Here is a 53,028-nt window from a genome sequence, read left to right as displayed (position 1 = left end):
GACTCATGGCTCGACCTTCGCCTCTTCCGAATTCCTTGGATAGAGAACAGAAGATCATCGGTTTGAATCACACTGACACTGTGCCATAATAAAAAAGAAATGTGTTTGCATGATTCGTGTCCATGTGTCCTATCTGTGCTTGGAGTTCACAACAGTTAACCTAAGCTAGCAGTCTTATTGAAACATGTTCTCAGAACGTTATTTGATTGCCTTCAAATAACATATAATTTCTGTTCTCAGAACGTTAGTATTAGTTCCGTTTCACCAGTCAGGAAAATTATGGCTCTGTTCCCAGAACCAATGGGAAACCAAAAACGTATGTTCCCACAACTTCCGAGGAACCAAATGTTCTTGCTCAGTTCTCTCTCTTTCCTGTGTCCTCTCCAAACTCAGCCTTGGTCTTCCCTCTTAAGTCCCGTCCGCTTTTTTAATTTGTCATTTTCTCATCCTTCTCTTTTTCACGGTCACCTTTCTCCTTTCTATCCCTTCCAAACATCTCCTTCCTACATTGTTCTAGTGCTTCTCTCTCCTCAACTCGCCTGTATGACCTCATGTCTGTGGTTCAGAAGGCTGCGATTGGTTGAACCCTGGCCTTTGACTTCTAAGGGGCTACCACGTAGGAGTCAGGGAGAGAGAGGAGATTCTTAATGTAAAGACCAGTGACAAGTGGACACTCACTGAAAATGATCTATAGCTCCCTGTCACTCTGATTCTGTCATTGATAGAGAAACATAGTCAAAAGAGAAATGATTTATGAATGTGGTGTAAGTCTTAGTTACTGTAAGTGCTTCAGCCAGTAGGATCTTACTGTAAACCAACAGTGAAGGAAAAATCAAGTGATTGTGTTTGTTCCTCTAACATTATTGACGTCAACTTCATTTTTTTGTGTCCTATTCTTCGAACTGCACATTTGGTCCACAAACGTGGAAGGAAACCAGTGGCAATCAGGTTTGGTCATTGCGCAAATCACTCATTATTTCAACCTCCTAAAACCTTCATTGAGGAATCAATCAATGTCACAGACCATCACTTCCTTTGAAAACCAACTAGCCATTATCACAGACTGTTTTTAACGAGAATAACTTCTCATTACAATATCAAAGTCCAGGCCTGTCCATTTCTCACTGGGCAGACAGACACATATTTGGGGTTGAGTTTGTTTTGGTCTAGTCCTGTCTAAATGTGTTTATGTTGCCAAAAACCAAAAGGGAATAAAGAAAGAGAAACTCAGAAAAGAAACTCAGACAGTGCAACGAAATTAAGAAATAGCATTGTATCCCCATTGGGTTTTGAATGGACCATTGAAAGAAATGCCCTGTAAGTATTTCCCACTGTTAGACTGGGAAAATATTTTGTTTGTTTTCATGGTTCCTTGAAATAGTTTTGTGTAAGAGAGAAAGAATATGTCTGTGATATTGCTCTTGACGTGTATGTCTCTCTCTCTCTCTAGGTCATGTAGTTTATAAAGCAGTTACAGCAGGAGAGTTTCATCTTCAGTTGACACACCGAACCCACAACAGGAATTTCATATATGGGCTTGTTTCAGTATTGGAACACAGCCTTAGTGCAGGATCTCCATATATGGGCACAGACCTACAGACCTTGCGAAAGTATTCGGCCCCCTTGAACTTTGCGACCTTTTGCCTCATTTCTGGCTTCAAACATAAAGATATAAAACTGTATTTTTTTTGTGAAGAATCAACAACAAGTGGGACACAATCATGAAGTGGAACGACATTTATTGGATATTTCAAACTTTTTTAACAAATCAAAAACTGAAAAATTGGGCGTGCAAAATTATTCAGCCCCTTTACTTTCAGTGCAGCAAACTCTCTCCAGAAGTTCAGTGAGGATCTCTGAATGATCCAATGTTGACCTAAATGACTAATGATGATAAATACAATCCACCTGTGTGTAATCAAGTCTCAGTATAAATGCACCTGCACTGTGATAGTCTCAGAGGTCCGTTAAAAGCACAGAGAGCATCATGAAGAACAAGGAACACACCAGGCAGGTCCGAGATACTGTTGTGAAGAAGTTTAAAGACGGATTTGGATACAAAAAGATTTCCCAAGCTTTAAACATCCCAAGGAGCACTGTGCAAGCGATAATATTGAAATGGAAGGAGTATCAGACCACTGCAAATCTACCAAGACTTGGCCGTCCCTCTAAACTTTCAGCTCATACAAGGAGAAGACTGATCAGAGATGCAGCCAAGAGGCCCATGATCACTCTGGATGAACTGCAGAGATCTACAGCTGAGGTGGGAGACTGTCCATAGGACAACAATCGTATATTGCACAAATCTGGCCTTTATGGAAGAGTGGCAAGAAGAAAGCCATTTCTTAAAGATATCCATAAAAAAAGTGTTGTTTAAAGTTTGCCACAAGCCACCTGGGAGACACACCAAACATGTGGAAGAAGGTGCTCTGGTCAGATGAAACCAAAATTGAACTTTTTGGCAACAATGCAAAACTTTATGTTTGGCGTAAAAGCAACACAGCTGAACACACCATCCCCACTCTCAAACATGGTGGAGGCAGCATCATGGTTTGAGCCTGCTTTTCTTCAGAAGGGACAGGGAAGATGGTTAAAATTGATGGGAAGATGGATGGAGCCAAATACAGGACCATTCTGGAAGAAAACCTGATGGAGTCTGCAAAAGACCTGAGACTGGGACGGAGATTTGTCTTCCAACAAGACAATGATCCAAAACATAAAGCAAAATCTACAATGGAATGGTTCAAAAATAAACATATCCAGGTGTTAGAATGGCCAAGTCCAGACCTGAATCCAATTGAGAATCTGTGGAAAGAACTGAAAACTGCTGTTCACAAATGCTCTCCATCCAACCTCACTGAGCTCGAGCTGTTTTGCAAGGAGGAATGGGAAAAAATGTCAGTCTCTCGATGTGCAAAACTGATAGAGACATACCCCAAGCGACTTACAGCTGTAATCGCAGCAAAAGGTGGCGCTACAAAGTATTAACTTAAGGGGGCTGAATAATTTTGCACGCCCAATTTTTCAGTTTTTGATTTGTTAAAAAAGTTTGAAATATCCAATAAATGTCGTTCCACTTCATGATTGTGTCCCACTTGTTGTTGATTCTTCACAAAAAAATACAGTTTTATATCTTTATGTTTGAAGCCTGAAATGTGGCAAAAGGTCGCAAAGTTCAAGGGGGCCGAATACTTTCGCAAGGCACTGTATATATTGGAACGTGGTCAGAGCAGGAACTCCATACACTGTTATAGAGAAATTAAAAATGTAATAAATAAAAAATAAAAAATATATGCTTTTAGAACCACCTGCATCCAATCTTCATTAGCCACAAGCCCACCTTACTCAGCTGAATTAAATTGCTTCATCAATCACCATCATTGTATTTAATTGCCATCCTTCTACACACCTTTGCACTGACTCTTGTCTGAGCAATTTGTGGGTGAAAACAGAGTTGGGGGCTGTAGTATCTGTGAAGGTAACCAGAAGTGGTCTTGTGATGATGGTTTGTGGTTTTGCTGGTCAGAGGGAGCAGGTGCTCTGTGTTAAATGAATGGGGACATGAGCTGTGAGTGGTTTTGCTCATGATTACTGGGGCTAGTGGTAAATGTGCAAGTTGGCCAACTGATGGGGAAGAGTTCTGGTTGATGCTCATTGTTTGGTGGGACACAGACAGGGTGGTGTGAGTGGTGAAAGTCGCTGATTTGATGTCTCTTCTTGGCGAAGTGATGTTAGGATATACTTACTGTATGTTATCCTGTACAAGCTTTTATGCTGAATACATTACATTGTTATAGGTGTCAAACTTATGAGCATGTGGCAGTGTGTAGGAGCCTCCTTCCTAGGTGTGAGACGTAAACAGGAGGGCATGAGACAAAGGAATGTGTTGCATTGGGGAAAGTAGTGGTATGTGTTAATTGTCGGGGTGCCCATGGGGCTGGGGATCAGAAATGTCCCGTGTGAGAGAGGCAGGTTGAGGTTTCCAGGGTTAGAGTAGTGCAGAAGTTGTCATATGCTGAGGCAGTGAAGGGAGATGGGTCAATGGGAGGGATCCTGAGAGGAGTGATCTGACTAGTAGACATGTATTAGTACAGAGGGGTAGGCCAACAACTGGTATGATTGTATTTTTAGTTTATAGCAATGGGTTATCAGCTACTGTGTGGATGGAATGTGAGTCGCAGAAAATGTGAGATTATGGCGGCAGCTGCTGAGGTATTTGGGTGTGTGGCACTTGACGTCAGAGTTGCAGGGTGTTTTTTTTTAAGTGGTGGTGTCCCATCCTTTCAGGCTGTTGGCATGCGGTAGGACCAAATATATTTAATGTTCTTTTTTTTCTACCTGCGCTGTTTGATCCACCATAATTCCAGCTGCTCCTAACCAGCCATAAAGAGTATAACAAATGTGACACGTCAACATGGAGCACTGACTGTGACGCGCCAACATGCTAAATGCCCCATTGACTTCCCCCACAACCAGAACTCCTTTTAAGGCCACAGAATGAACTCTCTGACAGAACATGAATCACAACATGTCATGAGAGCATTGTTAAAAATAAAAAAAATTGTAAATAAGTCTGGAGTCAAAGTCAGATTCCGCCATGTTGGATTTACCTGACCATAGGTTTGCCGCAAAAAAACTAAGCTCTTCAAATAGGTCCTATATCTTTCTGTCTCCAGCTGTGTTTTGTATTCATCTGACGGGCGGCCAACATGCATGTCAGACTTATTAGATGATCATCAAACAGCCCTCTGTCATCTGGTTCTGTTCTTGCATGGGCACACAAACCATTCAAACGTCCTATGAATTCAATCCAAAACCACCCTTCTAATCTCTTTCAAAAACATGTTGAAAAAGTCTAACACGTAGGGCAACAGCAGGCTGTGTTTTCCTAGGTAGCCGAGTCAACAGACTCAAACAGCCAGATGAAAGAACGCACACCTCAGTGGTTACACGCTCACAGAAGATGAATTGATTAACTCATAAATCAAGCTCATCCCAAGCCCTCGGGCAACCCCTGCCTAGCGGTTAAGAGGTTCAGCCCAACCCTGCACCCTCCAGCTAAGTTAGTGGAGGCAGAACGTTCCATTGCATGGCAATGGCCCAGAGCGGGGGGTGGGGCATGAGGCAAAAGGAAGGGATGGGCCAGGGAGAAGTGGGGTGGAGGAGAGAGACGAGGGGAGGTAGATTCAAGAGTATGAGAATAAATGTATGTTAAGACAAAGGATGGAGAGAGAGAGAGAAAGGGGAAATAAAATTGTTAAAAAGAGAAAACAAGTCAATGCTATGTAGCTGTGCAGAGAGAAGAGGAATGCAGTAAATCCCTGGGTGACACAACAGTTCTGTGGAGAAATAAAATGGGAATTTTTATGTGCTGCAGGTGAGCAGAACAGAGGGAAGGAAAGAAAGAGAGCTGAAGATAGACATAAAAAGGGCTCCCGAGTTGCACAGCGGTCTAAGGCACTGCGTCTCAGTGCTAGAGGCGTCATTACAGACACCCTGATTTGAATCCAGGCTGTATCCTAACAGCCTGTGATTGGGAGTCCCATAGGGGCGGCACTCAATTGGCCCAGCGTCGTCCGGGTTTGGCCGGTGTAGGCCGTCATTGTAAATAAGAATTTGTTCTTAACTGACTTGCCTATTTAATAAAGGTTAAATTAAAAAATATATATAATAATAAAAAGAGGAAGAGAATAAGGGGGTATTAGAGTTAAAAAGTGATGGTAATGAAAGATTTGTGGTGAAATGGAGTCAGAAGGATAAAATGACTGACATGCTGGTTAACATTCGGATAGATGGACTGAAAAAGAAAGGGATTGAAGGGGACATATGGGGAAGAGATTGAAAGAGTGACAGAGAGGGAGAGAGACCGAGGGGGGGGGGGGGGGGGGTCAGATTTGTACTTAGGAACGAGCATCTGTGTGTAAGGAGAGAGAAGGACAGAGAGACAGCGTTGCCTCTCAGTGCAAATAAAAATTCTTAACAAGAGGACTTATATGTCAACAACTCTGTAGGCCATAACTCTTCCATTAGGTCACAGACTGCCACTCATCTGGACAGGGCTTTCCCAGACTGCTACAGGGAGCCTTAGGGAATGGAACTGAATACAGACTGCTACAGGGAGCCTTAGGGAATGGAACTTAATACAGACTGCCACAGGGAGCCTTAGGGAATGGAACTTAATACAGACTGCTACAGGGAGCCTTAGGGAATGGAACTTAATACAGACTACTACAGGGAGCCTTAGGGAATGGAACTTAATACAGACTGCCACAGGGAGCCTTAGGGAATGGAACTTAATACAGACTGCTACAGGGAGCCTTAAGGAATGGAACTTAATACAGACTGCCACAGGGAGCCTTAGGGAATGGAACTTAATACAGACTGCCACAGGGAGCCTTAGGGAATGGAACTTAATACAGACTACTACAGGGAGCCTTAAGGAATGGAACTTAATACAGACTGCTACAGGGAGCCTTAGGGAATGGAACTTAATACAGACTGCTACAGGGAGCCTTAGGGAATGGAACTTAATACAGACTGCTACAGGGAGCCTTAGGGAATGGAACTTAATACAGACTGCTACAGGGAGCCTTAGGGAATGGAACTTTAAAATAAATAACAAAAAAAATGCCACTGGTCAGACGAACCATTGGGTAACACTCACCAGTTACATCATCCATCTACTCCATACAGAGGAAATACCGAGAGAAATATTGAGGCTGTGTGAGTGTTTGTTGCAGGAGAGAGAGTGTAGAAATGGCATAGTTGTGAAGGGGGAGCCTCGTTCATACCCACTTATGACACATGCGCCTAGGATGATTCACACGAGTGGGGCGCATACAAGCCACACAGGGTCAAACACATGCACGTGTGCACGCACACATGCACAAACACACACGCTGGCACAAAGCGGTCTTTGTTGACCACTGGTGGCGGCCCCTTTGATGTCTTTTACCAAATGTAAAAAACACACTGCGCTGTGTGTGTGTGCTGTCTCAGAGTTAACCCTTTCACTCATAGTTACTGAGTCAGAGCGTGTATGACCATGTGTCAGCATTTACAAGCAACCAAGGATAAGTCACTTCCTACTGAACCATTACAGCTCCCTTTCCCTCTCTCTCTCTGGTTGGGTTGGGAGTTTGAATGTCAGTGTGTGTGTGTGTGTGTATATGTGTGTGTCAAATACAATTTTATTTGTCACATGCTTCGTAAACAACAATTGTAAACTTAAAAGGGAAATGTTTACTTACGGGCCTTTCCCAACAATGCAGAGAGAAAGAAAACAGAGAAATAGTAGAAAAGTAACACGTAATAATAATACAAGTAATAATAGATCATAATTAGGTAATAAGTAATAATAGATACACAATAACTAACGTTAACATGGCTATATACACCGGTACCAGTTGATGTGCAGGTGTACGAGGTAATTGAGGTAGATACATATAACTAGGAATATAGTGACAGATAGTAAACACTAGCAGCAGTGTATGTGAGGAGTCAAAAACGGTCAATGCAGATAATTAAATAAACTCTTAACTTCACAGATCTTCATTGTAAAGGGTTTAAACTGTTTCCCATGCTTGTTCAATGAACCATAAACTATTCATGAACATGCACCTGTGGAACGGTCGTTAAGACACTAACAGCTTACAGACGGTAGGCAATTAAGGTCACAGTTATGAAAACTTAGGACACTAAAGAGGCCTTTCTACTGACTCTGAAAAACACCAAAAGAAAGATGCCCAGGGTCCCTGCTCATCTGTGTGAACGTGCCTTAGGCATGCTGCAAGGAGGCATGAGGACTGCAGATGTGGCCAGGGCAATAAATTGCAATGTCCGTACTGTGAGACGCCCAAGACAGCGCCACAGGGAGACAGGACGAACAGTTGATCATCCTCGCAGTGGCAGACCATGTGTAACAGCACATGCACAGGATCAGTACATCCGAACATCACACCTGTGGGACAGGTACAGGATGGCAACAACTGCCTGAGTTACACCAGGAACACACAATCCCTCCATCAGTGGTCAGACTGTCCACAATAGGATGAGAGAGGCTGGACTGAGGGCTTGTAGGCCTGTTGTAAGGCAGGTCCTTACCAGACATCACCGGCAGCAACGTCGCCTATGGGCACAAACCCACCGTCCTGGACCAGACAGGACTGGAAAAAGTGCTCTTCAGTAACGAGTCGCGGTTTTGTCTCACCAGGGGTGATGGTCGGATTCGCGTTTATCGTCGAAGTAACGAGCGTTACACCGAGGCCTGTACTCTGGAGCGGGATCGATTTGGAAGTGGAGGGTCCGTCATGGTCTGGGGCAGTGTGTCACAGCATCATCGGACTGAGCTGGTTGTCATTGCAGGCAATCTCAACGCTGTAAGTTACAGGGAAGACATCTTCCTCCCTCATGTGGTACTCTTCCTGCAGGCTGATCCTGACATGACCCTCCAGCATAACAATGCCACCAGCCATACTGCTCATTCTGTGCGTGATTTCCTGCAAGACAGGAATGTCAGTGTTCTGCCATGGCCAGCAAAGAGCCTGGATCTCTCCCGGTGAGGGCTAGGGCCATTCCCCCCCCCAGAAATGTCCGGGAACTTGCAGGTGCCTTGGTGGAAGAGTGGGGTAACATCTCACAGCAAGAACGGGCAAATCTGGTGCAGTCCATGAAGAGGAGATGCACTGTAGTACTTAATGCAGCTGGTGCAAATACACCAGATACTGACTGTTACTTTTGATTTTGACCCCCCCCCCCCCCCCCCCCCTTTGTTCTGGGACACATTATTCCATTTCTGTTTGTCACATGTCTGTGGAACTTGTTCAGTTTAGCAGAGAGTAGCAGAGATAACAGTCTATGACTGGGGTGGCTGGAGTCTTTGACAATTTTTAGGATCTTCCTCTGACACTGCTTGGTATAGAGGTCCTGAATGGCAGGGAGTTTGGCCCCAGTGATGTACTGGGCAGTACCCACTACCCTTGCAGTCAGATACCAAGCAGCTGTACAAAATGGTGATGCAGCCAGTCAAGATGCTCTCAATGGTGCAGCTGTATATCTTTTTGAGGATCTGAGGGCTCATGACAAATGTTTTCAGCCTCCTGAGGGGGAAGCGGTGTTGTAGTGTCCTCTTCATGACACTGTGTTGGCGTGTGTGGAACATGATAATTCCTTAGTGATGTGGACACAGAGGAACTTGAAGCTCTCGACCTGCTCCACTATGGCCCTGTCGATATGAATGGGGGCATGCTTGGCCCTCCGTTTTCCGTAGTTCACGATCAGCTCCTTTGTCTTGCTGACGTTGAGGGAGAGGTTGTTGTTCTGGCACCACACTGCCAGGTCTCTGACCTCCTCCCTATAGGCTGTCTCATCGTCGTCAGTGATCAGGCCTACCCCCATCATGTCATCGGAAAACTTAATAATGGTGTTGGAGTCGTGCGTGGCCATGCATTCGTGGATGAACAGGGAGTGCAGGAGGTGACTAAGCACGCACCCCTGAGGGGCCCCCGTGTTGAGGGTCAGTGTGGTGGATGTATTGTTGCCTACCCTCACCACCTGGGGGCTTCGCATCAGTCCAGGATCCAGTTACAGAGGGAGGCATTCAGTCCCAGTGTCCTTAGCTTACTGGTGTAGCTTGGAGGGCACCATGGTGTTGAACGCTGAGCTGTAGTCAATGAACAGCATTCTCACATAGGTGTTCTTCTTGCCCAGATGGGAATGGAATAGAGAGAGCAATATGAAGTGCAAATGAGTCATCAGTAGATCTGTTCCCGGCGGAACGCCGAATTTGAGTGTGTCCAGGGTGTCTGGGATGATGGTGTGGCTGTGACCTCCAGGTTTGTTAGTAACTCTCACTCAGATGTCCATAACATGTCCATAACAAGCCATGGCAAAATAGGTAGAATTGCAGGACATTTTTTTATAAAATATAAAAAGTTTATTTCCGCCCATGGAGAAATATTGCAGGAAATGAACCTGAAAATGTACATTTCTCTGTCAAGAGGGGGGACACTAAAAGGGCCCCCAAAAGGCTAGAGCCGGCCCTGTGTATCTGTGTGTGTAGTGGGTAGGGAAATTGTTGTGCACAGTGTAGGTGTGTAGCTGAGGTGAAGAGTGGGACCTTCATTGATCCCTTAATTTCCAGCCTGAGGGAAAACGAGAGAGGGGGGGGGGGGGGGGGGGGGAGATAGAGAGTGAGAAACTGTGTGAGGGAAATGGAAGAGAGAGTTAAAGAGAGAGAGAGCAACGGAAAGAAACAGAGGGGGTGAAGGTGGACGTGTTTACGGGTTGTGTTTGTACCTGTGTGTTTACGCTCCCAAGCTCTGTCTGTTACGAGGCAGGTTCGAGGGATATTTTTGGGAAGGCGAGATGCGTGAGATAATAGGATGGAGAACAGAAAGGGAGTAGTGAGGGATGGGGGGGAAGGGGAGAGATGAAAGGAAAAGAGACATCGTAAATTTTGTCAAGACAGACAAATAAAACTTTCATTCCCCTCTTGTTTGTGATGAATGTGAGTCGCTCTTTGTTTTGGGAAACGCACCCCCTTCCACATCTTTCAGTTGTACCCCTCACCCAAACCAACACAGTCAAAGCCATAACGTTCAAAAACAACCTCACTCCCCAAACACCCCTCCCTAAATGACCAATAGCATTCATCTCAGTACAACAACTCATATTTGATTCTCTTCCATCTCCAACATGACGTAGGACAGTATTCACACGAGAAAATAAATACAACATCTTGTTCAATAAATATCACAGCTATAATCTAATCTTAAACTCTATACATACACACTGTTGGACATTACTGTACAGGTCCTTGTGTAATGACACAAGGCAGTTGATAGAAAACCCCACTATGCCAAGCTTAGGGGCTTTTGTGTTGCATTTGGATGAAACAAGCGGAGGGAAAAGCTGAGATGCCCATTCCAAAGCTAAAAGTGTCAACAACTCACTGTAAAAACAGTTGGCCAAATCACAAATGACTGGTACGCCTGGAAATGGGTCTGTACTGTGTGTGTCCGGTGGGTGTCTATGCAGTGTTTACTGTAAGTGTCTGCAGATTTCTGATTACTCAGCAACCCCCACCGCCCAGACTCCAACTGTCAGCCCCTGACTCAGACACCCCCTTTCTCCCACTCACTCTCTTTCTACCCTCTCTCCATCCTGCCATTTCTCCTTCCTCTTCTTCCCTCTGTCTCTCTCCATTCATAACTCTCTCTTCCTCCCTAGGCGAAGATGAATGTCTAGTGATTCACTGCTGTTCTGAATCAGCTCTCAGTCAATGACATGACTGTCTATCTGCTTGATCACCACCTTTATGTCCAGTATGTGAGGCGTTACAACCAGTAAATAAGTTCCAACGGCAGATCAATGACCTGCTAGGTCATGATGTCATGTCATTGGTGACAGTGCTGATATTGTCCACAGACTGAGAGACAGACAATTGATTATTTCCCATCCCCAGATGTGCCAATGTGTGCTCAGGCTGATGGCAGGCCAGAAAGCCACTTTTCTGTGGTTCAGCGCTAGGTAGGTATTCCAACACTGTCTGTGTGAAAATGTGTGTGTGTTTGTGCCCACTCTCAGGTTCTATGTGTGAGTATGTCTCTGTGTGTGTTCTCTCAGTTTCTCAGACTGTGTGTGTGTGTGTGTGAGAGAGAGAGAGAGACAGTGTGTGTCCTCCCTCCTCTATCAGTCTGTCAGACTCGGAGTCTCTTCTTGAGGCGGTTGAAGTCCTTGGCGGAGCGCCATAGCCAGCTCTGCAGTTCCCTCAGTACCCAGAAGCCCTCAACCTTTCTGGAGAAGTCGTTCAGCGCCGGGTGCACCGCCAGCAGTGGGGAGGAGGACAGAAGAGGTGGCAGGGGAGGGGGCGGCAGCAAGGGGGTGCCCCTCCTCAATGACAGGGGAACTGGTTCTGACAACAGGGTGTGTCCCTCCCCTGGCCCTGTGCCAAACGGGTAGAAGAGGGAGAGGGGTGAGAGGGGGGGGTGGAGAGAGGGGGAGAATAAGGAGCGAGGGGATCGGCGCTGGGGATGGAAGGATGAAGAAGAGGAGAGGAGGGATGCAGACTCTCGGATGATGTATTGTTCCTCCTCTGTCGCCCTGTTTTCTGAATCCCCCCCGGCTCTGTCCTTATTTTGGGGGTGATAGTTGAAGTTGTAGCTGTAGAGGTTGTTGTTGTTGTTGTTATTGTTGTTTAGGAGTTGTTGTTGGGGGAAGGTTTGTCTGTCTGAAAAGGACAGAATGACTCTGGCGTCAGAGTCCAGTGGACCCTGCTTAACTGTTCTCTCTCCTTCCTCTGAAACACTCAGCAGCCTCCTCCCCCTTCTGTCCTTCCCTCCCTTTCTCTCCAACTCTTCCTCCTCTTCCCTGTCTTCAGTGGCCCCCTCCCAATCTTCTGCCTCTCTCTTCCTCCCTTTCCTCCCGCGCTCCCCTCTCTCCTCCTGCCTCGACCCCACGCTCCTAACCACAGCCCTAGTTACCTCCGCTCTCCTACCCTCCCTCCCCCTCCCTCTATCTTTCTCTCTCTCCCTCTTTCTCTCTGTCATTTCTCTCCTGGTGCTCTCCTCCTTTTCTCCTCTCACTGCCCCTCTGGTGGTCCCAGTACCCCTCTGATCACCAAGAGGATGCGTCATTAGCCCCACCTCCGCCCCCACCCCTGCCTTATAGAGACCCCGACTCATCAGTGGAGATGGTCTGCGCCCCATTGCCTCTCTGTCGCCCCCCGTGTCTCTCTGCGGGTACTGCGCCTCGATCCCAGCAGGAGGCAGGGCATACCCCTGAGTGTTCATGAGGCTTGATATAGACCCCAACAGACTGTCCAGGCCTGTAGAGAAGTGCAGCAGGGAGCTCTGGAGGTAGGGACAGAGGGTGGAGCGGGCCAACTCCCTCACCGCTCCCAGCAGGACAGAGTAAGCCCTATGGTTCTGGGTCAGCCTGGCACGGTTCTCCAATCCCCGCCACAGCTCCAGACGGGTGGCGGCGCTGGGCAGGGACAGGGTTGTGCTGTTGGGACGTGGAGGGGAGAAGTCTGGATCACTGAACGGAGGGCCCAGGTAGGATAGCTAAGGGAGGGAAGAGGGGAGGAGATGGAGGAAGAGCAGAGCATGGAAAGAGGGAGAGAAGAAATATTTCATCCAACATGTGAATTCAGACAGGGATTGGTTATGCTCAAACACAAGTCTGGGTGCCAGTCTGTTTCTGTGTTAGCAAACTCCCCATAGCAAAGACCAACGGGTTGGCTGGAGCAGAAACAGAATGGAACCAGGCTTCTCAAATATGTGGTGAATTCAAACACTTGTGGAAAGAAACATTGACATGCTCCAACATAAGTGCTTCAACACAGCATATGTATAACAGTACAGTACTCACATAGGTGTCCTTTATCTCTCTCAGCTGATGCTCCAGGTACTTGGTCAGCTCATACGTCCTCTCAATCGAAGTTCTCTCATTAGACAGGCTGATGTAGGGCTCTGGGACCTGGACCGATGCCACGGCTGCAGACAATAGCAGTGTGAGCTGGATGTGATGGACTGGGGGAGAAAGCAATCAAAGGAAAGATCAGTATTTGTTGAAGATTAAAACTACACAAGGCTGTTTATTTCTTTGTCTCTATGGTGATGGTTTTGTTTGAATGTATTGGCAAATCTAAGTAATCTAACTGGCAATAAAACCTCTCGGTTTCAATCCAATTCTAGAGGTTCTGGCTGTCAAATGTTTCCTTTGGTCTCAAATAAAACTTCACTCAAAGCTTCAAAGAGTCAGACGAATGGTCTCACTGCTGTTCAATCCACTCCTCTCTGACACACACACACACACACACACACACACACACACACACACACACACACACACACACACACACACACACACAGCAGAGGTATATATCTGGCTTACTTTATTGTCATCAACATGTTTATTTGTGTGCGTTTGTTTTGAATGCATAACTTTGTCTCTTATTTGCCTTAATTTGCTTGTGTTTATGTTGGTGTTGTATAAGTGTTTACGTTGGTATGCGAATGCTTGTGAATTTGCGTACATATACGTGCATGATTTTGTTGTTTGTATTTGAAATGCTGCACATCGGTGTGGATACATTGGTGTGCATGTGTGTGTTTAAGGTTAAGCGTGTGTGCCTGTTTACATGAGTTTATGCATACGTTGACCCTTTTTAAGGCCCTCTCTTCCAGCTTCACACAGGGAAAATGGTGGCCAAATGATCTATGTCAATGGTAGAGAGCTCAGTGCCTATCCACTTCCCTGTCCCATAGGGCCAATGAGAGACACAGAACACACAGAAAATCATTTTCCCCTGTCTGTCTGTCCCCCAGGACTGAGCTGTCATAACTTCCCAAATGCTCTCCTTTTATGCATCCTTTAATCTCTATCTCCCCCTTTCTCCATCTTGTTGCCACACACACACACATCTGTTATCTCTCTCCTATTCTCCTTTGCCCTTTGCTTTCCAAGAACCGTTTCATCCTCACTATACTCTCTTTTTTTTCCATTCCTCCACCACGCTTATATTCATGGTCCCGGTCTCTCTCGGTCTTCCAGGCTGACAGGCAGACAGGGCAAGGGTCTGTGTAATTATGAGTTTTAAACATGTTGCTGTTCACCAGGTGTGAAATATGTTCTGTACAGGATGTGACCATCTCTCTGTTCCCCCATCCATCCACCCCCTTCTTTCTCTCTCTATCCAATCCATCTCTCTCCTTTCTCTCTTTCAACTCCTCCTCCACTTATTCTCTCCTGTCTTTCTTACTCCTGCAATATCCCTCGATGTTTCTCATTTCCTCTCTTCCTTTCAGTCCCTCCATCTATTTGTAGAAAGTTTTCAGGTTGTTGATTGTTTTCCCCATTTCCTCTCCTTCTCCTCCTTTACCCCCCCCCTCACCTTTTCCTCCTTTACCCCCCCTCTCCTTCTCCTCCTTTACCCCCCCTCTCCTTCTCCTCCTTTACCCCCGCCCCCTCTCCTTCTCCTCCTTTACCTCTCCTTCTCCTCCTTTACCCCCCTCTCCTTCTCCTCCTTTACCCCCCTCTCCTTCTCCTCCTTTACCCCCCTCTCCTTCTCCTCCTTTACCCCCCCTCCTTCTCCTCCTTTACCCCCCCTCTCCTTCTCCTCCTTTACCCCCTCTCCTTCTCCTCCTTTACCCCCCCTCTTTCTCCTCCTTTACCCCCCTCTCCTTCTCCTCCTTTACCCCCCCTCACCTTTTCCTCCTTTACCCCCCCTCTCCTTCTCCTCCTTTACCCCCCTCTTTCTCCTCCTTTACCCCCTCTCCTTCTCCTCCTTTACCCCCCCTCTCCTTCTCCTCCTTTACCCCCCCTCTCCTTCTCCTCCTTTACCCCCCTCTCCTTCTCCTCCTTTACCCCCCTCCTTCTCCTCCTTTACCCCCCTCTCTTTCTCCTCCTTTACCCCCCCTCCTTCTCCTCCTTTACCCCCCTCTCCTTCTCCTCCTTTACCCCCCCCCCCCTCTCTTTCTTCTCGTCTTTAGAAGTGTTCTGTTTTTCGCCCCAGGCCAAAATAACAGCAGCTTATTAACCCTGATTAGTGCTCTCTCTCTCTCTATCACTCCCTCATTCTTCCCTCCATCAGTTTGCCCCCAGGGAGTGAAAGACTTAAGTGGAGCTCTTGAACAACTCACAAACATTTATGCAGACACCTTGTTCTGCTCAGGACTAACCAAACATGTCAGGACTTTGTCCACTATAGAACCCATTTCTCAACGTCATCACTTTCAACATATTACTCCTTAACACACCTCAACACCTTTCATCTGAATCAGTTTAACAGTTATAGCAAAAACATGTCAACTCCTTTCAATCACAAAAGCTCAATGCCCGACACACCTTAATATTTAGAACGAATGGCAACAGCTCAACAACTCTCCCTTGGAACATCGAAGAATACTGCAGAGAACGATAACTAATCTAGGTAACCTCCTAACACACACCTGGGACACTTCACATTGCATGTGTTTTAATGCAAAACACAACGCAGTCTGGCAGAATGCCGTTTTGATGCACAAGCGTCTTCTGTAGAATGAGACAGTTTTACTGTGGACGGTAAATGTTACGATAACGTAAAGCCCAAACCCTCAGTCTTCTGAGCAGGGAGCAGGGAGCAGTACCTGGCACTAAGAACAAACTCCACAGGCCAGGTTGAAGCCAGAACATTCTCACAGGCATGATCACATTACAACAGAGGTTCCCCGTGACCTGTGTGTGTGTGCCTGCATATGTGTGTGTGTGTGTGTGCCTGCATATGTGTGTGTGTGCCTATACACACAGTTCTCCATTCTCTAAACCATGTTTGATTATCTATGTTAATCTATGGTTTGATTGCAGATGTAAATGTCAAACTTTGCACAATATTATGGCTGCCAGCTGTAGGACAATGTTCATGGTGCTTGATTTGAGGTTAAGAGTCTGTGGTCAGTCAAGGTTGAACATTGGGGTTAGGGTTCAAAGTTTATGTCAGGGCACAGGCTGGTCTCGGGGCTGGGGTACAGATTCTACAGACTACAGAAGACTTGCTATCAGCTACCATCATGTCCAAAATGATTAGCACCCTTGATAAAGATTAGCAAAAAAAGACTGTAAAATAAATAATATAAACACATATTGTATGCTAAGTGGGTTTTTGATTTTATACTAATAGAGTTGCTCAGAGACTATTTTATTTAACTAATAAAACAAATCTAAAAACGATAAGGTTGTAAATGACTGGCAGCCTGTTTTCAGTACTCCAGCAGCCTCACATTGCGAGGATATTGACATATTGAGCCTTTTTTAAATGTTTTTTGAGTCGGAGAACACATTGGGAGGGGTCTTAGACCATTTCTCCATACAGAATTTTTACAGATCTTTGATATCCTTCATCTCTGCTTATGGACTGCCCTCTTCAATTCAAACCACAAGTTTTCAATGGGTTCAAGTCTGGAGACTGTTGATTTTGTGGTCAATTAACCATTTATTTGTGTATTTTGTGTTTGGGGTTATTGTCTTGATGGAAGATCCCCTTGCCTCCTAGCTGAGGGAGCCAGGTTTTGGGCTAAAATTTATTTCTTAAAGTTGATGATGCAGTTGACCTTAACAAGGGCCCCAGGACCAGTGGAAGCAAAATAGCCCCATAACATCAACAATCCATATTTTACAGTGGGTATGAGCTGCTATTCTGTATATGCTTCTGTTTTTCAATGACAAACCCACCACTCGTGTGCGTGGCCAAAGAACTCTATTTTCATGTCTTCTGACCATAATCCTGCTCGGAGTTTGCTAAACGGCATTGGCACTTGGATTGGAAGCGGTGCTACATTCTACATTATAAACTGGGTGGTTCGAGCCCAGAATGCTGATTGGCTGAAAGCCGTGGTATATGAGACCGTATACCCTGGGTATGACAAAACATTTATTTTTACTGTTCTAATTACATTGGTAACCAGTTTATAATAGCAATGGGGCACCTCAGGGATTTGGCCAATATACCACGGCTAAGGGCACTCCACATTATAAACTGTCCAGGCACTCCACGTTGCACATAATTTTATTTATTTTTTACCTTTATTTAACTAGGCAAGTTGGTTAAGAACAAATTCTTATTTTCAAAGACGGCTTAGGAACAGTGGGTTAACTGCCTGTTCAGGAGCAGAACGACAGATATGTACCTTGTCAGCTCGGGGATAGGAACTTGCAACCTTCCGGTTACTAGTCCAACGCTCTAACCACTAGGATATTTCACCATAAAGTAAGGCAGCTTTGTGCACACTCAGTAGCCTGGCTGGACAGTAACACGCGTATAGGCCGGGGGGGGGGGGGGGGGTGTCAGGGTCGATGTTGTGTGTCTGTGTACAGTTAGAGCACAGATTTATGTACTCAATCAAATGTGCATTCCTTCACTAACTCAACACACACACACACACACGTGCATACATGCACACACACACGCACATATGCACACACACACAAGGACCAATGTGCCAATCTTTTGAAACACACTTACATGTGCTTAAGCATATGCACACACACACACACACTCACACTCACACTCACACTCTCTCCATCTCTTATCCCTAGAGATATCTTCTTGGAGTTCATATTGAAATTCAAATTGATCTACTTGGCATGGAACGGACCCTGGATTGCCAAAGAACATCAATGACAGAAAACCAAAGGGGAGATAGAGAGGCATAAAACATACAATACAATTGAATGATTACAACAAAACCCTCTCTGTGCTACTTCCAACAAACTCAACGTTCACTCTTTTTATTTTTGTGTTTCTCTCTTTGATTTAATTATCTTCCTCTCCCCATTTGTTTATTCCCTCTCCTTCCCAGAGAAATCTGTCTTTAATTCTTTCTTACTTTCTGTTGATTTTATTACACACTTCGTCCTCTCTGCTTTCCATCCACCGCTAATGATCCATATTAGCTCTCTCCATATCCCTTTCTTTCTCTTCTTCGATGTTCACCTTTTGGTCTCTCTCTTTCTTCCCCTCTCTAATTAGCACACCTCATCCCCTTCATCTACTATACCTCATTCCATTCTTCCTTCCTTTTTTCAGACATTCAGACTTAGGCAGAGCAGGGGAAGGTAAATGAGAAACCTAACTCCCTATCCAAACCCCCAGGTTACGCTTAAAAAAGAAATCTGCAACAACAAAAATACAAGAGCCTTCCATTCAATGTATCCGGTCTGTCTGCTTTAGAAAAACATTGAGAAGGAGAGAGGGAGAGAAAGGGGGGATGGGGGAGAACGTGAGAGACAGACAGACATAAAGAGAGGGATGTAGAGAGAAACACAGAGAGGAGGAGAAGGAGTAAAGGACTTGGATGAGAGAGAATAAGGGAAAGGCAGAGAGAGAGATGAAGTGAAGGGTCATGTTCATTTGGGAAAAATGTAAACAGCATGTGTAACTGTTCAAAGCGTGACCAACTCATTTTATATCATTCCCCCTCTCCCTCTCACGCTAACTCCTGTCAATAGGGAACCTGTACTGTATTAATCCTGCACCACCACTTTCTCCTTCTCTTACTCAATCCCCCTTTCTCTCACTCTTTCTACCTCAATGTCTCTCTCCCACTCTCTCACACACAAAGAGTCAAGGATGGCGCTGTATTCTTTCTCCTGTATTCTTCTGTCTCTCTGCTCTAGATCCAAGGGTGGGTTTGAACCCTTCAACAGAGTGGATGTGCTCTGCTTTCCACACGGACACAAACACTGTTATCTAAAACACACCGACACTAATTCAGCCTCACAGCCATAACATGCCGGTGTGTATGTGTCAGAGAGAAAAACACACAAACAGTCAGACAGACAGAAAGAAAGAAAGAAGTCAAAGGCAATATGGTCAGTCTGTTTGAACTTGGTTTATATTCTTTATATGCTCAAATCTGGGAAACTTGGTCATATTAAGTGGTTTAGTTATATAACTAATATTGGATCATTTGTATGGGGGGGGGCTGTTGTTTTAACCTTATTGCTTTATTGAAGACCACCTGAAAGCGTGGGAGAGAGGAGGGGAAAAAGACAGTGGGAGAGAGAGAGGCACGGGGATAGAGAGGCAGGGAGAGAGAGAGAAAGAGAGAGAGAGAGAGAGAAAGAGAGACAGAGGCAGGGAGCGAGAGAGAGGCAGGGAGAGAGAGAGAGAGAGGGACAGGGAGAGAGAAAGAGAGAGAGAGAGAGAGAGAGAGAGAGAGAGAGAGAGAGAGAAATAAAGAAAGAGAACAAGAGAGAGAGGGAGAGAGAGAGAGGCAGGGGGCGAGAGAGAGGCAGGGAGAGAGAGAGAGTCAGGGAGAGAGAGAGACATGGAGAGAGGAGGAAAAAAAGACAGTGGGAGAAAGAGAGGCAGGGAGAGAGAGGCAGGGAGAGAGAGAGAGGCAGGGAGAGAGTAAGAGAGAGAGAGAGAGTCAGGGAGAGAGAGAGAGAGAGAGGAGAGAGAGAGAGAGAGAGAGGCAGGGAGAGAGAGAGAGGCAGGGAGAGAGAGAGGCAGTGTGAGAGAGAGAGAGAGAGAGAGAGAGAGAGAGAGAGAGAGGCAGAGAGAGAGAGAGAAAGAGAGAGATAGAGAGAGGCAGGGAGAGAGAGAGAGAGAGGCAGGGAGAGAGAGAGAGAGGCAGGGAGAGAGAGGAAATCTTCAGCCTATTATTCTTTTGTTTTAGAGCTTATAAACTCAGATCTTCACTGTAAAGGGTTTAAACACCGTTTCCCATGCTTGTTCAATGAACCATACACAATTCATGAACATGCACCTGTGGAACAGTCGTTAAGACACTAACAGCTTACAGACGGTAGGCAATTAAGGTCACAGTTATGAAAACTTAGGACACTAAAGAGCCCTTTCTACTGACTCTGAAAAACACCAAAAGAAAGATGCCCAGGGTCCCTGCTCATCTGCGTGAATGTGCCTTAGGCATGCTGCAAGGAGGCATGAGGACTGCAGATGTGGCCAGGGCAATAAATTGCAATGTCCGTACTGTGAGACGTCTAAGACAGCACTACAGGGAGACAGGACGGACAACTGATCGGCCTCGCAGTGTAAGACCACGTGTAACACCTGCACAGGATCGGTACATCCGAACATCACACCTGTGGGACAGGTACAGGATGGCAACAACAACTGCCCGAGTTACACCAGGAATGCAGAATCCCTCCATCAGTGCTCAGACTGTCCGCAATAGCCTAAGACAGGGTGGACTGAGGGCTTGTAGGCCTGTTGTAAGGCAACAACGTCGCCTATGGGCACAAACCCACCGTCGCTGGACCAGACAGGACTGACAAAAAGTGCTCTTCACTGACGAGTCGCGTTTTTGTCTCACCAGGGGTGATGGTCGGATTCGTGTTTATCGTCGAAAGAATAGGCGTTACACGAGGCCTGTACTCTGGAGCGGGATCGATTTAGAGGTGGAGGGTCCGTCATGGTCTGGGGCGGTGTGTCACAGCATCACCGGACTGAGCTTGTTGTCATTGCTGGCAATCTCAACACTGTGCATTACAGGGAAGACATCCTCCTCCCTCATGTGTTATCCTTCCTGCAGGTTCATCCTGACATGACCCTCCAGCATGACAATGCCACCAGCCATACTACTCGTTCTGTGCGTGATTTCGTGCAAGACTGGAATATCAGCGTTCTGCCATGGCCAGCGAATAGCCCGGATCTCAATCCCATTGAGCACGTCTGGACCTGTTGGATCGGAGGGTGAGGGCTAGGGCCATTCCACCCAGAAATGTCCGGGAACTTGCAGGTGCCTTGGTGGAAGAGTGGGGTAACATCTCACAGCAAGATCGGGCAAATCTGGTGCAGTCCATGAGGAGGAGATGCACTGCAGTACTTAATGCAGCTGGTGGCCACACGAGATGCTGACTGTTACTGACTGACACATTATTCCATTTCTGTTAGTCACATGTCTGTGGAACTCGTTCAGTTTATGTCTCAGTTGTTGAATCTTGTTATGTTCATAGAAATATTTACACATGTTAAGTTTGCTGAAAATTAACGCAGTTGACAGTGAGAAGACGATTAGCATAATTTTGTCACACAATGTTTAACCTCCCTCTCTTTTACCCCCCCATTCACAGACATGGAACAGCAGCCGCATAGGCTGTCCCAAGGGGCAGGTGTATGTGTGTTCTCACACCCTGACTAACGTGAACAATGTACTTTCTCATATCAGTGCCAGCTAACTAGACAAGGGCTTTAGCTCCATCTTGCACCTCTCAACCGAAGCCATTTTTTACAATGAAGGAAACTTCCCATTCACACACACACACACCCACACTAGCGCTAATTTAAAAAAACATTTGTCATTTCCAAGCTTGTGAAAACTTACATTTAGATCAAATTGCCTCCTCAATGTCCTACACTGAAAAATCCCTTTTTTTAATAGAACAGGGAAATTCTCAAAGGGATTTTGGTTATGTTATAACATTTGATCTCAGTATTTGTTTATATTTTGAGTATCAATATATATGATATCTGCAGACAAAAGTTAAACTACTCTGTTTCTTCTGTATTCTCAGATAAATGTGCTTTACACATTTGTTATCTTTTAATATGTTATTACAATTGTCAATTGGGGAGGGATTTCTGCTATTATCTGAAAATATTCAGGATTCATATATTCATTGAAATTTACTTAGAAATTTGAGTTAGGTAGTAGAGAAAATGAAGTGCAATTTCACCTTAGTCATATTATTATCCAAAATACACAACATACTGGGAACTCCTACTGTGGAAATTTCAAAATGATCAAATAACAGAAATACCACTAGTGTGGTTTGTAAAATATTAATTTGTAAAAGCCATTGGTAAATCATTATTATCCTAATCACATGAATCATCATTATAATAAATAAATACATATTTTTACAAGACTGTTAATGTGGAAGATATTAAGCTTTGATCATTTTTACTGGGACTTACCTCCAAAATGCATTTTTATTTTTGGCAAATGACTTTATTTCCTTTCAGTTCACACTGATTAAATCAGCAAGGCTTTATCCAAAGACAACTTGCCAAATTGCGTAATGATGAATTCGTATCCTCTTTTGTTAGTTTAACCTATTCAACTTTCATTTCTCCTTGATTAATCCAATTTTAAATATATTATCTTGAAGAAAATACATTTCTGAATCCTAGGTACGTGGAATTCGCACCTTCTCTAATGAAAAATGTGTGAGTTGATAAAAAAAATATCGATAACACCGAATTCCATCGGTGGGTCCCTGTATATCCAAGCCGAGGTGTGCGCACCAAATCCGCCTGGCTGACGTTGACGGTCCGTAGACTTGACGGGCGTATGGTCTGTGTGACAGACTGACTGCGGATGGTTTTTGTAAGGAGGGAGAAAGTTTCTGTCCCCCTCCTATCCCTCTCTTCCTTTATTTCTTTATCCTCCTGGTGATTCACCAAGTTGACGCATAGGCTAAACTTGAAGGAGCCACCCCAGCTAGCACATAACGTTCTGAGAACCATGTTTCTTAGAGCTTGGTGAGAGTGTTGTGCTATGGTTATTTTGCATACAACCTCCCCACCATGTTCTGGGAATTCCGCAGGATACCCAGCTAGCACATAACGTTCTGAAAACCCTATTTTTCTTTTGTGGGAATTTCAGTACTTCAGCATAACGTTTCCTACAGGTTTCCTCATGGTTCAATTGAGCAACTCAAAGAAATATGTGGCGCAGTGGTCCAGAGACTCTGGGTTCACGCCCAGGCTCTGTCACAGCCGGCCGTGACCGGGAGGTCCGTGGGGCGATGCGCAATTGGCCTAGCATCGTCCGGGTTAGGGAGGGTTTGGGCGGTAGGAATATCCTTGTCTCATCGCGCACTAGCGACTCCTGAGGTGGGCCGGGCGCAGTGCATGGTGTTTCCTCCGACACATTGGTGCGGCTGGCTTCCTGGTGTTAAGAAGCAGTGCAGCTTGGTTGGGTGTGTTTCGGAGGACGCATGGCTTTCGACCTTTGTCTCTCCCGAGCCCGTACGGGAGTTGTAGCGATGAGACAAGACAGTAACTACTAACAATTGGATAACACGAAAAGGGGGTAAAACAAAAAATTATACTGAATGTAATTCAAATTGCAGTATGTTCCTGTTATAGAACATTAGCTCCAAAGTATCGTGGAGCTCCTGCACCTAAATATAAACACATATTTCTGAGTGCTAACGTTACTAGCAGCAGTAACAGTAAATCCAGGTATAATGGACACAGACATTGGCTATCACGATATCCTTCAAGTTATATTGGCCAATAAAGATTAGGCAAGTTAACAAAAATAAAGACATACTTTGAAAGAAACAATGACATTAATCCAATAAGTATTTCTGCTAAATATGCAGTTGTTGTAGATTGCTTGCTCATTCCATCCCCAAACACCATGCTAGATAGATCTAAGTGGGCCAGTTCATTTTGCATGACCCGGTGCACTTAGATGGGAAAGGGAGATACCTAGTCAGTTGCACAACTGAATGCATTTAACCCAACCCCTCTGAATCTGAGAGGTGCGGGGGGCTGCCATAATCGACATCCACGTCTGTGGCTCCCAGGGAACAGTGGGTTAACTGCCTTGCTCAGGGGCAAAACCACAGATTTTTACCTTGTCAGCTTGGGGATTCAATCCAGCAACCTTTTGGTTACTGGCCCAACACTCTAACCACTAGGTTACCTTAGTTTTTTATCATCTACTAGCAACATAACATGACAAAACTGTTTCGTAACTTTAGTACCTACTTGCCCGATTGGCCTACATCGCCGAAGCCAAGAGCAGGCTGTTCCTTTCTTGACATCAAAGCCGCAGTGTATATTTGGTATAGGAGTTTTTATAAATGTAATTCAAATTGCAAAAATAGAAGTGTATAATTTTTAAATATATATAAACTTTTGCATTAAGACCATTTAGATGGAATATAATCAATCTATGTTATCAGATTTGTGGACTATATATCGTGCAACCTTTCCTTTAAGTGTATTCAGGTGTGTTGGCCTCACCCATTAATTGCCCACACCTGATCTTAATGAGTGCTTGTTTCCTTTGAAATTGGGTCTGTTTGAATAGTCTAAAATGAACAGATTTCTATGAGTAAAAAAAACATGACATGCTAGCTCCATCCTGGTGGTGAAGTGGACTAACTCCATGTATAGAAATCAGAAGTTTATAAGTTCAAATCTCATTAATGCAGAGCTACAATAAAAAAGAAATGTGTTTGCCCAAGCAAATGATTTTCCATGTGTCCTGTCTGTTTGGTGTTCAAATCAGTTAACCCAAACTAAGCTAGGAGTGTTATTACAAGTCTTATTGAAACATGTTCTCTTCAAATAACCTATACATTTCATTCTCAGAAAGTTAATCAAATTTCCCAGGAAAACTTTAAGGGAACCATAGTAAAACGTTCTCAAAACCTCCCTGAAACCAGAACAGGTGACATTTTCACTTTTGTTGTCAGAACGTTTAAAAAACATTATGTTTTACCGGTAAGAAAACGTATGGCTTCATTCCCAGAACCAATGTGAAACCAGAAATGTACGTTCCCACAACTTCCAATGAACCAAATGTGCTATCTGGGATGACTGGAACTTGTCACAACCAATTTCTATCTCTCAGTGATTCTTCCTTTTCATCAAACACATACTTATTTCATTCCCATGATGTTTCATCGGGAGATTTGTAGGCCTACATGTTATGTCAATGCAATATACCTCAGCAAATGAAATCAGTCCAGGTGAATTAAAGTTAAGTGAATAGGGTTTAGGAATAGAGTGTCTGTGTGTAGTCACTGTGTATTTAGGTGTGTGTGTGTGTGTGTGTGTGTGTGTGTGTGTGTGTGTGTGTGTGTGTGTGTGTGTGTGTGTATGTGTATGTATATGCCTATTTGAATGGTTGCCTGCTTCACTCCTACTTTTCTCTTTTGTGTTATAGTCATTCCTTTGGCATTAGCATTATTGACAGTTAGACTAGTCTGATCTCCTGCTCTCACTTCCACCTGTCAGTTAACGTGTGCCATTGTGTACCCAGAGTGTGAGCTGCGATTGATGTATGTGTATGTGTATGTGTGTGGGTGTGTGTGTGTGAGAGAGAGAGACCAATGTTAAATCTAACAATTTAAAAACAAATATTTAATTATTATCAAAACATTGATATGTGTCTGCTCATAGGATTCAGATAACATAGTATGTTGATATTGGATCAAGGCAAGTCAGTGGAACAAGTGTAATTAGTGTAATTCCTTTGCCAAAGTGGTACAGTAGGCTATATGGGATGGGTCCAATGATTTATATATATACTCTAGATGACATTTAGGGGACGCTGCCCCCGTGCCTCCACGGTCAAGATGCCCCTACCCTTACACTAACCCTTACCATTTTACATGTCATCTTCAATGGGGTAGGGATGTCCCAAAGATCCCGGATAGCACAGACCATCTTGGCACTCCCCACCATTGTAAACAATATTTTGGAAGCTTTAGAAATGCATTTGTTAACGTCTACATTAGTTTTTGCCACATTTATTCAATTAAAACACCTTAATGCATACCAATTAATTATATTATGTGAGCTAAGTATACTTTTTGAGATTACTAATGATACTGCCCCCACTACAACAAAACAATACTTAAATACATGTAATTTTGTCCTTTAAACATTTAATTGAAATACAGTACAATTCCATTCATTCCTACTGAGGACTGCTCCTACTGGGGAGTGCCAATATGGCTGACCGGTGGCTTTATCACCATCCATCCATCATCACAGTGAACCATTATTTTAACAGGTTGCTGCGTGCACCCCCTAGTGGTGGTGAGCAGTCATTGCAGGCGGTTCTGAAAACGATGAGGGTTGCGTTTCATAAAACAAGGCCTTACTAAAGACTGAAAGCTGTAGTATTAAACAATTCTAATCTGTTTCTAGAGGAAGCCAATTTGTTTATGTTAGTGTCAGGCGAAAGACCAACACAGCCGAACATCTTTAAAAAGTGTTATTTTCTGGTAAGAAGAACGAAACGGAAGTAAATGCTAAAGTAGCATTGATTTATTTCCGGTGACGTCAGCTCTTGCCTTGACGCTTCACGCGGGAAACGGCGAGGTCTCATCATCACATTTACAGTAAGACATCAAGTTTTTGTTCTTTTTATTTAGGGAGATAAATAGTGGATTGCAAATATATGTGTATAAAACTAGATCAATTAGACAAGTAAAATTGCCCTAGCTACTATTGATCCATAGGAATCAAATAGTTGACGAAGCAACTCAACATCATCACTAGCCAGCTAGCATGCTAGCCACACTCGACTGGCATCCATTTACTAGCAATCTCGTTACATGTCCAGCTATCTAACGTTCTACGATAGATAGCTAGTTAGTATCTGCATGTTCTAGACAGAAATAAAGCAGCTTGCTCATTGCTGTTCACTTACTACTAAGCCTTTATAACCGCATTGAGTTGTCACGCTAGCTGTCGTATGTTGTTATTGGCTAGCTACTTAGCCTAACTACATGTTTTGATTTTGCAAAGCTAGCTAGCTAATTAGATATTAAATGAAATGGCAACAACAGTCTGTGTCACCCGTTGACTCTCAGAGGAATTAGCAAAATAGCTCGATATATTACAACGTGGGCTCCTCTGAATTAACATTGCTAGCTTGCTAACTGTTTGACATGATCTTCCTCTGTGTCCTCAGCTGAGCATCACTTGTAGAGGCAGAGATGGGAGACACGCTGGAGTTCAACGAGATCTACCATGAATCCAAGGGGTCCTGGGTCAGTAACTAGCTATTCAAATGCGTTCCCAATAATATTGCAATAGGTCACAGATTTGGCACATGTTACACATTAAATATGCATTGACGCAAAAATGGCAGACAGTATGCTAGCCAGCAAAATAGAACTAGATTGGCTGAACGTGAAATTGATTTCAATATGATGGAAATATATAGGCCTATGTATGTAGCCTACTGTATTTATCTTTTAATGCAGTCATCTTGGTTTTCATTTGAAGCGTCTGTTTATCCTTTGCTTGTTTGTAGCAATTGCAAAGACATTGGCAACTTTCTATGTTGTCATCTTCGTTCTGAAGTTACCGGTGGTCACAGAGACAGATAAACATCTGGATTCTGGATGTTTAGTTGAGATATTCTGTCTGTAAAGTGACGCGGAAGGACAAAAAACGCATTTAACGATGCTGTTTTAGTAGCGGTCTGAGGCAGTCGGTAAATAACACGCATTTTCAATTGCAACTTTAGTAACAAAGGTTTTGGGAAACAGCTCAGAGACTTTAAAGATGCTCATACAAAGGTTCTAATGACGAAGTTAGCCTTAAGATGCTTTTGGAAAACCGGGCCCTGATTAGTTGAATCAGGTCTGTTAGGCCTGCCAGGGATCAATGTGGAACGAATGCCTGCACACCCTGTGGGTCTCCAGGACCAGGATAGAAGTAGACATGGATATTAGGGTTGGCACTATACCAGTATGAAGAGGACTTAATTCCTTGAGGAAAGCACTCCTAATGTTAGCAACAACTTTTATATTGTCACCCAGAGTCACATTTGTTTATTAGCAAGCAATAGCACATTATATTTGACAAAATTAGGTTTTAAAGGATCATAGAGTGAAGTCTTTGCTTCGTGTTTTCTTTTTAGCCAAGGAAAATTGAGTATTGTAGTGGATATACAAATAAATTGCCACAATCTGGCACTGGCACCAACCAAAACTCGGCATAGCTACTAGCGAGTTTGTCAATTGCAGTAACCTAAGTGTATTTATGTGTGTGTGTGTGGTCTCTCTGCAGAACGACGGTCGTCTGCGGTTCAGTAAGCAGAATGTGGTGTATAAGAGCAGTAAGACCGGGAAGGTGGACAACATCCCGGCAGCAGAGCTGTCTGTGGCCACATGGAGGCGTGTGTGTCTGGGACACGGCATCAAACTGGCAACCAGCAGCGGCCATGTCTACAAATACGACGGCTTCAGAGACACGGTGAGGCAGTGTGTGAACGAGTGAGGGAATTTGTTTGAAAATGGTTGTGTGAGCGACTGCTGTGGTTTTGTGTTCATTTGTGGGTAGGTGTCGGGTGAGCTTTTAGATAAGTCCGTTGATCTGTTCACACGTGACTGTGTATGTGTATTGTGCAAGAGTGGATCTGTGCGTCTCTGCGTGTGTGAATGTAAGTGCATGTAAGTGCATGTGTGTACAATCTAGCCTTACCAGTGCTGCTACAGAGGTTAGCCGCTATAGAGAGAGAGAGAAGTAAAGCTGTTCTCCTGAGGTTAGCTGCTACAGAGAGAGAAGGAAGGCTGGTCTCCTGAGGTTAGCTGCTATATAGAGAGAGAGAGAAGGAAAGCTGTTCTCCTGAGGTTAGCTGCTATAGAGAGAGAGAGAGAGAGAGAGAAGGAAGGCTGTTCTCCTGAGGTTAGCTGCTATATATATAGAGAGAGAGAAGGAAAGCTGTTCTCCTGAGGTTAGCTGCTACAGAGAGAGAAGGAAGGCTGGTCTCCTGAGGTTAGCTGCTACAGAGAGAGAAGGAAGGCTGGTCTCCTGAGGTTAGCTGCTACAGAGAGAGAGAGAAGGAAGGCTAGTCTCCCGAGGTTAGCTGCTACAGAGAGAGAAGGAAGGCTGATGCAGAATCATCTGGCCAAGTGCATAAAGTTCTGTCAGCTCTCACAACAAGCAACCTCTGACAAAAGTCCTTCAACTTCTATTTGAGGTGAACATTATGAATCAGACACCTTATCGATAGCAACAGTTCATGGTCCTCCTGGAATCAGATTTTTTTTTGACTCAATGGAGGAACGTTGTCAGATAAATTATGACGAATATCTTGCTCGAGCTGTGTATGCAACTGGTTCAGCTCTGATGCTCACAGGCAATGTGTATTGGAAGAGATTTCTGAATGTTCTTTGCCCAGCGTACACCCCTCCAACCAGGCATGCTTTATCTACACATTTTCGGGATGCAGAGTTCAACAGAGTTCAAGTGAAGGTCAAGCAAATCATAGAGAAAGCAGACTGTATTGCAATCATCTCTGATGGGTGGTTGAATGTTTGTGGGCAAGGAATAATTAACTACATCTACACCCCTCAACCAGTAGTCTACAAGAGCACAGACATAAGGGACAACAGACACACCGGTCTCTACATTGCAGATGAGCTGAAGACAGTCACCAATGACCTTGGACCACAGAAGGTATCTGCACTGGTGACAGATAATGCTGCGAACGTGAAGGCTGCTTGGTCTAAAGTGGAGTAGTCCTACCCTCACATCACACCCATTGGCTGTGCTGCTCATGCATTGAATATGCTTCTCAAGGACATCCTGGCACTGAAAACAATGGGTACACTCTTCAAGAGAGCCAAGGAAATGGTTAGGTATGTGAAGGGTCATCAAGTTATAGCAGCAATCTAACTCGCCAAGCAAAGTGAGAAGAATAAGAGCACCACATTGAAGCTTCCCAGCAACACCTGTTGGGGTGGTGTAGTCATCATGTTTAACAGTCTCCTGGAGGGGAAGGAGTCTCTCCAAGAAATGGCCATATCACAGTCTGCCGATATGGACAGCCCCATCAAGAGGATCCTTCTGGATGATGTATTTTGGGAGACAGTGGTAAAGCAGCCTAAAACTCCTGAAACCAATAGCAGTAGTCATTGCACGGATTGAGGGAGACGATGCCATCCTGTCTGATGTTCAGACTGCTTGCAGATGTAAGAGAAGGAATCGGTACTGTCCTACCCACTTCACTGTTGCTCCAAGCAGAGGAAACTGCAGTTCTGAAATACATCCAAAAGTGTGAAGACTTCTGCCTCAGTCCCATGCACGTGTTGGACCGGTGTGTGCCTTTCCAAATCATGTCCTATCAATTGAATTTACCACAGGTGGACTCCAATCAAGTTGTAGAGACATCTCAAAGATGATCAATGGAAACACGATGCACCTAAGCTCAATTTCGAGTCTCGAAGCAAAGGGTCTGAATACTTATGTAAATATGGTATTTCTGTTTTTATTTCATACATTTGTTAAAATTTCTAAAAACCTGTTTGCTTTTTCACTATGGGGTATTGTGTGTGGATTGATGAGGGGGGGGATAATTGAGTCCATTTTAGAATAAAGCTGTAACGTAACAAAATGTGGAGATATACAAAGGGTCTGAATACTTTCTGAATGCACCGTACCTACAGAAATAAGACCGATCCTGCGCCTGTAGCCTGTCTTAGCGTTTGGTTAACAGCTTACTGATTCTGTGAACGGCAAGCCTCACGCAACAGTTTCCTAAATTGGGCTGTTTTTAATCTTTACTTTGCTGTAATAAAGGCTTTACACTTTGCGTTAGACCAGCCTCTCTGGTATTATTCTTTTAATCGATTTAGTATTATTTAATCTGTTACAAATTATCAGACTAATTATGCCTCTAAAATAATAACCCTCCTTTTCCTTAGATCTCCTTTTTGTTATTACTATCATTATAATAAGTACTTTCATTATTATTAGTAGGCATAGTATAGCAGCCTTGTATAACCACCATCGATCGAGCTGTCGGCCTAAAAGTGCAACCTGTTTAGTCTTAATATTGTAACTTCCTTGGGCCTATATTTCAATACTTATAGGCTATTGTAACAATCAGTCATTTATTTGTTCATGTCATCACACAGCATACGGGTCATTCATGATGTGAAATGTAATCAAGCGTTTTAGTTTTAAAATAACAAAGGGGCCATTGAATAATTGGCGTAAATAATAAATTGGCCTAAACCATTCCGTTTCAGAAATTGCATTCACGAATGAGTGGGACCGTTTTTAGTCTTTGCTGTAATAAAGGATTTACCAAAAAAAAAAAGATTATCCAACACACTCTCTGGTACGCCTATAATTTATTTTGTGTTTACATTGTTCCAAACGGTCTGAAATTATATTGTAATCTAACAGCACCTGTTTGGCGCACACACAGGCCTAATGTGCACGCCGCGTTTGCTCCATGCCTTCTTTTTCTTGATCTCCGGTATTTCCCATAACTTTCCTCACATCTGACTTCCCCTTTACCTCCTGCGCAACCAGTAAGCATTCCCCCGTTTCAAATGTATTTCTAACGTCATCTGCTTCCATTTTGCGGTGACGTGTTAAGGTGTTCAGAGTTTGTTCTAACCAATTTATTTATGATGTGCTGTAGGTCAGGCCCTAGGGTTGAGGGAATAGGGAATGGTTTCTTCCTAAACAAATGAGGGATTTCGGTAACAGAACTTTTCAGTAAGAAATGACTGTAATAATGTTGCAGCTTCGTCAACAAGGACAGCGCGATCAACACTGATGTTCTCTGGTGGTCTCTGCACCAGTGAGGACAGAGTCAACGGGTGCTCGTCACACAGTTACTCGCTTTAAAATATATATACAGTGCCTTGCGAAAGTATTCGGCCCCCTTGAACTTTGCGACCTTTTGCCACATTTCAGGCTTCAAACATAAAAATATAAAACTGTATTTTTTTGTGAAGAATCAACAAGTGGGACACAATCATGAAGTGGAACGACATTTATTGGATATTTCAAACTTTTTTAACAAATCAAAAACTGAAAAATTGGGCGTGCAAAATTATTCAGCCCCCTTAAGTTAATACTTTGTAGCGCCACCTTTTGCTGCGATTACAGCTGTAAGTCGCTTGGGGTATGTCTCTATCAGTTTTGCACATCGAGAGACTGGATTTTTTTCCCATTCCTCCTTGCAAAACAGCTTGAGCTCAGTGAGGTTGGATGGAGAGCATTTGTGAACAGCAGTTTTTAGTTCTTTCCACAGATTCTCGATTGGATTCAGGTCTGGACTTTGACTTGGCCATTCTAACACCTGGATATGTTTATTTTTTAACCATTCCATTGTAGATTTTGCTTTATGTTTTGGATCATTGTCTTGTTGGAAGACAAATCTCCGTCCCAGTCTCAGGTCTTTTGCAGACTCCATCAGGGTTTCTTCCAGAATGGTCCTGTATTTGGCTCCATCCATCTTCCCATCAATTTTAACCATCTTCCCTGTCCCTGCTGAAGAAAAGCAGGCCCAAACCATGATGCTGCCACCACCATGTTTGACAGTTGGGATGGTGTGTTCAGGATGATGAGCTGTGTTGCTTTTACGCCAAAATTAAAGTTTTGCATTGTTGCCAAAAAGTTCAATTTTGGTTTCATCTGACCAGAGCACCTTTTCCACATGTTTGGTGTGTCTCCCAGGTGGCTTGTGGCAAACTTTAAACAACACTTTTGATGGATATCTTTAAGAAATGGATTTCTTCTTGCCACTCTTCCATAAAGGCCAGATTTGTGCAATATACGACTGATTGTTGTCCTATGGACAGAGTCTCCCACCTCAGCTGTAGATCTCTGCAGTTCATCCAGAGTGATCATGGGCCTCTTGGCTGCATCTCTGATCAGTCTTCTCCTTGTATGAGCTGAAAGTTTAGAGGGACGGCCAGGTCTTGGTAGATTTGCAGTGGTCTGATACTCCTTCCATTTCAATATTATCGCTTGCACAGTGCTCCTTGGGATGTTTAAAGCTTGGGAAATCTTTTTGTATTCAAATCCGGCTTTAAACTTCTTCACAACAGTATCTCGGACCTGCCTGGTGTGTTCCTTGTTCTTCATGATGCTCTCTGCGCTTTTAACGGACCTCTGAGACTATCACAGTGCAGGTGCATTTATACTGAGACTTGATTACACACAGGTGGATTGTATTTATCATCATTAGTCATTTAGGTCAACATTGGATCATTCAGAGATCCTCACTGAACTTCTGGAGAGAGTTTGCTGCACTGAAAGTAAAGGGTCTGAATAATTTTGCACGCCCAATTTTTCAGTTTTTGATTTGTTAAAAAAGTTTGAAATATCCAATAAATGTCGTTCCTCTTCATGATTGTGTCCCACTTGTTGTTGATTCTTCACAAAAAAATACAGTTTTATATCTTTATGTTTGAAACCTGAAATATGGCAAAAGGTCGCAAAGTTCAAGGGGGCCGAATACTTTTGCAAGGCACTATATATATATATATATATATATATAATTTTTATTAAAAAAAATATGTCTCAGCAAGTCTGAACCAGGCGGCACAATCAAGTCAATTGTGGTCGAACTCCCTCTAGTTATTTGCGCGTAAAGCATCAGACAAGCTCAGAGCCTGTAATTGATTTAATTAAAACACACAGGATGTGTCAGTCGAATCATTTATGAAAAAATAAATGTCTAAGAATTTCGACCAATCGATTGGTCGAAAGATCAGACGACTCTTGGTCCACCAAGATTTATTTTAGTCAGGGACAGCCCTAATATTCTCACTGGTTCGACACCACCTCAGCCTACTTCTCATGTACAGTACCAGTCAAAAGTTTGGACACATCTACTCCATTTAATTTTTTTTTACTATTTTCTACATTGTATAATAATAGTGAAGAACTCAGCACTATGAAATAACACGTGGAATCATGTAACCAAAGAAAGTGTTAAACACATCTAAATATATTTTAAATGTGAGATTCTTCAAATTAGCTACCCTTTCCCTTGATGACAGCTTTGCACACGCTTGGCATTCTCTCAACCATCTTCATGAGGTAGTCACCTGGAATGCATTTACATTAACAGGTGTGCCTTGTTAAAAGTTCATTTGTGGATTTTCTTTCCTTCTTAATGTGTTTGAGCCAATCAGTTGTTTTGTGACAAGGTAGGAGTGGTGTACAGACGATAGTGCTATTTGGTAAAAGACCAAGTCCATGTTATGGCCCAAGCAGCTCAAATAAGCAAAGAGAAACGATAGTCCATCATTACTTTAAGACATGAAGGTCAGTCAATGTGGAAAATTTCAAGAACTTTAAAAGTTTCTTCAAGTGCAGTCGCGAAAACCATCAAGCGCTATGATGAAACTGACTCTCATGAGGACCGCCACAGGAAAGAAATACCCAGAGTTACCTCTGCTGCAGAGGATAAGTTAATTTCAGATCAAGTTCAGATTTCAGCCTATATAAATACTTCACAGAGTTCAAGTAACAGACACATCTCGACATCAACTGTTCGAGGAGACTGTGTGAATCAGGCCTTCATGGTCGAATTGCTGCAAAGAAACCACTACTAAAGGACACCAATTAGAAGATGACTAGAAGATGATTAGAAGATGAAACACAAACAATGGACATTAGACCGGTGGAAATCTGTCCTTTTGGTCTGAGTCCAAATTAGTTTTTTGTTGTTGTTCCAACTACCATGTGTTCGTGAGAATGGAGTGGGTGAACGGATGATCTCTGCATGTGTAGTTCCCACCGTGAAGCATGGAGGTGGTGTGGTGTGGTGGTGCTTTGCTGGTGACACTGTCTGTGATTTATTTAAAATTCAAGGCACACTTAACCAGCATGGCTACCACAGCATTCTGCAGCGATACACCATAAGTTTGCACTTAGTGGAGCTATCGTTTTTCAACAGGATAATAACCCAACACACCTCCAGACTGTGTCAGGGCTATTTGACCAAGAGGGAGATTGATGGAGTGCTGCATCAGATGACCTGGCCTCCACAATCACCCGATCTCAACCCAATTGGGATGAGTTGGACCGCAGAGTGAAGGAATATCAGCCAACAAGTGCTCCGCATATTTAGGAACTCCCTCAAGATTGTTGGAAAAGCATTCCTCATTAAGCTGGTTGAGAGAATGCCAAGAGTTTGCCAATGTTGTTTTAGACTTTTTTGTTACATGATTCCATATGTGTTATTTCATAGTTTTGATGTCTTCACTATTATTCTACATTTTAGAAAATATTCACACACAAAAAAACCTTGAAAGAGTAGGTGTGTCCAAACTTTTGACTGGTACTGTATAGACAATGTGTTGAATGTCTGTGCTGAACAAGTAATGATAATGTATTTGAATTGGGACTGGTGAATTGCACTGATGACATATGACATATGTTTACTAATTTGGTACCTCTTGTAAACAGCACTGCACTTACCCTGAGTTTGCTTTGCACTGATCTGGACTCCACTGTGTTAGCCGTAACTGGGTCTATTCACGAGGCACAATTTACAAAACCTAAACAAAGGGGGCCGACACACTGGGAGGGACAATCCTGTCCAATAGAAAACACTTGTTTTTAATTTCCTGTTGCAATTCTTGGTGTCCACTAATGCATAGAACCCTGGTGTCAAGATCTCATGGCAACATCTGTGTTACAGAGCATCTTATTAGTTAGGGGGAGAGGAACAGGGGTGTTGGAATGGAACACATAGGGGACAGGGAGGGGTGGAGGGAGGATTGGGACCATGTTTTTTTGGGGGGCAGGAGGAAATTGGTGTGTGTGTGCGTGTGGAGGATGGGGAGGCTGGGATGAGTGATTATTATGGCTGTGTCATGTAAGCAACAGCACTCTGCCAAAGGAGTAATGAAGGATGGTGCTCTACATATTGGAGCTGATGAGGACAGCAGGAACACACACACACATTATGTACATCTTTACATAGTTACCGGTCACTCATTACACACACGCACAGATTTATATCCCGTATATACTATATAATGTAAACTTAGATCTGTATATACGGGCTGTCACACACAAACACAATGTCTTCATTCATCTTTACAAACACACGCACCGATGCTGTCAACACACTGATCTGATGTTCTATACACACACAGATGGACACGCATTCACAGTCTGGTGAATATTCTCTCTCTGTCCAACACACACACACACACACACACACACACACTGTGGGCTTTCCCACTCTCTACTAACCGAACACAGGGGTTTTCAAACGGGGGTTTTCAAACTGGGGTCCAAGGTACTGCAGAGGGTTGGCAATGTTTTAGAAAAGTCTACAGGAACAGTTGGCCTGCTAGCTATTCTTGTTCATCCAATGCTGAGGGAGTAGATGAATGGATTCATTGCTAAAATCTCAAACAATCCCTTTTAATATGGAGGAAATTTCAGTAATTTCAGCTAATTTCAGGGTTTTTTCTGTATAGAAAATTCTTAGGTGGGTCATCTGAGTGCACATTTTTGGGATGGAAAAACAGTTTGTGTCAACTTAACCCTTTACGCTCGTGGGAATTGGCCTATATGGAGAAGTAGGGCTGGGACGATACCAGTATTGCGATACTCGTTGGTATCGTGGCAAGGAAACCAAGCAGATTTATCTTCTTTAGGAGAACAGACCAAATGATGATGTCATCCTGAGTCGCATTTGATTGACTTTCCTTGTTAAAGCACACTATAATCACTATAATCGACATAAAACAGGGTTTTAAAGGACCAAAGAGTGTGTGTGCTTCGTGTTTCCATTTTTGCCATGTAAAAAAATATTGCTTTACTTGTATCATCCCTAATTGGATAGGAAATGTTTCTTACAGAAGAAATATGAAAAACATATTCATAACTATAACATAGCAATTGAAAAGGGACAGTTTTGAGTATATGGGAAAATTATTAGACCAAAGGTGTGGACAGAACAGTTCAGCTGACACAAGACTGAATAAAAAAAAATCTCCCCAATTTTTGTCAAAAACAATTGGTAGGTACAGTCCTATCGCTGCAACTCCCGTACAGACTCGGGAGAGGTGAAGGTCGAAAGCCGCACGTCGTCTGAAACACAACCCCGCCAAGCCGCACTGCTTCTTGGCACAATGCACGCTTAACCCGGAAGCCAGCCACACGCACCAATGTGTCGGAGGAAACTGCAAAATTGTCTCAACTTCGTGCCAACTGTTTAGAATAGCTGGAAATTAGTTTAGAATCTGAAAAGGTTTCTCTCGACTCAGTGGGGGAAAATGTGTAGAATTACAGCAAAAATGTTCTCGCCACTGCCAAGGTACAGCACCTTCACCTCTCTAGCTAACGGGCTCTGTTAGAGTTCACACTTCCAATGAACTGTGGGGAGGTCAAAATAATGAAACTACCAAATCAATGTGGATGACTTTTACCTGATGACAAGGCATCTATTGTTTTGCTAACATGATGGGGTCGCTGGTTTTCCTGGTCAGGGGTCGCTGGTTTTCCTGGGCAGGGGTCCCTGGGTCGCCGGTTTTCCTGGGCAGGGGTCCCTGGGTCACCGGTTTTCCTGGTCAGGGGTCGCTGGTTTTCCTGGTCAGGGGTCCCTGGGTCGCTGGTTTTCCTGGGCAGGGGTCCCTGGACAAGAAAAGTTTGAAAACCCCTGACCTAACAGACCAGCTGATACCCAGGTGCATAAGCTCTATTTCCCACACGTTCTCCTTTTCCTCTCTCAAAAACACACACATACACACACTGTCCTTTCTCACACACACACACACACACACTGTCCTTTCACACACACACACACACACTGTCCTTTCACACACACACACACACTGTCCTTTCACACACACACACACACACTGTCCTTTCACACACACACACACACACTGTCCTTTCACACACACACACACACACTGTCCTTTCACACACACACACACACTGTCCTTTCACACACACACACACACTGTCCTTTCACACACACACACACACACTGTCCTTTCACACACACACACACACACACACTGTCCTTTCTCACACACACACACACACACACACACTGTCCTTTCACACACACACACACACACTGTCCTTTCACACACACACACACACACTGTCCTTTCACACACACACACATACACACTGTCCTTTCACATGTGGAAGTGATTGCGGTGTGTGTCTGGGTGCTCCAGCTCTAATCGGGCCGGCAGGATAAATAAACGGGCTGATTGTAAGCTGCGAGAAAGAGAGCGCGACCTGAAGGAGAGCACAACCAGAAGGGGAGAGCGACCAGATTGAGCTGTGATTAATTAGCCTCCTCATCAAGGGGGAGGAGAGAGGGGTGTTTCTTTGTTTTTCACTGAATTGTGTGGGCAGTAAGAATTTAACTGAACATCTTTTCTCTCTGTTTTCTATTTTGCTTTCTCTCTGCCTCCCCCTGTCGTCTCCCTCCATCCACCCCCCCTTGTCTCTCGCTCCCTCCCTCCCCCTGTCGTCTCCCTCTACCCCCCCCTCGTCTCTCGCTCCCTCCCTCTCTCTGCAGGATTATGAGAGGATCTCTGAGTTCTTCAAGGCCAACTACAAGGTGGAGCTGACAGAGAAGGACATGTGCGTGAAGGGCTGGAACTGGGGCACTGCTAAATTCTCTGGTAAACAACACCCTCTAAATGTCACTGAACACTTATCACACAACACCAACAGAGGATCTGATCATCCTGCAGTTCCCTCCTGGCTGGCAGGTTTACAAAACAACCCTTTTCATCTCTGGATCTCTCTTACTGATCCGTTGTAGCATTCTGCCAGCTATGTAGTGCATTATGGGAGCTGTGGTTTTTGAACCCCTCTTTCCCCTCTCGCCGCAGGTCCATTGTTGTCGTTTGACGTGAATGACAGCTCCGTGTTTGAGATCCCCCTGGCCAGCGTGTCCCAGTGTGCCACCGGGAAGAACGAGGTGACGCTGGAGTTCCACCAGAACGATGACTCTGAGGTCTCTCTCATGGAGGTCCGTTTCTACGTCCCCCCCGGGCCCGCAGACGAGGGGGCAGACCCCGTGGAGGTAACCCACGCTCTACTCTGTCCTGCTGCTGGCTGAAAATGGAGTGATCGTCGGTGCCTTACTGGCTTCCCCCCAGCAGATGGCGCCACCGCTACAGCTGTCCCTATACTCAGAAACAGTCCATTTTCACCCCAACGTCATTGATGCGGTGGTTATTCCTGTTTTAACCCTGTGTCCCTGTCCTCCCTGTCAGGCGTTTGCCCAGAACGTGCGGTCTAAGGCAGATGTGATCCAGGCTACAGGAGATGCTGTGTGTGTCTTCAAAGAGCTGCAGTGCCTCACACCCAGGGGCAGGTACTGTGGCATCAGCACCACGAACCACTACTCATCAGTATTATCCGTCGTTGTTTTGTTGAATATTACTCTCCATTTATCAGATTGATCCACATCGTTCGCTTTGCTCAACGCTAGCCCCCCCCCCCCAAAAATGAAAACCTACCACATACTAGACAAACACCAACTTTGAAGGCAGGCCTCCCTCTCGTTCACCCACGTTCTTCTCCCTCTGTGCGTCAGGTATGATATCCTCATCTACCCGGCCTTCCTGCACCTCCATGGTAAGACGTTTGACTACAAGATCCCCTACACCACCGTGCTGCGTCTCTTCCTGCTACCAAGCAAGGACCAGAGACAGATGTTCTTCGTTGTAAGTGTGTGTGGGTGTGTGTGTGTGTGTTTGAGGTGAGTGGTTGACAGTCGAGTGTAGATTGTGTTAAGATGGTGTCGGGGGCCACCGAATGTGCAGACAACACAGTGTAAATGCAGTCATTCTCACTTCAAAGCCCTTGCCATCGTCTTCGATTCATAATCATTCTGTCTTCTTCTACGCCCACCCCCTGCCGTCTGTAGATCAGTCTGGACCCGCCCATTAAGCAGGGACAGACGCGTTACCACTTCCTCATCCTGCACTTCTCTAAGGAGGAGGAGCTCAAGCTTACCCTCAACATGAGCGAGTGAGTGGGAGAGTGAAACGACAGCAGCTCAACACCGCATGGGAGAGGGAGAATGAACGCTTAATGCAATGTCTGTTTCCCTCTTCTCTCCCCCTCTCTCTTTGGGCCCTCTCCCCTGTTCTTTCTCCCTCTCCTGCCCCTCCTGCTCCCTCACCGAAGGGAGGAGGTGGAGAAGCGTTATGAAGGGAAGCTCAGCAAGAACATGTCAGGCTCTCTCTATGAGATGGTCAGCAGGGTGATGAAGGCTCTGGTCAACAGGAAGATCACTGTGCCCGGAAACTTCCAGGGGTAAACACACACAGACACACCGGATCGCCAACACATACATGCACAACACACACCCGCGATCACCAACGTACGCACGCGATCACCAACACACACACGCAATCACCAACACACACACGCAGAATCACTTGCAAAATATGCACCAATGTTCCTCCTCTCTTCCTAAAGTGTAAACCCTTTGGGCCTGTACACTGTTCCTCTGCCGAGGCATGACATTATAAACGCTCCAAGAAACACTGTGATGTCCCTCAGAATAACTGAGTCTGCCTCCTCTCCCCTGTAGCAACACCCCTGGGGCCCAGTGTATAACATGTTCCTACAAGGCTCAGTCCGGCCTGCTCTACCCACTGGAGCGGGGTTTCATCTACGTCCACAAGCCCCCAGTTCACCTGCGCTTCGAGGAGATCTCCAGTGTCAACTTCGCCAGAGGCACCACCACCACGCGCTCCTTCGACTTCGAGGTGGAGACCAAGCAGGGGAACCAGTTCACCTTCAGCAGCATAGAGAGGTATTGGAGGGGACGGAGAAACGCGCAGCACACAAGCTCCCGTGTTGATTCTGCGTCGAATTCACGGTTCCTGTTTCTCTCTCTCGTCACAGGGAAGAGTACGGGAAGCTGTTTGACTTTGTCAACGCCAAGAAACTCCACATCAAGAACCGAGGATTCAAGGAGGTAACCTTTAGGAGATGGAGACTGTGGTGGACATGCATTCAACTCCTCTCCAAGATAAATGATGTGTTTATAAATATTGATGATGTCACTCTCTTCTTGTCTGTCTGTTGTGTACCCCTGAAGAAGAAGGTTGGTATGGTTACGGGGGTGTGGGAGTGTTGGCTTGATTTTTGGTTTGGAGCGATTACTGCTCGCATGGTGTGTGTGTTTGGGGGGGGGGGGGGGGCTTGTGTCTGTGTATGTTTTTTTTTGGGGGGGGGGCTATAATTCTAATCATGGTGGTTGATTTCAGTGAAGAACCATGAATGATTTACTAATCGGTATATGATTGCTGATTATGCTTATCCACAGATGTGTTTTGGAGAGTGTGTGTGAAAGAGAGGGGTGTCTGGTCTCGTTCTTCTATCCTCATGGGGACCGGAAACCCCTAAATTCTCCAAGGATAGTAAAACGAGGGGAAAAAAATCTCCGTTGTGGGGACATTTCCCAGAAAATCTATTTTAGGCTTAGGGGTGAGGACTAGGGTTAGGGAAAATAGGATTTTGAATGGAAATGTAACTTAGGTCCCGACGAGGATAGTAAAACGTGCTGTGTTTGTGTGTGGGGGGTGCTGCCTGCATTGTCTTGACTAATGTATTGCCCAAGGCATTGCAGTGTGTTAACTGAAAGATGAAACACATCCTCTAAACCAAATACAGGAAGTCCTGATTTTTACTCCCAGAATGCTCTCTGGTAATATAAACAGCCCACTCTGTCCATCAGTGCCCCACTCCGTTGCCCTGGGTGGTAGTCGCCACGGCAACAAACTATTACCTTGAGGTCACCTGACTGGTAAAGAACTACAAAGAACTCCACTTCCTCCAGTTTGTCTCGCTTCTTAGCTTTTAACTTAGGGAGAATCTCATTACATTGCATTGATTCCTCGCGTCCTCTCTCGAATCCTCCTCAAAACACATTAGATGAGGTCAGAGGTCTTTGACCTTCTCATCCAATGGGTTTTAAGGACGTGAGGAATCAAGGAAATGCAATGAGATTCTCCCCTAGTCTCCATTCCCAGCAGTAGTCCTAAAGGTAAGGAGGTAAGGAATTGTAAAGTGTTGGAACACAGCCCCTTCTGTACAGTAACCTGCTGTCCATAGGAAGAGATACAGGGCCTTGTTGGAGCATCATGGGTAGTGTAGTCTCTGATTCTCTGCTGCCCCCCGACATGGTATAAAGGCTAAGAACAACGAGTACAGTGACTCAGACGACGATCAGCACGATGCCTACCTGGAGAGGATGAAAGCCGAGGGCAAGATCAGAGAGGAGGGAGACGGCAGCAACGACTCAGACGAAGAGACCGGTGAGTGACAGCTCCCGCAGCTATTAGGGTGGCCAGATCGTTGATTGACAGCTCCCGCAGCCAATCAGGGCCTCCCTAATAGAGCTCAATGGGACTCATTCATACATGAAGAGATTTAAATACGTCGTAGGTCTGGCTATTGTGAGCTAGTTGTGTCGCTGTCCAAGAGAGCAGCGGGTTTGGGGGAGAGCTGTGTTACTGATGTTCTCTCTTCTTACTAGATGAGTCTTTCAACCCTGGAGAGGAGAGTGATGTCGCTGAGGAGTGAGTTTATACCCGTCATCCCTCACTCACTCTCCCATTGCCTACTTCAGCCCCCCCCCCCACCCCCCTCTCTCTCCCTCTCTTAACAGTATTCCTCCCCTCTCTCTCCTTCCCCTCTCTCTCCCTCTCTTAACAGTATTCCCCCCCTCTCTCCCCCTCCCTCTCTGTTTAACAGTATTCCTCCCCTCTCTCTCTCCCTCCCCTCTCTATCCCTCTCTGTTTAACAGTATTCCTCCCCTCTCTCTCCCTCCCCTCTCTCTCCCTCTCTGTTTAACAGTATTCCCCCCCCTCCCCTCCCCCCTCTCTGTTTAACAGTATTCCTCCCCCTCTCCCCCTCTCTCTCTGTTTAACAGTATCCCCCCCCCCTCCCCTCCCCCCTCTCTGTTTAACAGTATTCCTCCCCCTCTCCCCCTCTCTCTCTGTTTAACAGTATTCCCCCCCCTCCCCTCCCCCCTCTCTGTTTAACAGTATTCCTCCCCCTCTCCCCCTCCCTCTCTGTTTAACAGTATTCCTCCCCCTCTCTCTCCCTCCCCTCTCTCTCCCTCTCTGTTTAACAGTATTCCTCCCCCTCTCTCTCCCTCCCCTCTCTCTCCCTCTCTGTTTAACAGTATTCCTCCCCTCTCTCTCCCTCCCCTCTCTCTCCCTCTCTGTTTAACAGTATTCCTCCCCTCTCTCTCCCCCCTCTCTGTTTAACAGTATTCCCCCCCTCTCTGTTTAACAGTATTCCCCCCCTCTCTTTTTAACAGTATTCCTCCCCTCTCTCTCCCCCCCTCTCTGTTTAACAGTATTCCCCCCCTCTCTCTCCCTCTCTGTTTAACAGTATTCCTCCCCTCTCTCTCCCTCTCTGTTTAACAGTATTCCCCCCCTCTCTCTCCCTCTCTGTTTAACAGTATTCCCCCCCTCTCTTTTTAACAGTATTCCTCCCCTCTCTCTCCCCCCCTCTCTGTTTAACAGTATTCCCCCCCTCTCTGTTTAACAGTATTCCCCCCCTCTCTCTCCCTCTCTGTTTAACAGTATTCCTCCCCTCTCTCTCCCTCTCTGTTTAACAGTATTCCCCCCCTCTCTCTCCCTCTCTGTTTAACAGTATTCCCCCCCTCTCTTTTTAACAGTATTCCTCCCCTCTCTCTCCCCCCCTCTCTGTTTAACAGTATTCCCCCCTCTCTGTTTAACAGTATTCCTCCCCTCTCTCTCCCCCCTCTCTGTTTAACAGTATTCCCCCCCTCTCTTTTTAACAGTATTCCTCCCCTCTCTCTCCCCCCCTCTCTGTTTAACAGTATTCCCCCCTCTCTGTTTAACAGTATTCCTCCCCTCTCTCTCCCCCCCTCTCTGTTTAACAGTATTCCCCCCCTCTCTGTTTAACAGTATTCCCCCCCTCTCTGTTTAACAGTATTCCCCCCCTCTCTTTTTAACAGTATTCCCCCCCTCTCTTTTTAACAGTATTCCTCCCCTCTCTCTCCCCCCCTCTCTGTTTAACAGTATTCCCCCCCTCTCTTTTTAACAGTATTCCTCCCCTCTCTCTCCCCCCCTCTCTGTTTAACAGTATTCCCCCCCTCTCCCCCCCTCTCTGTTTAACAGTATTCCCCCCCTCTCTCTCCCTCTCTGTTTAACAGTATTCCCCCCCTCTCTGTTTAACAGTATTCCCCCCCTCTCTCTCCCTCTCTGTTTAACAGTATTCCCCCCCTCTCTGTTTAACAGTATTCCCCCCCTCTCTTTTTAACAGTATTCCTCCCCTCTCTCTCCCCCCCTCTCTGTTTAACAGTATTCCCCCCCTCTCTGTTTAACAGTATTCCCCCCCTCTCTTTTTAACAGTATTCCTCCCCTCTCTCTCCCCCCCTCTCTGTTTAACAGTATTCCCCCCCTCTCCCCCCCTCTCTGTTTAACAGTATTCCCCCCCTCTCTCTCCCTCTCTGTTTAACAGTATTCCTCCCCTCTCTCCCCCTCTCTCTCCCTCCCCTCTCTCTCCCTCTCTGTTTAACAGTATTCCCCCCCCTCTCTGTTTAACAGTATTCCTCCCCTCTCTCTCCCTCCCCTCTCTCTCCCTCTCTGTTTAACAGTATTCCTCCCCTCTCTCCCCCTCTCTCTCCCTCCCCTCTCTCTCCCTCTCTGTTTAACAGTATTCCTCCCCTCTCTCTCCCTCCCCTCTCTCTCCCTCTCTGTTTAACAGTATTCCCCCCCCTCTCTGTTTAACAGTATTCCTCCCCTCCCTCTCCCTCCCCCTCTCTGTTTAACAGTGTTGCTCCCCTCTCTCACCTCGCTCTCCCTCCCCCTCTCTGTTTAACAGTGTTTCTCCCCTCTCTCTCCCCTCGCTCTCCCTCCCCTCGCTCTCCCTCCCCCTCTCTGTTTAACAGTGTTGCTCCCCTTTCTTTCCCTCCCCCTCTCTGTTTAACAGTGTTTCTTCCCTCTCTCTCCCTCCCCCTCTCTGTTTAACAGTGTTGCTCCCCTTTCTTTCCCTCCCCCTCTCTGTTTAACAGTGTTTCTTCCCTCTCTCTCTCTCCCCCTCTCTGTTTAACAGTGTTGCTCCCCTTTCTTTCCCTCCCCCTCTCTGTTTAACAGTGTTTCTTCCCTCTCTCTCTCTCCCCCTCTCTGTTTAACAGTGTTGCTCCCCTCTCTCTCCCTCCCCTCTCTGTTTAACAGTGTTGCTCCCCTCTCTCTCCCCCTCTCTGTTTAACCGTGTTGCTCCCCTCTCTCTCCCTCCCCTCTCTGTTTAACCGTGTTGCTCCCCTCTCTCTCCCTCCCCTCTCTGTTTAACCGTGTTGCTCCCCTCTCTCTCCCTCCCCTCTCTCCCTCTCTGTTTAACAGTGTTGCTCCCCTCTCTCTCTCCCTCCCCCTCTCTGTTTAACAGTGTTGCTCCCCTCTCTCTCCCTCCCCTCTCTCTCCCTCCCCTCTCTGTTTAACAGTGTTGCTCCCCTCTCTCTCCCTCCCCACTCTCTCCCTCTCCCTCTCTGTTTAACAGTGTTGCTCCCCTCTCTCCCCTCTCTGTTTAACAGTGTTGCTCCCCTCTCTCTCCCTCCCCTCTCTCTCCCTCCCCTCTCTCCCCTCTCTGTTTAACAGTGTTGCTCCCCTCTCTCTCCCTCTCCTCTCTGTTTAATAGTGTTGCTCCCCTCTCTCTCCCTCCCTCCCCTCTCCCTCCCTCCCTCCCCTCTCTCTCCCTCCCCTCTCTCTCCCTCCCCCTCTCTGCTTAACAGTGTTGCTCCCCTCTCTCTCCCTCCCCTCTCTCTCTCTCCCCCTCTCTGTTTAACAGTGTTGCTCCCCTCTCTCTCTCTCCCTCCCCTCTCTCTCCCTCTCTGTTTAACAGTGTTGCTCCCCTCTCTCTCCCTCCCCTCTCTCTCCCTCCCCTCTCTCTCTCTCCCCCTCTCTGTTTAACAGTGTTGCTCCCCTCTCTCTCCCTCCCCTCTCTCTCTCTCACCTCTCTGTTTAACAGTGTTGCTCCCCTCTCTCTCCCTCCCCTCTCTCTCCCTCCCCTCTCTCTCCCTCCCCCTCTCTGTTTAACAGTGTTGCTCCCGTCTCTCTCCCTCCCCTCTCTCTCTCTCCCCTCTCTGTTTAACAGTGTTGCTCCCCTCTCTCTCTCTCCCTCCCCTCTCTCATCCCCTCTCTGTTTAACAGTGTTGATCCCCTCTCTGTTTAACAGTGTTGCTCCCCCCTCTCTCTCTCCCCTCTCTGTTTAACAGTGTTGCTCCCCTCTCTCTCCCTCAGGTATGACAGTAACGCGTCGGAGAGCGACAGCGGCAGCGGAGGGGATGGCAGCGGTGATGAGGGAAAGAAGAAACCTGCAAAGAAGGCCAAAGTCGTGAAAGAGAAGAGGGAGAGGAAACCACGCAAAGGGGTGAGAGAAAAGAGGGGGATTAGGAGTAATCTAGAAGAGGTGAGAGAGAAGAGAGGGATTAGGAGTAATCTAGAAGAGGAAAGAGGAGAAGGAGAAGAGGCATTAGGAGTCATCTAGAAGAGGAGAGGGATTAGGAGTAATCTAGAAGAGGTGAGAGAGAAGAGAGGGATTAGGAGTAATCTAGAAGAGTAAAGAGGAGAAGGAGAAGAGGCATTAGGAGTCATCTAGAAGAGGAGAGGGATTAGGAGTAATCTAGAAGAGGTGAGAGAGAAGAGAGGGATTAGGAGTAATCTAGAAGAGGAAAGAGGAGAAGGAGAAGAGGCATTAGGAGTCATCTAGAAGAGGAGAGGGATTAGGAGTCATCTAGAAGAGGTGAGAGAGAAGAGAGGGATTAGGAGTAATCTAGAAGAGGAAAGAGGAGAAGGAGAAGAGGCATTAGGAGTCATCTAGAAGAGGAGAGGGATTAGGAGTAATCTAGAAGAGGTGAGAGAGAAGAGAGGGATTAGGAGTAATCTAGAAGAGGAAAGAGGAGAAGGAGAAGAGGCATTAGGAGTCATCTAGAAGAGGAGAGGGATTAGGAGTAATCTAGAAGAGGTGAGAGAGAAGAGAGGGATTAGGAGTAATCTAAAAGAGGAAAGAGGAGAAGGAGAAGAGGCATTAGGAGTCATCTAGAAGAGGAGAGGGATTAGGAGTCATCTAGAAGAGGAAAGAGGAGAGAGAAAGAAGGGGGAATAGATGAGTAATATCTTCGTTTATTATGCTTGTATCAGAGAAAAATGTACCTTTTCGACCTATGGCAGCACTTCCAAAGTTGATGTATTTATGCTCATGTTTCTCTCTGCCTGTCTTTTAGAAGAAGCAGAAGGACACGAACGCCCCCAAGAGGCCGATGAGTTCCTACATGCTGTGGCTCAACTCCAGCCGCGAGCGCATCAAGTCTGAAAACCCCGGAATCTCCATCACAGAGATCTCCAAGAAGGCAGGAGAGATGTGGAAACAGATCGGGAAGGAGGACAAAGAGGTGAAGGAGGGGGGAATGCTTTCTCTACTCTCTGTTTCCCATATTCTGCTCCTCTCTCCCATTTTTCTGTTTGGGAATTTAGTATAAAATAATTGTCACCCTAGCGAACTGTAATTCTGTATTTAAACCATTATTTAGGAAAACAGATTGATAACAAAAGGTTTGTCTCTGCAAGGAATGGGATGGGAAGGCAGAGGAGGCTAAAAAGACCTATGAGAAAGCCATGAAGGAATACAGAGAGAGTGGTGGAGGCTCCTCCACACCAGCCAAGAAGTAGGAGACCACACACACACACACACACACACACACACACACACACACACTACCAGGTGCACATAGAAGCTCTTAACACACACACTCATAACAACCTCAATCTTACAACCATCTTGACCCAAGAGTTCCATTTCTCTCCATCAGGGAGAGCAAGAAGGAGGACAAGAAGAGGAAGTCTGGTGGAGGAGAGAAAGAAAAGGAGCAAGGAGGGAACGACAGCTTTAAGAGCCGAGAGTTTATCTCCAGCGAGGAGAGTTCATCTGACGGTGAACGCAAGAAGGCCAAGAAAGCCAAGAAGGCCAAAGGCACACCCCAGAGCAGGGACAAGGTACTGCACTGTCACCATGGTAACAATAGGATGGATTGATAGGATGAATTTATGGGATTATCATAGTGAAGAATATCTCTCTCTCTGTGTGTGTCTCTCTGTGTATTTCTCTCTATCTCTGTGTGCGTCTCTCTCGCCCTGTGTGCGTCTCTCTCGCCCTGTCTCTCTTGCTCTCTCGCCCTGTCTCTCTTGCTCTCTCGCCCTGTCTCTCTTGCTCTCTCGCCCTGTCTCTCTTGCTCTCTCGCCCTGTCTCTCTTGCTCTCTCGCCCTGTCTCTTGCTCTCTCGCTCTGTGTCTCTTGCTCTCTCGCTCTGTCTCTTGCTCTCTCGCTCTGTGTCTCTTGCTCTCTCGCTCTGTCTCTCTTGCTCTCTCGCCCTGTCTCTCTTGCTCTCTCGCCCTGTCTCTCTTGCTCTCTCGCCCTGTCTCTCTTGCTCTCTCGCCCTGTCTCTTGCTCTCTCGCTCTGTCTCTTGCTCTCTCGCTCTGTCTCTTGCTCTCTCGCTCTGTGTCTCTTGCTCTCTTGCTCTGTGTCTCTTGCTCTCTCGCTCTGTGTCTCTTGCTCTCTCGCTCTGTGTCTCTTGCTCTCTCGCTCTGTGTCTCTTGCTCTCTCGCTCTGTGTCTCTTGCTCTCTCGCTCTGTGTCTCTTGCTCTCTCGCTCTGTGTCTCTTGCTCTCTCGCTCTGTGTCTCTTGCTCTCTCGCTCTGTGTCTCTTGCTCTCTCGCTCTGTGTCTCTTGCTCTCTCGCTCTGTGTCTCTTGCTCTCTCGCTCTGTGTCTCTTGCTCTCTCGCTCTGTCTCTTGCTCTCTCGCTCTGTGTCTCTTGCTCTCTCGCTCTGTGTCTCTTGCTCTCTCGCTCTGTGTCTCTTGCTCTCTCGCTCTGTGTCTCTCGCTCTCTCGCTCTGTGTCTCTCGCTCTCTCGCTCTGTGTCTCTGGCTCTCTCGCTCTGTGTCTCTCGCTCTGTGTCTCTCGCTCTCTCTCTCGCTCTGTGTCTCTCGCTCTGTGTCTCTCGCTCTCTCTCTCGCTCTCGCGCTCTGTGTCTCGCTTTCTCTCTCGCTCTGTGTCTCTCGCTCTGTCTCTCGCTCTGTCTCTCGCTCTCTCTCTCTCGCTCTGTGTCTCGCGCTGTCTCTCTCGCTCTGTCGCTCTGTGTCTCTCTCGCTCTGTGTCTCTCGCTGTCTCTCTCGCTCTGTCTCTTGCGCTCTGTGTCTCGCGCCCTGTCTCTCTTGCTCGCTCGCTCGCTATGTGTCTCGCTCGCTCTGTGTCTCTCGCTCGCTGTGTCTCTCTCACGCTCTGTGTGTGTCTCTCTCGCTCTGTGTGTGTGTGTGTGTGTGTGTGTCTCTCATTGTGTCTGTCTCAGGAGTCTGAGGAGGAAGAAGGGGAAGCGATGACCACACCCCCCAGCTCTGAAGAGGACTCTGACTGAGGAGAGGGGGAGGAGCCTCGCTGGACCTGCTGAAGACATCGCAACGAATAGGGAACATTTGGACAAGTTTACTCAGTGACCGGTGCACGAAGAAACGCAGATCATATCATATAAACACACACACTTAGCGTTAAATGGACCAATAATTTGTATTCCCGCTCTGATGTCCTACACATTCTCAGAAAGTCAATACCTCTTGCTGTGCTGACAGACTATTTGTTTTCCTGATGCTAAATAGAGGGTTTCTCAAGACTAAGTCCGATCTATCCAACAGCAAATTATGTACTACAATACCCATGATTCTACTGGGTTCTATTCTATTCGCCCCATGGGGATGGTTGTAGTTTAGTAGCACTGAGACATGCAGAGGGGTCTTCAGTCTTGAGATTTTAAACTGTTTAGAGAAATTAAGAACTGCAATTCTGTGCGTTTTTGTTTATTTGCCATGTCAAGTTTGTCTTTTTCAAAGTGAAATAATAAATCTTTTTTTAATAAAATGTGAGTGATTGTTTGTGGGCACTTGAGGGAGTTAAAGGAACTGAGATGGGTGGGTGGGGGGGACATTTGGGAGGATTGGGATGGAGCCAGGTGAGAGGATTAATGTCTTCTATGAGTGGAGGACTATCAGGTAGAGGAATGAGATTTAAACCAATAGAGACTGGTCTCTTCCCTGAAATGAACCTCAAGACCACAAGCTCACACACAGTTGGCTATAATATGTTGTGAGGTCAGCAACATTAGATGGAAACATCAAACGGAGGCAGATGAGGACCGCGTTAACACACCCACTTACACAAATGACAGTAGGCAGGCACACTTTTTATGCTTTCTGTTAACTGGCTCTTCATTGAGTTTGTTCTAGATAGTTTGACGTTAGCGGCTGTACTGAGAGATTACATACATGAAGGTGTATTATGCTACGTTGTTCAGATGTGCCACATTAGCCAATCAACAAATCGTACATCTGGAAATATTAACCTATGTTATTATAGGCTCAGGTTTTGCCCTTTGGAATTGGAGGAGAGGAGAGCGAGGCAAAGAACGGTTCCCGGTATAATGGCAGAACAAGACCGGTTGTCGTCGTGAGTGTGGAGGGAAGGGACAAAAGGTGAACCATGAGAAACCTGATCCCGGATGCAGAAAGTTGTTAAACGTTCAATGTAGCCGTTTTTTATCTCAATATCAAATCATATCTGGGTAACAAGTACCTTACTGGGATTGTTTTCAATTAAAATGGTAAAAAAATAAATAATAATGCTCTCATCAAAGGGCAATTTCTCTAGCAAGAATTTTGTTAGGACTGTCTGAGTGGGGAAGGGGAAACTGAAAATTGGTCTTATTGGTCTCAACTAATTTGGCGCTCTTTTCAAACAGATCATACACTTAAAGGGCTTATCATAATTTTCACAATTTCACAGTATTATTCCAAACTCATAGTGTGGAAATATATACAAGACAGGCAAGTCAAGTTTTTGAGGGCTTTAAAATGAAGAGAGGACCTTAAATTATTTTCCTGCTACTTATATACAGTTGAAGTCTGAAGTTTACATACACCTTAGCCAAATACATTTAAACTCGGTTTTTCACAATTCCTGACATTTAATCCTAGTAAAAATTCCCTGTCTGAGGTCAGTTAGGATCACCACTTTAGTTTAAGAATGTGAAATGTCAGAATAATAGTAGAGAGAATTATTTATTTCAGCTTTTATTTCTTCCATCACATTCCCAGTGGGTCAGAAGTTTCCATACACTCAATTAGTATTTGGTTGCATTGCCTTTAAATTGTTTAACTTGGGTCAAACGTTTTGGGTAGCCTTCCACAAGCTTCCCACAATAAGTTGGGTAATCACCAGACAGCTGGTGTAACTGAGTCAGGTTTCTAGGCCTCCTTGCTCTCACACGCTTTTTCAGTTCTGTCCACACATTTTCTATAGGATTGAGGTCATGGCCACTCCAATACCTTGACTTTGTTGTCCTTAAGCCATTTTGCCACAACTTTGGAAGTATGCTTGGGGTCATTGTCCATTTGGAAGACCCATTTGCGACCAAGCTTTAACTTCCTAACTGATGTCTTGAGATGTTGCTTCAATATATCCACATCATTGTCCTACCTCATGATGCCATCTATTTTGTGAAGTGCACCAGTCCCTCCTGCAGCAAAGCACCCCCACAACAGGATGCTGCCACCCCCATGCTTCACGGTTGGGATGGTGTTCTTTGGCTTGCATGCCTCCCCCTTTTTCCTCCAAACATAACGATGGTCATTATGGCCAAACAGTTCTATTTTTGTTTCATCAGACCAGAGGACATTTCTCCAAGATTTCTCCATTTCTCCTCTTTGTCCCCATGTGCAGTTGCAAACCTTGGTCTGGGTTTTTTATGGCGATTTCGAAGCAGTGGCTTCTTCCTTGCTGAGCGGCCTTTCAGGTTATGTCGATATAGGACTTGTTTTACTGTGGATATAGATACTTTTACATTTCCTCCAGCATCTCACAACGTCCTTTGCTGTATGATGGCTGCGTGGTCCCATGGTGTTTATACTTGCATACTATTGTTTGTACAGATGAACGTGGTACCTTCGGGCGTTTGGAAATTGCTCCCAAGGATGAACCAGACTTGTGCAGGTTTACAAAAAAAAAATCTGACGTCTTGGCTGATTTCTTTAGATTTCCCATGATGTCAAGTAAAGAGGCACTGAGTTTGAATGTAGGCCTTGAAATCCACAGGTACACCTCCAATTGACTCAAATTATGTCAATTAGCCTATCAGAAACCTCTAAAGCCATGACATACTTTTCTGGAATTTTCCAAGCTGTTTAAAAGGCACAGTCAACTTAGTGTATGCAAACTTCTGACCCACAGGAATTGTGATACAGTGAACTATAAGTGAAATAATCTGTCTGTAAACAATTGTTGGAAAAATTACTTGTGTCATGCACAAAGTAGATGTCCTAACCGACTTGCCAAAACTAGTTTGTTAACAAGTAATTTTGTGGAGTGGTTGAAAAATGAGTTTTAATGACTCCAACCGAAGTGTATGTAAACTTCCGACTTCAACTGTATGGTTTAACTAATCAGGGATGGTTGTTTCAGAGTGAATTATAATGATAGTTGTTGGCAAGGCAGCGTAGAGACAGTGGTTGTAGAGTGGTGTCAGAATAGTAAGGGTGGTTATTAAAAGGGTCTGGGTGGGGAGGGTAATTTTTTAAAAGGGGATGAGTAAGGTGGGGAGTGTGGTTTTTTAAATGGGATGGGTAAGGTGGGGAGTGTGGTTTTTAAAATGGATGGGTAAGGTGGGGAGTGTGGTTTTTTAAATGGGATGGGTAAGGTGGGGAGTGTGGTTTTTAAAAGGGGATGGGTAAGGTGGGGAGTGTGTTTTTTAAAAGGGGATGAGTAAGGTGGGGAGTGTGGTTTTTAAAAGGGGATGGGTAAGGTGGGGAGTGTGGTTTTTAAAAGGGGATGGGTAAGGTGGGGAGTGTGTTTTTTAAAAGGGGATGAGTAAGATGGGGAGTGTGTTTTTTAAAAGGGGATGAGTAAGGTGGGGAGTGTGGTTTTTAAAAGGGGATGAGTAAGGTGGGAAGTGTGGTTTTTAAAAGGGGATGGGTAAGGTGGGGAGT

General features: G+C 45.4%; 2 protein-coding genes across 5 annotated transcripts; one reads left to right on the top strand and one right to left on the bottom strand.

Moving 5' to 3' along the window:
• Positions 1 to 10,179: 10,179 nt before the first annotated feature.
• Positions 10,180 to 22,844, bottom strand: clcf1 (cardiotrophin-like cytokine factor 1). Its single transcript, XM_036942972.1, has 3 exons — positions 22,421 to 22,844; positions 13,372 to 13,532; positions 10,180 to 13,064 (listed from the first exon to the last, which is right to left on the bottom strand). Exons 1-3 carry the CDS (start codon positions 22,431 to 22,433, stop codon positions 11,700 to 11,702), a joined length of 1,539 nt encoding a protein of 512 aa, XP_036798867.1. The 5' UTR covers positions 22,434 to 22,844; the 3' UTR covers positions 10,180 to 11,699.
• A 3,617-nt stretch (positions 22,845 to 26,461) lies between these two features.
• On the top strand, positions 26,462 to 49,909 carry ssrp1a (structure specific recognition protein 1a). 4 transcript variants are annotated; one of them, XM_036942968.1, is made up of 19 exons: positions 26,463 to 26,595; positions 27,171 to 27,249; positions 28,277 to 28,462; positions 38,523 to 38,628; positions 38,842 to 39,035; positions 39,229 to 39,329; positions 39,552 to 39,681; positions 39,885 to 39,988; positions 40,148 to 40,276; positions 40,557 to 40,781; positions 40,874 to 40,946; positions 41,070 to 41,075; positions 42,165 to 42,288; positions 42,510 to 42,552; positions 46,246 to 46,375; positions 47,229 to 47,396; positions 47,572 to 47,669; positions 47,814 to 47,997; positions 49,347 to 49,909. In XM_036942968.1, exons 2-19 carry the CDS (start codon positions 27,196 to 27,198, stop codon positions 49,410 to 49,412), a joined length of 2,121 nt encoding a protein of 706 aa, XP_036798863.1. In that variant the 5' UTR covers positions 26,463 to 26,595; positions 27,171 to 27,195; the 3' UTR covers positions 49,413 to 49,909. The 4 variants fall into 4 exon arrangements, with proteins under 4 accessions (XP_036798865.1, XP_036798863.1, XP_036798866.1 ...); XM_036942969.1 differs by lacking the exon at positions 26,463 to 26,595 and adding an exon at positions 26,829 to 26,847; XM_036942970.1 differs by lacking the exon at positions 41,070 to 41,075 and having other exon boundaries at positions 26,462 to 26,595; positions 42,162 to 42,288.
• Positions 49,910 to 53,028: the final 3,119 nt, after the last annotated feature.

This window comes from Oncorhynchus mykiss, chromosome 14 (genome assembly GCF_013265735.2).
Source record: "Oncorhynchus mykiss isolate Arlee chromosome 14, USDA_OmykA_1.1, whole genome shotgun sequence".
NCBI classification, from domain to species: Eukaryota; Metazoa; Chordata; class Actinopteri; order Salmoniformes; family Salmonidae; genus Oncorhynchus; species Oncorhynchus mykiss.
The sequence above is the reverse complement of the archived record's forward strand: the minus strand, read 5'-3'. Positions and strand labels throughout refer to the sequence as shown.

What these genes read in the sequence shown, in the direction of transcription:
- clcf1 (XM_036942972.1), bottom strand. An exon ending in GAGAGATAAAGGACACCTAT is followed by an intron (nt 13,065 to 13,371) that starts GTGAGTACTGTA and finishes TCCCTCCCTTAG; the next exon opens with CTATCCTACCTGGGCCCTCC.
- ssrp1a (XM_036942968.1), top strand. Translation starts at nt 27,196, where the DNA reads ATGGGAGACACGCTGGAGTTCAACGAGATCTACCATGAATCCAAGGGG. An exon ending in ATGAATCCAAGGGGTCCTGG is followed by an intron (nt 27,250 to 28,276) that starts GTCAGTAACTAG and finishes GTCTCTCTGCAG; the next exon opens with AACGACGGTCGTCTGCGGTT. An exon ending in TGCCTCACACCCAGGGGCAG is followed by an intron (nt 39,330 to 39,551) that starts GTACTGTGGCAT and finishes TCTGTGCGTCAG; the next exon opens with GTATGATATCCTCATCTACC.